General features: G+C 43.8%; 3 protein-coding genes across 9 annotated transcripts; 1 reads left to right on the top strand and 2 right to left on the bottom strand.

Annotated features, from left to right (window-relative positions):
* Nucleotides 1–30455: 30455 nt before the first annotated feature.
* Nucleotides 30456–33776, bottom strand: LOC119308772 (chlorophyll a-b binding protein 7, chloroplastic-like). The gene is made up of 5 exons (XM_037584916.1): nucleotides 33476–33776; nucleotides 33229–33375; nucleotides 31555–31687; nucleotides 31198–31290; nucleotides 30456–30953 (listed from the first exon to the last, which is right to left on the bottom strand). The coding sequence occupies exons 1-5, from the start codon at nucleotides 33733–33735 to the stop codon at nucleotides 30657–30659; spliced, it is 930 nt and encodes a 309-aa protein (XP_037440813.1). The 5' UTR covers nucleotides 33736–33776; the 3' UTR covers nucleotides 30456–30656.
* Nucleotides 33777–37126: 3350 nt separating this feature from the next.
* Nucleotides 37127–39030, bottom strand: LOC119308771. Its single transcript, XM_037584915.1, has one exon. The coding sequence runs from the start codon at nucleotides 38911–38913 to the stop codon at nucleotides 37435–37437; it is 1479 nt and encodes a 492-aa protein (XP_037440812.1). The 5' UTR covers nucleotides 38914–39030; the 3' UTR covers nucleotides 37127–37434.
* Nucleotides 39031–42262: 3232 nt separating this feature from the next.
* Nucleotides 42263–48171, top strand: LOC119308770. Of its 7 annotated transcripts, XR_005150284.1 has the most exons (8): nucleotides 42264–42699; nucleotides 43131–43392; nucleotides 43485–43587; nucleotides 44140–44292; nucleotides 45434–45577; nucleotides 45805–45962; nucleotides 46839–46934; nucleotides 47345–47667. XR_005150284.1 is itself a non-coding variant. In XM_037584913.1 (3 exons), the coding sequence occupies exons 1-3, from the start codon at nucleotides 46830–46832 to the stop codon at nucleotides 47998–48000; spliced, it is 450 nt and encodes a 149-aa protein (XP_037440810.1). In that variant the 5' UTR covers nucleotides 46648–46829; the 3' UTR covers nucleotides 48001–48171. The 7 variants fall into 7 exon arrangements, 1 of the variants encoding a protein (XP_037440810.1); XR_005150283.1 differs by having other exon boundaries at nucleotides 42263–42699; nucleotides 44140–44288; nucleotides 45805–46934; XR_005150282.1 differs by having other exon boundaries at nucleotides 42263–42699; nucleotides 45356–45577; nucleotides 45805–46934.
* The last annotated feature ends 23918 nt before the right edge of the window (nucleotides 48172–72089 follow it).

Raw genomic sequence — 72089 nt, 5'->3', positions numbered from 1 at the left:
TGTTGCGTGCTAGGAGGCTTGCCTTGGAGTCTGCACTTCAGTCGGCCGGCGAGACCAAGCCAGTCCATGTTCACCCGACCGACCCCAATGCTGCTCCGACCCATATCTCAACAACACTCAACAGCAAATAGGAAGAAGTGCTCATCCAGTTCCTTCGTGAGAACTGGGACATCTTTGCATGGAAGCCATCTGACATGCCAGGTGTACCCAGGGAGTTGGCTGAGCACCGTTTGCGAGTCGACTCAAAAGTAAAACCCGTTAAGGAGCATCTCCGTCAGTCCGCCATGGAGAAGAGAAAGGCCATTAGCGAGGAGGTGGCTCGGCTCCTGGCGGCTTAGTTCATCCGCGAGATATACCACTCTGAGTGGCTCGCCAATGTTGTTATGGTTCCCAAGAAAGACAAACCACTCTAAATGTGTATTGACTTCAAGCACATCAATCGGGCTTGCCCGAAAGATCATTTTCCTATCGACCAAATAGTTGACTCAACTGTGGGATGCGAGCGACTGTCCTTCCTGGATGCTTATTCCGGGTACCATCAGATCTGACTGTATGGACGGGATGAGATAAAGACGGCTTTCATCACCCGTTCGGGTGTTTTTGCTATGTTACTATGCCCTTTGGCCTCAAGAATGCTGGTGCCACGTTCATGTGCATGATCTTGAAGTGCCTGCTCACTCAAATCAGTCGGAATGTGGAAGCATACATGGATGACATAGTGGTTAAGTCACGCAAAGGTTCCGACCTGCTAACTGACCTAGATGAAACCCTTGCCAACTGAAGAAGGTATGATATCAAGCTCAATCCATCAAAATGCACATTCGGAGTCCCAGGCGAAAAGTTACTCGGTTTCCTTGTTTCCGAACGAGGGATCGACGCAAATCCAGAGAAGATTGGCACAATCCTCCGAACGAAACGCCCAGTGCGTGTGCATGATGTTCAAAAGCTTACTGGTTGTTTGGCTGCATTGAGCCGATTCATCTCTGTAGGACCTTGAGAAGAGGTGTCTAGAGGTGGGGTGATTAGACACTAAGTACCAAAGTTGCAGTTTTTAGGTTTCTTTAAAGTTTGAGTGGAGTTTAGGCACAAGTTTAACATTCACAACACATAGCAAGCAAGCATGCAAAGAGTATATGAGCACCGGAAAGTAAAGCATGCAACTTGCAAGAATGTAAAGGGAAGGGTTTGGAGAATTCAAACGCAATTGGAGACACGGATGTTTTTGGCGTGGTTCCGATAGGTGGTGCTATCGTACATCCACGTTGATGGAGACTTCAACCCACGAAGGGTAACAGTTGCGTGAATCCACGGAGGGCTCCACCCAAGAAGGGTCCATGAAGAAGCAACCTTGTCTATCCCACCATGGTCGTCGCCCACGAAGGACTTGCCTCACTAGCGGTAGATCTTCACGAAGTAGGCGATCTCCTTGCCCTTACAAACTCCTTGGTTCAACTCCACAATCTTGTCGGAGGCTCCCAAGTGACACCTAGCCAATCTAGGAGACACCACTCTCCAAGAAGTAACAAATGGTGCATTGATGATGAACTCCTTGCTCTTGTGCTTCAAATGATAGTCTCCCCAACACTCAACTCTCTCTCATAGGATTTGGATCTAGTGGAAATAGGATTTGAGTGGAAAGCAACTTGGGGAAGGCTAGAGATCAAGATTCATATGGTAGGAATGGAATATCTTGGCCTCAACACATGAGTAGGTAGTTTTCTCTCAGAAATGGTAAGTTGGAAGTGTAGGTTTAGTCTGATGGCTCTCTCCACGAATGAAGAGGAGGTGGAGGGGTATATATAGCCTCCACACAAAATCTAACCGTTACACACAATCTACCAAACTCGGTGGGACCGAATCGTTAAACTCGGTCAGACCGATTTAGCAAATAATGTGACCGTTAGGGTATTTGGTGGGACCGAAATGCAACTCGGTAGGACCGACTCTGTTAGGGTTAGGGCATAACGTAATCTCGGTAAGACCGATTACACAAACTCGGTGGGACCGATTTTGGTAATAAGCTTTCCAGAGAGTTGGTCAGGCAAACTCGGTTTGACCGATTATCAAACTCAGTGGGACCAATTTTGATAATAAGTTAACCAGAGAGTTTGCATTGTAATCTCGGTAGTACCGATTGCTCAAACTCGGTGAGACCGATTTTGATAATGGACATACACAGAGAGATTACAATCCCATCTCGGTGAGACCGAGATCCCTATCGGTGAGACCAATTTGCTTAGGGTTTGTGGCAGTGGCTAAGATATCCAAACTCGATGGTGCCGGATAGAAAGAATCAGTGGGGCCGAGTTTGACTTTAGGTTTAGGACATATGTGGATGTGAGAAAGTGGTTGAGGGTTTTGGAGCATATCACTAAGCACTTGAAGCAAGAGGCTCATTAAGCAACACCTCATCCCTCCTTGATAGTATTGGCTTTTCCTATAGACTCAATGTGATCTTGGATCACTAAAATGTAAAATGAAGAGTCTTGAGCTTGAAGCTTGAGCCAATCCTTTGTCCTTAGCATCTTGAAGGAGTTCCCACATCCTTTAGTCCATGCCACTCCATTGTTGAACTTGTCTGAAATATACTAGATAAAAGTGTTAGTCCAACAAGAGATATGTTGTCATTAATTACCAAAACCACCTAGGGAGCACTTGTGCTTTCAATCTCCCCCTTTTTAGTAATTAATGGCAACATACATCAAAGCTTTAGATAGAGATATAAAGAGTAGCAAGTAAAGCTTTGGAAAGACATGTAACAAGCATAGGCTCCCCCTACATGTATGCAATCATATGAATATGAAATATAGAAGCATGTGATAGCATAACCATGATAGAGCAGGTAATGTGTTACATGTATCTTGGCTATATGCATCAGAGCAAAAAGTATTAAAGAGAATACCTTCATGCCCATGAGTCCTTCTTGCAAACAGTATGTACATCAGCAAGAATTCCTCATACACATGATTGTGATGCATATACTTACCTTGTGGTCTTGAGTTGGCTTAGGATGGAATGAACCTGTGAAAACAAGGTTAGATAACACAGATGCATCTACTAGCCAGAGCAAACAGAAGAAACCACAAGAATACCAAGTCTGGGATGACATGTAGAGAGTGAGTACTGAGTACCACATTGGATTAGACATGTCCCCAAGAGTAAAGATATGCAATGAATTTAAATGATTTCTTTCCCTTAGATGTCTTGCTCCCCCTGAATCTAACATGGGATACTGGGAGAAGATAGGGAACAGAAAATCAGAGCTGAAGGAAAACAGAGCTGAAAGATATGAATGATGATCAGAGCTAAAGTAAGCTAATGCAAATAAGCACATATGAACATGTCTTTCCCCTCAAGAAGACATGTGGCATCTCTCCTCTTGAACACCAAGCATCTGGGATCCTTGAGAAATACTTTCTACTTAAGTATCCTCTCCCCCTAGAGATCTCTCTCTCTCTCCCCCCCTATGAGATGTGATCTCCCTCTAAATGATAAGCTTTGATGTGATCTCTCTCTCCTCCTTTGACAACAATTTCCAAGAAGGGCTTGATAAAGATGTAATCTCTCTCTCTCCCTCTGGAATTTGTCGTGAATGGGTTTGATCCTTGAGTCACAACATAAAGCAATGATTAAAATGTGATGCTTGTAGAGGACAAGATTCATTGAGTGGAGCTGGATCAGAAGAAACACATAGTATGTGGCAAAGAGTTTTTCCTATTATGAAATCGGTGGCACCGAGTGGTATGCTTCGGTCATACCAAAAAGATTCGGTTGGACTGAAAATAACAGATCGGTGTAACCGAGTTCATCGCAGAGAAAAACACTTGTCACCTCAGCTCACTAGACTAGTAAGATCTCAAAGATTTGCAAGGAATTAGATGCAGAAAATGCAGAGAAAACAGAAACAAATCTAGATGGAGTTTTTTTTGAAAAGGGGAAACAAATATGCATGAGATGAATGCAAAAACATAGAAAGGAACATAGGAGAACTTCATCTAGAGATGGTCGGCGACAAAGTCACCTATGTTAGAGTATATTGACTTAGGAGTCAAGTGAGATCACTTGATCATAGGCCATACTCATCGTTTAAGCTCAAAATGGGGTTGCCATTTTTCGTTTAAGCATCTTGATGTATTCACATCTTGTCGAGTTGCTTTAACTCATGACTCGGAGTAAAGCTTCTCTAAGATGGAATAACATACCTTGGTTGGTGGTGATGTCCATGTAGTTGAACTTGCGTGGGTTGCAAGAAGGTTGATATAGCTCATCAAGAGTTGGGAGCACCACTTGAAATTTGAGTCCATCTACCTACATGGGTTAGTTCTTGCAAGGAAGAGCACTTGTATATCCAAAAATGACAATCATGAAACTCAACATAGAATTTGTCAAAGGATATGTTTGAATGGTTTCGTGCTTCCTTGTCTTCAACCACCTTTGTATAGAGACTTGGTGATGTAGAGATTGCTCAAGATGTGAGTAGGTTACAATCTCATGGAGTTTGATTCAACCAAGTACCTACATGGGTTAGATAACATGCAAGATACAAATATATCCAAGACATAAGATTTTCATCATAAGAGAAATATCAAGGATTAGTCTTAAGCTCATGTCTTGCATGTATCCAGTGAAGTTTCTACTCCAAGTTTGAAGCATCAATGATGTTCAATTCTCCTCTTAACCTGCAAAACACTTTCTCATCAAGAGGTTTAGTGAATATATCAGCTAATTGTTTTTCGGTGCGGACATGCTTAAGATCAATGTCACCCTTAGCAACATGATCTTGAATGAAATGATGACGAACTTCAATATGCTTAGTTCGAGAATGTTGCACAGGATTATGACCAATTTTGATAGCACTTTCATTATCACAAAGCAATGGAACATGTCTCACATATATCCCATAATCTTTAAGAGTTTGGGCCATCCAAAGTAATTGAGCACAACATGAACCAGCGGCAATATATTCAGCTTCGGTTGTGGATAAGGATACCGAGTTTTCTTTCTTGGAGGACCAAGACACAAGAGATCTACCAAGAAATTGACAAGTACCCGAAGTGGACTTTCTATCAACCTTGTCTCCGGCATAGTCCGAGTCGGAATAGCCAATAAGATCGAAAGAGGCCCTCTTAGGATACCAAATGCCAAAATTTGGTGTATGGATTAAGTATCTCACTATCCTTTTCACGGCCTTAAGATGACATTCTTTAGGTGCAGCTTGATATCGTGCACACATGCACACACTTAACATAATATCGAGTCGTGAAGCACATAGATATAACAATGAACTAATCATAGAACGATAAACCTTTTGATCAACTGGTTCACCATCTTTGGTCAAATCAAGATGTCCACTAGTAGGCATGGGTGTAGTCATACCTTTGCATTCTTGCATATTGAACTTCTTGAATAAGTCCTTAGTGTACTTCGTTTGAGAGACAAAAGTACCTTCCTTAGTTTGCTTGATTTGCAAACCAAGAAAGAATTTGAGTTCACTCATCATAGACATCTCAAACTTCTCCGACATTAGCTTCCCAAACTTTTCACTAAAATGAGGGTTAGTTGAACCAAATATAATATCATCAACATAAATTTGGCACACAAAGAGTTCACCATTAACCCTTTTAGTAAAAAGAGTAGAATCAATTTTCCCAATTTCAAAGCCTTTCAATAAGGAACTTGGTCAAGCATTTATACCATGCTCTAGGAGCTTGTTTAAGACCATAAAGAGCTTTGTGAAGTTTGTAAACATGATTGGGTTTCTTAGGATTGACAAAGCCGGGAGGTTGTTTAACATAAACTTCCTCCTCTATTTCACCATTTAGAAAAGCACTTTTAATGTCCATTTGGTACAAGGTGATATCATGGTGATTAGCATAGGCAAGTAAGATGCGAATGGACTCAAGTCTAGCAACGGGGGCGTAAGTCTCACCATAGTCCATACCTTCGACTTGTGTGTAGCCTTGGGCGACGAGACGTGCTTTGTTGCGAACTACTTGTCCATCTTCATCTTGCTTGTTGTGAAACACCCATTTGGTACCGATGATGTTTTGGTTGTTGTCAGGCTTCTCAACCAATGTCCAAACTTGGTTCCTCTCAAAGTTGTGTAGCTCTTCATGCATAGCATTTATCCAATCCGGATCTTCCAATGCTTCTTAGACCTTCATAGGTTCAATGCTAGAGATGAAAGAATAGTTTTCACAAAAGTTAGCTAAACGAGTTTTAGAGCGAGTGATTCTCCCGGTTTGAATATCATTGTAGATTTGTTCGACGGGATGGTCTTTAGCAATTCTTGCTCGAACTCGTGAAAGCTTTTGCTTGGATCTTTGTTGAACATCTTCTTCATATTGTTCTTCTTCTTGGCCTTCTTCATTGTTGGTGTTGTCGTTCTCTTGTCGTGGTGGAGAAGGAGGTTGTTGACGTTCATCTTGATGCACTTCCTCGTTTTCTTCATCTTGGTGTGTCCCACTTGTGGATGCTTCCGTATCAACTCTTGGTTCACCTTGTTGTGAAGTAGAAGCTTCCACTTGGACGGACGAGGTACTCTCCTTCACCTCCGTTGGACGGACCTTGCCAATAGATAAGTCTTGGATTGCTTCCGAAGGATCTTTGTCTCCTACATAAATTGGCAATTGCTCTACTTGCGAGCCATTAGATTCATCAAACTTCACATCTACCGTCTCTTCAACCTTTCGGGTGAAATTGTTGTAGACATGGTAAGTGTGAGAGTTTGAGCCATAACCTAGTAGGAAACCTTCATGAGACTTAGGAGCAAATTTAGAACGACGATGCTTATCAAGAATGTAGCACTTTGAGCCGAATACTCGAAGGTATCCAACTTGGGGTTTGTTACCGGTGAGGAGCTCGTATGCCGTCTTGCCGAGTAGCTTGTGAAGATACAAGCGATTTGTTGCATGACAAGCTGTCTCAACCGCTTCTGCCCAAAAGTGCTTCGGTGTCTTGTACTCATCAAGCATCGTTCTCGCCATTTCGATGAGCGTCCGTTCTTCCTCTCAACAACTCCATTTTGTTGAGGTGTGTACGTAGCCGAGAACTCGTGTGAAATCCCTTCTTCGTCAAAAAAGGTGTCCACATTTGCGTTCTTGAACTCCGTTCCATTGTCGCTGCGAACCTTCTTGATCTTCACTTCAAATTGATTTTGGGCCTTCCTAGCGAAGTTTTTGAAGATCTTCTGAACCTGCGATTTATCATCGAGAAAGAACACCCACGTAAATCTGGAAAAATCATCGACTATAACTAGACCAAAAGAATTTTCATCGAGACTCTTGTAAGAGTTGGGACCAAAGAGATCCATGTGAAGTAGCTCGAGTGGCCTCTTTGTGGTCATAATGTTCTTCACGGGATGCCTTCCTCCAACCTGTTTACCTGCCTGACAAGCACTGCAAAGTCTATCCTTATCAAATATGACATCATTAACTCCAAGGATATGATTTCCCTTAATAAGCTTGTCAAGGTTTCTCATGCCAACGTGACCTAGTCGTTTATGCCATAACCAACCTTTTGAGGATTTAGCAATGAAGCAATTTTTAGGTTGAGCCTTTTTAGTGAAATCTACAATGTATAGATCACCTCTACGTATGCCGGTAAAGACCATTTTATGATTGTCTCGACGAAACACTTGGCAATAAATTTCAGTAAATAAGACATTGAAACCAAAGTCAGCAAGTCTAGATACTGAAAGTAGGTTGTATCCAAGAGATTCAACGAGCATGACATTTTGTATGGAGCTATCATGTGAGATGGCCACCTTACCGAGGCCAACCACCTTACCCTTTGAGTTGTCACCGAAAGTGACATACTTTCGAGGACTATCATTATCAGCAAGCTCACGAAACATGTCTTTATCTCCGGTCATGTGATCGGTACATCCACTATCAAGAACCCATTCCTTTCCTCCTGACATATATCCCCGAAGATTTGCCATAAGACCAAAATGTCTCATTGCATCATCAAGATCGAAGTCACTATCATCATCCTCATCATAGTATCCATGTTCAACATCGTCATGTGGTGGATCAAATCCTAGAGAGGGTGATTCGTTAGAGTGATTTTGACAATGATCTTGTCTATGAATTTTTATAGCTTCGGAAATAATATCACTAATAATACCAACATTTCCATTGGCACGCATAAGGTTTGTAAGCTCAAATAGACGATCACCAAACATAGGATCACTAGTATTCATCTTACTCAAGGCAATAGACTTATGGAGAATTTCATCAAGATTTTTCAAAGAATAATCAGGAAATCGTTCCTCAAGAAATTTCCATATAGTGTAGGCACACTCAAGAGTAGGCAGTTTTATAATCAAGTTCCTAGGCAAGCCTCTAGTGATAAGATTAACAGTTCTAACATTCCTAATCATGTCAATTAACTCATCAAGTGTAGGATGCATAGGATCAACACAAGGTGCACAAGGACTACCAATGTACTTGTTCAAATGATATTGATTGAAAATTACAAGCATCTCATTTTTTCACTCATGAAAATACTCTCCATCAAGAATAGGCACTCTATGTCTAAGACTCCCCAAAGTAGACTCATCCATCTTCCTCCAATGGTGATTAAACCAAAGAAATGGAGACCAATGCTCTGATACCACTTGTAGGACCTTGAGAAGAGGTGTCTAGAGGGGGGTGATTAGACACTAAGTACCAAAGTTGCAGTTTTTAGGTTTCTTTAAAGTTTGAGTGAACTTTAGGCACAAGTTTAACATTCACAACACATAGCAAGCAAGCATGCAAAGAGTATATGAGCAGCGGAAAGTAAAGCATGCAACTTGCAAGAAGGTAAAGGGAAGGGTTTGGAAAATTCAAACGCAATTGGAGACATGGATGTTTTTGGCGTGGTTCCGATAGGTGGTGCTATCGTACATCCACGTTGATGGAGACTTCAACCCACGAAGGGTAACGGTTGCGCGAGTCCATGGAGGGCTCCACCCAAGAAGGGTCCACGAAGAAGCAACCTTGTCTATCCCACCATGGTCGTCGCCCACGAAGGACTTGCCTCACTAGCGGTAGATCTTCACGAAGTAGGCGATCTCCTTGCCCTTACAAACTCCTTGGTTCAACTCCACAATCTTGTCGGAGGCTCCCAAGTGACACCTAGCCAATCTAGGAGACACCACTCTCCAAGAAGTAACAAATGGTGCGTTGATGATGAACTCCTTGCTCTTGTGCTTCAAATGATAGTCTCCCCAACACTCAACTCTCTCTCATAGGATTTGGATCTGGTGGAAAGAGGATTTTAGTGGAAAGCAACTTGGGGAAGGCTAGAGATCAAAATTCATATGGTAGGAATGGAATATCTTGGCCTCAACACATGAGTAGGTAGTTCTCTCTTAGAAATGGTAAGTTGTAAGTGTAGGTTTAGTCTGATGGCTCTCTCCACGAATGAAGAGGAGGTGGAGGGGTATATATAGCCTCCACACAAAATCTAATTGTTACACACAATCTACCAAACTCGGTGGGACCGAATCGTTAAACTCGGTCAGACCGATTTAGCAAATAATGTGACCGTTAGGGTTTTCGGTGGGACTGAAATGCAACTCGGTAGGACCGACTCTGTTAGGGTTAGGGCATAACGTAATCTCGGTAAGACCGATTACACAAACTCGGTGGGACCGATTTTGGTAATAAGCTTTCCAGAGAGTTGGTCAGGAAAACTCGGTTTGACCGATTATCAAACTCGGTGGGAACGATTTTGATAATAAGTTAACTAGAGAGTTTGCATTGTAATCTCAGTAGTACCGATTGCTCAAACTCGGTGAGACCGATTTTGATAATGGACATACACAGAGAGATTACAATCCCATCTCGGTGAGACCGAGATCCCTATCGGTGAGACCAATTTGCTTAGGGTTTGTGGCAGTGGCTAAGATATCCATACTCGGTGGCGCCGGATAGAAAGAATCAGTGGGGCCGAGTTTAACTTTAGGTTTAGGACATATGTGGATGTGAGAAAGTGGTTGAGGGTTTTGGAGCATATCACTAAGCACTTGAAGCAAGAGGCTCATTAAGCAACACCTCATCCCTCCTTGATAGTATTGGCTTTTCCTATAGACTCAATGTGATCTTGGATCACTAAAATGTAAAATGAAGAGTCTTGAGCTTGAAGCTTGAGCCAATCCTTTGTCCTTAGCATCTTGAAGGAGTTCCCACATCCTTTAGTCCATGCCACTCCATTGTTGAACTTGTCTGAAATATACTAGATAAAAGTGTTAGTCCAACAAGAGATATGTTGTCATTAATTATCAAAACCACCTAGGGAGCACTTGTGCTTTCAATCTCACGCCTCGGTGAAAAGGCACTGCCTCTTTACCGATTGATGAAGAAGTCCGACAAGTTCGAGTGGAAACACAAAGCTGAAGCAGTGTTTGAAGAGCTCAAAGCCCTGCTTTCCACCCAGCCGGTGCTTGCTGCTCTGGTTAGCAAGGAGCCTTTACCGCTTTACATCACAGCCATAGGACAAGTTGTTAGCACAGTGCTCACAGTCGAGCGGGAAGAAGAAGGCAAAGCCTTCAAAGTTCAGCGCCTCGTGTATTATATTTCAGAAGCCTGAACCCCGTCCAAGCAGAGATATCCTCACTATCAGAAGCTTGTTTATGGGATTTACCTGACCATGAAGAAGGTTGCACACTATTTCTCTGATCACTCAATTTCAGTCATCAGCGACGCTCCATTGTCAGAGATTCTGAATAACGTAGATGCAACTGGTCGAGTGGCAAAGTGGGAAATTGAACTTCTTCCTTTAGATATCAAGTTTGAGGCAAAGAAGGCCATTAAGTCTCAAGCAATTGCAGATTTCCTCGCAGAGTGGACAGAACAACAAGAGCCGACTCAAATTCAGTCGGAACATTGGACCATGTTCTTTGATGGATCCAAGATGTTGAATGGCTCTGGTGCAGGAGTGGACTTAGTGTCCCCACGAGGAGACAAGCTCAGTTATGTCCTCCAGATTCACTTTGATTTTTCAAACAATGAAGCTGAATACGAAGCACTATTGTATGGGTTGCGTATGGCCATTTCACTCGGCGTCCAGCGCTTGATGGTATATGGCGACTCAGACTTAGTGTTTAACCAAGTAATGAAGGAATGGGATGTCAGGAGTCCTGCAATGACCGGTTATTGCAACACGGTGAGAAAGCTAGAGAAGAAGTTTGAGGGGTTAGAGCTCCACCACATACCACGAATCAAGAATCAAGTTGTTGATGATCTGGCGAAGATAGGTTCCACTCGGAAGCCTATTCCCAGCAATGTGTTCTTGGAGCATCTCCATACCCTGTCAGTGCAAGAAGATCCCTTCAAGGAAGAGCCCCCACAACCGATAAGTTCAACTGACCCGATTGAAATCCAGGTTCTAGCTGTGGTCGACTTGATCATTGAAGTCTTGGTGATTACACCCGACTGGACAGTATCGTACATTGCATACAATCTCAGAAAGGAGCTACCAGAGGATGAAGATGAGGCACGTCAGATAGTTCGTCGATTGAAAGCTTTCACCATGATGAAAGGGCGGCTTTACAGAGAAAGTGTCACAGGAGTGGCTCAATGCTGCATCACTCCGGAAGAAGGTCGAATGATCCTGAACGACATCCACTCGGGGACCTGTGGTCACCATGCGTCCTCTCGGACCATTGTGGCCAAAGCATACCGAGCGGGATTCTATTGACCTCGAGCAAATGAGATGGCGAAAGATGTAGTTGACAAGTGCGCATGTTGACAGTTCTACTCCAACATGTCCCACAAGCCTGCATCTGCCCTGAAGACTATTCCACTCGTCTGGCCGTTTGCAGTCTGGGGATTGGATATGGTTGGACCCTTCAAAACCGGCGCGAGTGGTTTCACCCATTTGCTTGTAGCAATCGACAAGTTCACCAAGTGGATCGAAGCCAAGCTCATTAAAAACCTTGGAGCAGGCACTGCCGTCAGTTTCATCAAGGAGTTGATATTCATATATGGAGTTCCTCACATCATTATCACAAATAACGGCTCCAACTTCGACTCTAATGAGTTCAAGGCATTCTGCGCATCCCAAGGCACTCGGGTCAACTATGCGTCCGTCGCACACCCGCAGTCGAATGGACAGGAAGAAAGAGTGAATGGTTTGATCCTTCCAGGGTTAAAGCCTCGGTTGATGCGCGACCTTAAGCATGCTGCTGGAGCTTGGGTGACTGAATTGCCGTCCGTCCTATGGGGGCTGAGAACAACGCCAAACCGGTCGACTGATCGAACCCCTTTCTTCCTAGTTTACGGCGCTGAAGTTGTGCTCCCGAGTGACTTGCTGCACAATGCTCCCCGAGTGGAACTATTCTCAGAAGCTGAAGCAGAGCAAGCATGTGAAGACGTAGTCAATCTCCTAGAGGGAGAGCGCAAGATGGCTTTGGTCCGGTCGACCATCTACCAGCAAGATCTGCATCGATTCCATGCCCGCAATGTCAGAGGTCGACCATTTCAAGAAGGAGACCTTGTGCTCTGAGTGGATCAGAAACAACCTCACAAGCTCGCTCCGGCCTGGGAAGGTCCCTTCATCATCACCAAGGTACTTCACAATGGAGCATACCACATCTACAACGTAGCCAAGAACATGGACGAGCCACGCGCATGGAACGCAGAGCTGCTTTGTCCTTTCTACACCTAGAATCACTCGACCCGACGAGTTGTAATAAGAGTACTTCAGTTTGCTTTTCAAAGACAAGATTTTTGCAGTATCTTAATGAATGGTTCCCCGTAATAACTTGTGTCTAAATCCCCCAGTGGGTGTCTTAGTCGCGAACCTGATTCGCCTAAGTTAAAAACATTTCAAGTGGAGAGCAATCCTCCCACTCGGAGGCTTAGTTGCGACCCTGAAATCGCCTAAGTTAAAGATATTCCGAGTGGAGAGCAATCCTCCCACTCGAGGGCTTATCTGCGACCCCGAAATCGCCTAAGTTAAACATATTCCGAGTGGAGAGTGAGCCCCCCACTCAGGGGCTTAGCTGTGACCCCGAAATCGCCTAAGTTAAACATATTTTGAGTGGAGAGCAATCCTCCCACTCAAAGGCTTAGCTGCGACCCCGAAATCGCCTAAGTTAAAAACATATTCCGGGTGGAGAGAGATCCTCCCACTCGGAGGCTTAGCTGCGAGCCCAAAATCGCCTAAGTTAAAAACATTCCGAGTGGAGAGCAATCCTCCCACTCAGGAGCTTAGTTGCGACCCCGAAATCGCCTAAGTTAAAAATATTCCGAGTGGAGAGCAATCCTCCCACTCGGGGACTTAGCCGCGACCCTGAAACCGCCTAAGTTAAAAACATTCCGAGTGGAGAGCAATCCTCCCACTCGGGGGCTTAGCTGCGACCCCAAAATCGCCTAAGTTAAAAACATTCCGAGTGGAGAGCAATCCTCCACTCGGGGGCTTAGCCGCGACCCTGAATCGCCTAAGTTAAAAACATTCTGAGTGGAGAGCAATCCTCCCACTCAGGGGCTTAGCCGCGACCCCAAAATCGCCTAAGTTAAAAATATTCCGAGTGGAGAGCAATCCTCCCACTCGGGGGCTTAGCTGCGACCCCGTACTCTCCTAAGTCACAAATACCCTCTGATCTGCACCACAAATACAATGTACGCTCCATCTTGGTCCACAAGGATGACGAGGTGTCGATTGAACACCACGTCTGAGCTATGCCACAAATACAACGTACGCTCCATCCCGATCTGCAAGGAAGACGAGGTGTCGACTGAACACCATGTCTGAGCTGCGTCACGAGTACAATGTACCATCCTGATCCGCAAGGATGACGAGGTGTCGATTGAACACCACCTCTGAGCTGTGTCACAAGTACAATGTACCATCACGATCCGCAAGGATGACGAGATGTCGAATGAACACCACGTCTGAGTTGCGTCACAAGTACAATGTACCATCCCGATCCGCAAGGACGACGAGGTGTTGACTGAACACCATGTGTGAGCTGCATCACAAGTACAATGTACACTTCACTCGACAAAAAGTGAAAAGATCAAGTTCACTCGGAATCGAAAGACAGTCAGAAACAGTTCAAAACCAAAACAAAGGCCATAATATTCAAGGAAATTCAAGTTTAGATAAATCCCACAAAAGTTCAGGACCGCGGTAGGCAAAAGTACTCAGACATCAAGCCTAAAAGAGTTTAACAGTTACATAATCACTCGGCATTCCGAGGCAAATAAAAGTGGGGGCATAATGTTTTGTTCGCTCGTTAGGAGAAGGACTTGCTGGATCGCAGAAACTGCCAGGTCAATGCTGTCTGTGATGCGAGTGACGGTGTCAAGGAAAGTGTCCATGAAGGACTGGAAATTGTGCTTTTTGGTATTCGCAACCTTGAGTGCCGCCAGCTTGTCTTCTCTGACATCCTTGCAGTGCACTCGAACCAATGACAGGGCGACATCAGCGCCGCAGCGAGCAGATGATTTCTTCCATTCTTGCACTCGGTCAGGTATTTGATTCAGTCGAGTCATCAGAGACTCGAGAACCTGTGAGAGTTCCGCCTGAGGCCAGAGTTCAGCATCAACCTGCGTCATCGCCGCCTTCAATCGGGCAACATAATCAACATTGTTGTCCATGTGTGACTCCAACCGCAGCACATTCATTGCAACGTCATCTTTGACAGGACAATTTATGGGGTCGAGACCCGTCTTGACTCGCCCGGTTTCTGCTTCAAAGTCTTGACAAAGTTCTGCATAGTCAGAAAAACAGTGAGTCGACAGTTTAACAAAAATATGGCAGTTGACGTCAACAAATCAGTCGAACAAGAGAAAATACCTTCAAGTTTCAAGACCAACTTCGCAGCAAGTTGCCCCAGATAAGACTCTAATTCGCCCTTCTTGGCCTTGAGGCTTCCAACTTCGTCGGTCAAGCTGTCCTTGTCTTTCTTCAGTTGTTCGACCTCCCGATTGGCTTCAGAGACGGCGGTCTTCAACTTGGAGTTCTTCTCTTCCAACTTGCTAACTGAAGCCAGCTTCTTGTCCGCAAGTGTTGTTTTCTCTTGCGCCTCCTTCTGGGCCGCAGCAAGATCCTGATCCTTCTTCTCCAGAGCCTGCTTCATTTTCTCTAAAGAAATAACATTCTTCAGACGAGCTTGAAGTTGATGGTTTTCACTACGCACATCTGTTCGAGTGAAATCACTCGGTTCAAAGAGACTAAAAAAGGGGGGAGAGCGAGTCACAAGGTGGACAGTCGATGATTGGTTACCTCCCATGATAGCTGATTCGTCCTGAGCATTCTTGAGGTTCTTCTTGGCCAGTTCCAGATCAAGGTTGAGGCTGATCTGCTTCTTATTTAGTTCAGAAAGTTGGGCCCCAAGATCACAAGACCTCTGAAGTCAGCACACAAGATATGTTAGTCGACAAAAACAAAAGTCAATCATAGTGAAAATTTGCTCTAAGACTACCGCTGAATCAAACATTCAACAGTAGTCTCGGGGACTACACCCAGTGGGTGCACTTAGCGTGCCCCCACTGGTTCGGTTTTACACTCGACATGGTCTGCCCAGCGTGAGCAAAAAAAGGAGGAGATTCTCATACCCCAGCCGACTACTAACAGTCGACCGCGGTCTCGGGGACTACACCAAGTGGGTGCACTCTGCGTGCCCCCACTGATTCGAAAAAACACTCGACTTAACCTAGTCGACTCAAGTGGAAGAACTATACAACTTTAAGACAGAAACACCCTAGTGGGTGATTGGATGTGAAACGCAGACCCATGATAGATGCACATAATAGGTTCCAAAACACTCATCCAAGAACACCGTATGGACAGTGAAGCAACAGTGGCAACTGTCATTATTCAAGAGACCAGACGAGAATCAACTAACCTTGACGTTGGTTTGCAGAGCGGTGTTGGCATTATAAGCAACCTAACTGGCCTCACGTACCACCTTCATCTGCTCCATCATGAGATTTACCTAGAGAAGAGCCTCCCTGGTAGCACTCGGTGAGTCATCTGGAGTCTGATATGCAGTGAAGAGCAATGATGGCAATGCAGTTGGAGCAATCGTAGGGTCAGATGCATGAAGTTGTACTGGAGCGGCAGGGGTCTGAGCAGTCGACCCTGAAGGACGGTCAGTCGATAGTGGATTGGCAAAGCTAACATTGGTCCGAGCCGAATCTCCGGATCGATGAACCACTGTCTCAAGCACCGGTGTCGACTGAGGGACCTGACCCTCGGGCGCTTTCCTGCTTGACGCTTTGCCCCTCCTCCTCCTCTCTCTCAAAGGCACTTCTTCTTCATCATCCGGAAGCTTAATAACGTCCCGTGGAGCTGCAACAAAAAGCAACCTCAAGAGTTCAATCGGCCAACAATCCAATCGTAGAATAAATTCAAGTAGAATAGAGCATACTAGCTTTGGAGGTAGCCGCGTCATCGATTTCCTCGTCACCTGGAGCCTTGTCAACGTCCATATCAGTCGCGGCTGAGGATGGGCTGGAAAAGTTTACAATCCATTCGGTCAGAACAGAAGTATTAGTCGGTGGAAGAAAACGCAGAAAGAAAGAACACTCACCCAGAGGCAACAGGAATGTCCATCTTGATCTTGGGCAAAGTCTTCTGAGCCTTTGAGGGGACGACCTTGAGCTACTTGGCGACCTTCTCCGTTGGCTCTAGAGTCGACGTCCAAGTGCGCTTCTGTGCTTGAGTGCTTGGAGCCACGGTCTTGCCACGCTCGCCCGCTGGATCATAGAGTAGCTTGGATCGACGCTCTGTGCGAGGTGGTGAGTCGACTATCTCGTCGTCGTCCGACTCATCACTTTCCTCCTCGTCATCGTCTTCTGGAGATTGCCAATCGCCGATTTCCTCCGCGCTGTCCTCTCCCTCCTGGTCTTGCTCCAGAGCTTGTTCACCGTTGGGCATCGAGTACATCTCAGTGTAAACCTACAAGACAAGAAGTCAAGTAAATATCAGTCGGATTCGAAGACAGTCGCAAAACGTATCGAAATACAGTCGGTAGTAGAGACCAAACCTTATCTGGCTGGTTGCTGACACTGAATGGGTCAACTCTCCTGGCTCCCTTGGGGTTGTCCTTGTTTTCGGTAATACCCTTCAGCCACTGGGCCACTGACTTGGCCGAAACCTCCTCTGGATGAACCTGAGCAATGTCGTTGGCTCTAGAGTACATCCACATCGAGTGATCACGAGCCTAGAGCGGTTGTATGCATCGACTAAGGAACACCTCCAACAAGTCCATGCCGGTGACACCCTGATTGATCAACTGGACCACTCTCTCGACCAACATGTTCGTTTCCACCCTCTCCGCAGCGGTCACTTTCAGTGAAGAAGGTTGCTGGGCACGATCTAAAGAAAAAGGGGGAAGTCCAGTCGACTGGCCTGGAGTCGCAATGTCCTGGCAGTAGAACCAGGTCGACTGCCAGCCCCTGACCGACTCAGGAAGTGTCATGGAAGGGAAAGAACTCCTTTTCCTCTTCTAGATACCCAAACCACCACACATTTGGATAACGTGTGTTCTCTCGTCACTCGAATTCACTTTCTTCACCGACTGGGAGCGGATTGTGAAGATGTGCTTGAAAAGACCCAGTGCGGTCGACAACCTAGGAAGTTTTCGCACATGGACACAAACGCCGCAAGGTACGTAATGGTGTTGGGAGAGAAGTGATGGAGTTGGGCTCCAAAAAAGTTCAAGAAACCCCAGAAAAAAGGGTACGGGGAAGGGAGAAACTGCGGTCGACATGGGTGGCCAGCAGAACGCACTCACCTGGTCGCGGCTGAGGTTCCGTCTCCCCCTCCGGCAGCCCCGCAGCCCCGTCGGCGATCAGTCCGGACTCAGCCAGCTAATCTAAATCTTCCGGCCAGAGCGAAGATCAGATCCAATCGCCCTGGATCCAACCCGGCAGCAGCGTCGACCGCGATGACGACCCCCGATTCATCTTCTTGCCTTTCGCCGCCCCCGTCGCCTTCTTCGCACGTTCTAGCACTGCCGTCTTGTCCTTCACCATGGTGGCGGGGCGGCGGCGTCGAGAGCAGAGGAGCAGGATGCGGTGGAGAAGCATAGGAGGAAGAAGGAGAATGGACGCGCGCAGTGCAGATGCCTTGGCCCCGTCGCCTTTTAAGGACCCACTTCCGAGTAACTGACAAGTGGGCCCGGGCAATCCTGTCAAATCCCGCAACAGTCGCGCGCTGGGTACGTGGCGAAAAAGGTGGTGTGGGGATCGAGGCGCTCCTGTCTATCCATCCCGCTTACTGCGGCACGCACTGCCTCGCACGCTTCCCCGAAATTTCGAATCCCGTGAGATCCGAGATACGCCATAACCAATCGCACCAAAGATTTTGCGTCAAAAATAACACTCGACGAGTGACGGTATAGATCCACTCGGCAACTTCTAAATCGATTAAGGCGACTGAAACGAAGCCGAAGTTCCAACATGGGCCTCCAGTCCAACATGAGTACTTGTGAAGCACAAGAGTCGAGGCAACATCAACTTCAACCTTCTTTTCACTCAGACCTCAATCCATGCGGGGGCTAATGATGATGATATAGACCTAGGGCAGGTCATAGGCCTGACCTATACGCCCTACCCAAGGTCACTACCCTAGAAGCAAAGACATCCAAGACACAGCATGGAGTACCAATTGAAGGCGTCGAGTGCAATCCACTCGACCAGTTACCTCACTCGGGTACCCCTCCCTCTTAATATCATTCGACCATACAGGAAATCACTCGGCCTATCGAAGACCAGGAGTCGACCAGAACAGCAACGGTCAGGCGTTCACTCCGTAGTCTTTAAGATCATTAAAAGCACTTTATGGCTGGCGTTATCAGTAACGCCCATCTTTATGTACATTGAACTCTTGGTAACGGGGGATGGCTGGGGTCCTGGCGCACTCTATATAAGCCACCCCCCTCCTCTGGCACAAGGGTTCGCATCCCCTGTAACACATACTCCCATATTCCAGTCGACCGCCTCAGGGCACCGAGACGTAGGGCTTTTACCTCCTCCGAGAGGGGCTTGAATTCGTAAACACTTGCGTACAATCTCACCGTAGCTGGGACCTTGCCTCCTCATTCGTACCCCCTATACTTACTGTCAGACTTAGAACCATGACAGGCCCATTGGACCCATGACTCGCTCCCTGATCGAGGGAGCCCAACCCAACTGGGTTGTGGGCCCTTGTCACGCCGGCTATAAGAGGGAGGTGGGGCCACAAGGGCATGTGCGCCAAAACAGAACCGTCGCCCACCTCCCTAACCTCACTGATCGAGGAAAGCCGATCAGCGATGGGAAGCTCCACAACGCCCTGTCGCACTTCACCGTCGACCCCTACACCGACCGTCGCTGCCCGTGCGAAGACCTTCATCGACGAACCAGCGATGGCCGGAACACTAAGGTATACACACAAACAGATCATAGACAGACTACAGATAGTTCGATCTACTCCGAAACCCAAGCCTAGTCGATCCCATGGTCCTAACAATTAGGAGTACATCTCTTAAGCCATAGTTACGACACAGAGTTTATTGAGTAGGGTGTGTGTATGCTTTGAGTAGTACTAATATTATAACCAGTTAATTATTAATTGTAGAAGACCCTTTTGTTCTTTTTTTAAGGAAAACGGTATTTCCGGAATGGAGTGAAATATGCAAAGCAAGTCAAGTAGAATGGTGGTGTTGGAGCATACAAGGAAGAGTTTATTGCGGTGGTGGTGGAGATGAAAAGGGCATTGGTGGTCGAACAGAAGGAGGAAAAGATGGCTTGTTTCTATGAGATGTGTAGGACCTTGAAGTATGTCTAGAGGGGGGTGATTAGACTACTTGACCACAATTAAAAACTTAACTTTTTCCCAATTTTAGAGTTTGACAGATTTTAGCAACTTTGGACAAGTCAAGCAATCATCACACAAATCAAGCAAGCATGCAAAGAGTATATAGGCAGCGAAAATTAAAGCATGCAACTTGCAAGAAAGTAAAGGGAAGGGTTTGGAGGATTCAAACGCAGTTGGAGACACGGATGTTTTTGGCGTGGTTCCGATAGGTGGTGCTATCGTACATCCACGTTGATGGAGACTTCAACCCACGAAGGGTAACGGTTGCGTGAGTCCACGGAGGGATCCACCCAAGAAGGGTCCACGAAGAAGCAACCTTGTCTATCCCACCATGGTCGTCGCCCACGAAGGACTTGCCTCACTAGCGGTAGATCTTCATGAAGTAGGCGATCTCCTTGCCCTTACAAACTCCTTGGTTCAACTCCACAATCTTTGTCGGAGGCTCCCAAGTGACACCTAGCCAATCTAGGAGACACCACTCTCCAAGAAGTAACAAATGGTGCGTTGATGATGAACTCCTTGCTCTTGTGCTTCAAATGATAGTCTCCCCAACACTCAACTCTCTCTCATAGGATTTGGATCTGGTGGAAAGAAGTTTTGAGTGGAAAACAACTTGGGGAAGGCTAGAGATCAAGATTCATATGGTAGGAATGGAATATCTTGGCCTCAACACATGAGTAGGTGGTTCTCTCTCAGAACTAGTAAGTTGGAAGTGTAGGTTTGTTCTGATGGCTCTCTCCACGAATGAAGAGGAGGTGGAGGGGTATATATAGCCTCCACACAAAATCTAACCGTTACACACAACTTACCAATCTCGGTGGGACCGAATCAACAAACTCGGTCAGACCGATTTAGTAAACCTAGTGACCGTTAGGATTTTCGGTGGGACCGAAATGCAACTCGGTGAGACCGATATGGTTAGGGTTAGGGCATAACATAATCTCGGTGAGACCGATTACACAAACTCGGTAGGACCGATTTTGGTAATTAGCTAACCAGAGAGTTGGTCGGGTAAACTCGGTGGGACCGATTTGCTCTTTTCGGTGAGACCGAAATGTTACAAAAGGGAAACAGAGAGTTTACATTGCAATCTCGGTGGGACCGATCGCTCACTTCGGTTAGACCGAAACGTTACGAAGGGAAACAAAGAGATTACAATCCCATCTCGGTGAGACCGAGATCCCTATCGGTGAGACCGATTTGCCTAGGGTTTGTAGCAGTGCCTATGACATCTGGACTCGGTGGTGCCGGATAGAAAGAATCGGTGAGACTAATTTTGGCTTTAGGTTTAGGTCATATGTGGATGTGAGAAAGTAGTTGAGGGTTTTGGAGCATATCACTAAGCACATGAAGCAAGAGGCTCATTAAGCAACACCTCATCCCTCCTTGATAGTATTGGCTTTTCCTATAGACTCAATGTGATCTTGGATCACTAAAATATAAAATGAAGAGTCTTGAGCTTTTGAGCTTGAGCCAATCCTTTGTCCTTGATATTTTGAGGGATCGACTTTCATCATCCATGCCATGCCATTCATTGAGCTTTCCTGAAATATATGTCTTGGAATAGCATTAGCTCAATGAGCTATATGTTGTTATGAATTACCAAAACCACCTAGGGATAGTTGCACTTTCAATCTCCCCCTTTTTGGTAATTGATGATAACATATAGATCAAAGCTTCGACATATGATAATAAGATTGAAAAACATCGTCGCTTTGAGAAGTATGTGATAAGCAAGAGCTCCCCCTAAATTTGTGCATAGTTTAAGATTTGCTTTGCACTACAAATGCACAAGGAATTAGGCTCATGGGTTACTCTTCCATGTCACATACATCTTGGTGGAGCGCTTAAAATAATAAAGATTGAATACATGCACTCATCACCAAGCAAAGTGAATGATCATATAAGGATAAGTAAGAAAATAACATATAATCAAGCATAAGTGTAGCTTATGATCAAACACATGATCATCAATGTCTCACAGGTAATGCATAGTATCTCAAGCAATTAAAAGCAAACAAGTTACCAAAAAAGACAAGAGAGAACAAAAAACAGCAAATCTCTCTCTCTCGAAGCCTATGATCTATACATTTTTCTCCCCCTTTGGCAACAAGTTACCAAAAAGTTCATTGAAAATGCATAGTGCTAGATCGTCTCTCAGGCTTGGTCTTCAGTTGGTGGTGTAGAGATGCCTCCTTGGACGAAGACTTCAGTTGATGTAGAGGGAGCTGGAGGAGTTGGTGCTGGAGCTGGTTGCCCTGGAGCTGTAGGAGCTGTAGCTGGTGCAGATGATGTAGCTCTTGTGTCTGACACAGGCACTGTAGCTGACCTCTGAGCTCTAGGCACTCTGGCAAATGCATATGTGGTTGTCTTGCCCTTTCTCTCCTGCATGTCATCCTGCAGCTTCTCCACAACTGACTGAATCTCAGGTACTTTGACATCAAGATCATAGAATTTTGTTCCATGATCCTTTCCAGGCTCTCCTGGTTTTGAGTTAGGGTGGCCAACCCCTTCTCAATCCTCAGTGTTGATGCTATCAAGTAACCAAGCTGCTCTTGTTTGGTCTTCAAGAAATACTCAGATGCCTCCTCTTGAGTTGGCATCTTGGCAGCCTTCTCTTTCCTTGCTTTCTCTTTCTTCTCTTGAGCTTGCACTGATGATGGATCATTCTCATTCATGACAACTTGTTTGTCCTTAAAGTCTGGATAGAGAGGAAAATGTTCCTTATCCAACTGATACTTTCCTGTGCCCATCTTTGAGTTAATCAACTCCTGAATCTGTGGGGCATATCCACAACTTCTCTTCTAATCTGCTGCAGTCCTCTTAATGGTTTCTACCATAAGGCTCATGACCTTGAATTTTTGGGGCACATCAAAAATGTGAAGCATGTTAATCGCATGCCCTCTTATCATGTTGTGGTCACCTGATTTGGGCAAAAGAGTGTACCTTAAGATCCACTTGATCGTAGGCAGCCCTGATAGAAGAAAATGGACTGACCCAAATGAGAAAATCTCAAGGGCTTTGTCTGGGATCTCTTTGTACATATGTGACATAGAATTGTGTCCCATCTTCTTCTTGGCATATATATCCAAATCATCTTCACTCTCCTTTGGGGCATTGATCAGATTTGCCCATTCCTCTATGGTTGACTGATATCTTGTTCCTTCAGACATCCAAACTATCCTGCCATCTGGATAGAAGTGTGCTGTGGAGTAGAATTGCATAATGAGTTCATCATTCCAGTTGGTGAGCTTCTGCCCAACAAAATCTGCAACTCCACAAGCAATGCACTCCAGGATAGTGTTCTTCATTTTCCTTTATGTAGGTCCAGTCGACCCATCTCATATCACACACTATAGGCTTCTTGTCCAACAAGATTGTCTCATAGAAGTCCTGCTGCTCCTTAGTGTGGAACATGTAATCTACATCAGTCCTTCTCCTGGTGGCATATGGATCAGACAATCTCCATAGCCTCAACCCTGAGTCTTTCCTGATCTTCATGTTCTCAGCCACAGGATGAGCATCATTGTGGTCTGGAATCTTGGGTTTGAGCTTTCTTAGGACCTGCACTTCATCTTCCTCAGCAGCAACCTCGGGCATTGGGGCCTTGTTCTTCTCAGCTGCTGGTATACTCCTGGTATTTCTATTTGGTGCAATTTTGGGCTTGGGGGCAGCTTTGGGTGCTTCTTTGGGCTTGGATGTTGCAGCCACTGACTTTATTGCATCACCCATAAGCTTCTATGCCTTTGGTGCTGGTGCAGCAACCTCTTCTTCCTCTTCCATCATGGAAGGTTGACCAACAACTCTGGCCATGGTCTTCTTGACCCTTTCCTTCCTTTTCTTTCCTTCTACAGCTGGCTCTTCAGGCATCTCAGGTATTTGAGTTGATCCTCTGGCTTTGGACATTGGCTGTCTCCCTGCTGGCCTTTTGATCTCCATGCCTGGCTTTATGTTCTTTGCTGAGCCGTACTCCTTCTTGAGCACTACCTTCTTGGAAGTAGCCTCATCTTCTGCTGCCACATAGTCCTCATCCTCTGAGTCTGAGGTTCTCTTCCTTCTAGATCTTGTGGCTGCTTTGGGCAAGTTGCTTGGAGTACTTCTGCTGCCTTCATCTGAAGAACTTGAGGGACTAGTGCCCTCACTCATGTGAATCTGCTCTTCTTCCCTGTTCTGACTGTTACTTTGGTATGACATGCTGCAACACACTGACTGCTGACCCTGTGAATAGTTATAGTTGAGACAGAGTGGATGAGCATCACAAAATGCAGAGATTTTTGCAAAAGAATGATTTAAAAACTTAGTTTTAGTTTACACAGAAAGCATTTCGGATCTACCGATTTTCAAACTCGGTGATACCGAAGCAGTTTTGGAACCTAAACTAGTGATCTCGGTCAAACCGAGTCACAGTTCGGTGGCACCGAGACTGCTAGGGTTTCACAAAGTTCTAAAATCGGTCACACCGATTTGTAATTCTCAGTCAGACCGAGACTTACTAGTGCAATGGCGTTAGCCAAATCGGTGGGACCGAGTTTTTCAACTCGGTGGGTCCGAGATGGTTTCGGCGGAAACCTAACCCTAAATTTTCGAATCACATCTATTCTAAGGATCACATTGGCTGGATAGGAGTGTTTCAATCGTGGCAAGATGCATTACGAACACAATGTGCTGAGAAAAAGATGAGGAAAGCACTGTGGTTGAGTTCATATCCTAGTTCAGCGGTGAACTCTCTACGGCGGCAACGGCGGAGAAGAAATCCGTTGACGGCAGCGGAGACCAGCGACAGGAGGCGGCTGGCGACGAAGTCGACGATCCGTAGACCTAGTAGGCAGAGCGAGCTACGCGCGGGCGAAGGGGTTTGGAGGAATTTCCAAATTTTTGCCCATGTCTATATATAGCCCGACACTGTCGGTGTGACCGAGTTGAACAACTCGGTGGCACCGAGATGCATAACTATTAACAGTTACAGGAACTCGGTGTGACCGAAAAGTTCATATCGGTTGCACCGAGATTGAAAACCTAGATCGACTTAATGATCTCGGTTGGACCGAAATGGAGGAATCGGTCAGACCGAGAATCACAAAGAAGTTTTGGAAGTTTAAGTCTATGACGAATCGGGGACTCCAAGTGCTCCTCACACAGAGTGGTTCGAATCTGACTTGATCAAATTTTGTGATGTAGCATGAATAGAGTTTGAGACGAGAAAAGCATAGATAGCTAGAGAAGGTTCTTAGGCATTCTTGTCCATCCACTTGGCCAAAGAAAAAGGAAATCAATCAATCAAAACAACAAGTGGATGTCCTTGAATGAGTAAAATATGCAATCAGCATGCTCACACAATAAAGTGACAAATGAAATATGTGGCAAAGCATGCACAACCAATTCTAGCATCTATCAAACAATTGGCGATGACTAGGTCATCTATATATGAGTATATTGACTTAGGAGTCAAATGAGAACATTTGATCATAGTTCATACTCATCGTTTAAGCTCAAGTGGGGTTACCACTTCTACATAATGCATTGATGTGTTCACACCATTAGAGTTCCTTTGACTCAATTCTTAGAGTTAAGCTCCCCCTAGATGTGAGATCCCCCCTTAGAGGGATGAACTAACCTTGGGTTTTGTCGATGATGACTTCATGTAGGTGGAAGATGTGGATGCTCAATGTTGATGTAGATCTTTTGGAGCAATCCTTCGGAGTGAGTTGTACTTTCAATACCTACACGGGTTAGTCCCACAAGGAACAAAACAAGAGTATCCATAGACATAGAGTGATGCACACACAAGATGATGTCCATGAAATCATTTGGTTACCTTGTCCCTTGCCTTACCAACATGAGGGTTTGTGACTCCTTGAACTAGTGCAAGATGTGGAGGTTGATTGCACTTGTTCTTGCCATAAGGATATGAGTGAAGAATGTTGGCGGAGTCACCCTCAAGAACTCTCTAGTTCATCTTCTTCGGGATCCACATCATCTTGATGGGAATCCTTGGAGTTGTAGTTGTACTTGATGAAGTAGAACTTGACGTAGTCTTGGGAACCCACTTGACCAAGGCCTTAGATGCTTCTTCAAATGCATCAATCTCCTCTTGAAGCTTGTCCTTGCCTTTATGGTCTTGTGGTGGAAGATCATCTTGAGCTTGTGTTCCCTTGAAAGAAGTAGTATCATACTTCTATTGTTGAGGAACAAACTTCATCTTGGGGTATTGATCTTCTTCCCACTCAACTCCATTGGCATTGAACTTTCGTTCAAAACCAACACCTTGATTCTTCCGGTGCCTTCCTTGCTTGCGTACAATTTCCTCGACTTGCTTACTCCCGGCAAGGCTCTTGTATACACCTTTCTCTATAATTCCCTTCAATAAGCTATTTTCTTGCTCAAGTGTAACTTGGCTAAGAGAATCATTAGTGAAATCAAGAGTACTACTAGAAGCAACAATATTGGATTTAGCATAGTTATTGTTACTACTAGAGGAAGAATCTTTCTTGTTCTTGTTACTAGACTTGACTTGAGGCATGTAAGTAGATAAGAGTAAATGCTTGGCAATATAAGAAGAACTTTTCTTGCGAAGATCATCATTGATTGCCTTTAAAAACTCATGCTCTTGCTCAAGATTGAGCTTTTCAAAGCGTAACTTCTCATGAGCCCTTAAAAGTTCTCGATGATTTTTGAAGATAGTTTCATGAGCTAACTTAAGGGTGTTTAGTTCTTTAGTTAGAAGCTCAATCTTCTTCTTATCATTGTCATCCGTTTTATCTTTTTAGCATGATTAATTGACGTTTCATCGTAGTATTCATCACTAGAGTTGTCAATAAGTAAATCATCATCACCTAGCAAGTCATCTTCATCACTATTGAAATCAACATACTCGGGATGTGTTACCTTTGGACCTTTGGCCATGAAGCATCTTCCAATTCCTTCATTTGGTGAGTCAAATATGTCATAGGAGTTGGTTGACACCAGTTCTAGACCGGCAACACCTTCATCTTGAGTATGTTCAGAGTCGGAGTGATAGCTTCTCTCAGAGTGATGTTCAGATTCGGAACCGGATACCCATTCACCAACATGAGCTTGATGTCTTCGTTTTGTGTAGCTCTTTGATGACTTGTCCTTCCTTTCCGAATCTTTGCTTCTCCGTGAGGGTCTTCGTTCATAACGATCATCTCTACTCCTTCTCTCTCTTGGTGGTGATTCTTCTCTTCTACTTCTTCTTTTTGGAGATTCTTCTCTTCTTTTGTAGGGTGTCGTACACTCATTGGAATAGTGTCCGGGTCTCCCACAATTGTAGCAGTTGCGCTCTCGACTAGAAGATCTTTTGTCATTGTAGGACCTTGACTTAGAGCTTCTTTCTTTGCTTCTACTCTTGTAGAATTTGTTGAAATTTTTCACCATTAAGCTCAATTGTTCATTGAAGGTTTGTTTCTCACTTGATGATGTGGGGGCTTCACATGAGGCTTTGTAAGCACCACTTGACTTGTTGTGAAGTTCCTCCTTATCCTTGAGTGACATCTCATGAGCAACAATTCTACCAATGACCTCCGTTGGCTTGAGATTCTTGTAATTGGGCATCATTTGAATCAATGTTCACACGGTATCATATTTTACATCCAATGCTCTTAGGATCTTCTTGATGATGAATCTGTCGGTCATCTCTTCACTCCCTAAGCCGGCAATCTCATTTGTGATAAGAGCAAGCCTAGAGTACATTTCAGCGACACCTTCACCATCCTTCATTTTGAACTTTTCAAGCTGACTTTGGAGCACATCCAACTTGGATTCCTTGACGGAGTCGGTACCTTCATGCATACCAATCAAAGTGTCCCAAATTTCCTTTGCATTCTCAAGACGGCTGATTTTGTTGAATTCTTCAGGGCACAATCCGTTGAAGATGATATCACAATCTTGAGCGTTGTATTGCAGCATCTTCAATTCTTCCGCATTAGCTTCACGGTTCGGCTCTCTCCCATCAAAGAATTCACCTTGAGCCAATACAAATAATAGCCCAAACGACGGGGTTATGTCCAAGAATATGCATTTTCATCTTATGCTTCCAACTAGCAAAATTAGTTCCATCAAAGTAAGGACCTCTACGGTGATAATTTCCCTCGCTAGACGCCATACTCTCCTAGGTTGTGAAACCAAGGCTATGACCACCAAAAGCTATGGAAATCAAAGCAAATGGAGACCAAGGCTCTGATACCACTTGTAGGACCTTGAAGTATGTCTAGAGGGGGGTGATTAGACTACTTGACCAATTAAAAACTTAACCTTTTCCCAATTTTAGAGTTTGACAGATTTTAGCAACTTTGGACAAGTCAAGCAATCATCACACAAATCAAGCAAGCATGCAAAGAGTATATAGGCAGCGGAAATTAAAGCTTGCAACTTGCAAGAAAGTAAAGGGAAGGGTTTGGAGGATTCAAACGCAGTTGGAGACACGGATGTTTTTGGCGTGGTTCCGATTGGTGGTGCTATCATACATCCACGTTGATGGAGACTTCAACCCACGAAGGGTAACGGTTGCGCGAGTCCACGGAGGGCTCCACCCAAGAAGGGTCCACGAAGAAGCAACCTTGTCTATCCCACCATGGCCGTTGCCCACGAAGGACTTGCCTCACTAGCGGTAGATCTTCACGAAGTAGGCGATCTCCTTGCCCTTACAAACTCCTTGGTTCAACTCCACAATCTTTGTCGGAGGCTCCCAAGTGACACCTAGCCAATCTAGGAGACACCACTCTCCAAGAAGTAACAAATGATGCATTGATGATGAATTCCTTGCTCTTGTGCTTCAAATGATAGTCTCCCCAACACTCAACTCTCTCTCATAGGATTTGGATCTGGTGGAAAGAAGTTTTGAGTGGAAAGCAACTTGGGGAAGGCTAGAGATCAAGATTCATATGGTAGGAATGGAATATCTTGGCCTCAACACATGAGTAGGTGGTTCTCTCTCAGAACTGGTAAGTTGGAAGTGTAGGTTTGTTCTGATGGCTCTCTTCACGAATGAAGAGGAGGTGGAGGGGTATATATAGCCTCCACACAAAATCTAACCGTTACACACAATTTACCAATCTCGGTGGGACCGAATCAACAAACTCGGTCAGACCGGTTTAGTAAACCTAGTGACCTTTAGGATTTTCGGTGGGACCAAAATGCAACTCGGTGAGACCGATATGGTTAGGGTTAGGGCATAACGTAATCTCGGTGAGACCGATTACACAAACTCGGTAGGACTGATTTTGGTAATTAGCTAACCAGAGAGTTGGTCAGGTAAACTCGGTGGGACCGATTTGCTCTTTTCGGTGAGACCGAAATGTTACAAAAGGGAAACATAGAGTTTACATTGCAATCTCGGTGGGACCGATCGCTCACTTCGGTTAGACCGAAACGTTACGAAGGGAAACGGAGAGATTACAATCCCATCTCGGTGAGACCGAGATCCCTATCGGTGAGACCGATTTGCCTAGGGTTTGTGGCAGTGGCTATGACATCTGGACTCGGCGGCGCCGGATAGAAAGAATCGGTGAGACCGATTTTGGCTTTAGGTTTAGGTCATATGTGGATGTGAGAAAGTAGTTGAGGGTTTTGGAGCATATCACTAAGCACATGAGGCAAGAGGCTCATTAAGCAACACCTCATCCCTTCTTGATAGTATTGGCTTTTCCTATAGACTCAATGTGATCTTGAATCACTGAAATATAAAATGAAGAGTCTTGAGCTTTTGAGCTTGAGCCAATTCTTTGTCCTTGATATTTTGAGGGATCCACTTTCATCATCCATGACATGCCATTCATTGAGCTTTCCTGAAATATATGTCTTGGAATAGCATTAGCTCAATGAGCTATATGTTGTTATGAATTACCAAAACCACCTAGGGATAGTTGCACTTTCAAGATGAAGGCCATCAATGAGTAGAAGTGGAAGGCAAAGGTGACGGCCGCAAATAGAAACACGCTAGCAGAGGAGAAAAGGCTTGAGTTTGAGGGGAAAAGTCTTGCATTGGAAGCGGAAGAAAAAAATGCTTGACACTGAGGGAGCAAAAACTTGAATGGCAGCCGTGGAGTGAAGAGAAAAGAGGGTGGTCGAGGACCATGCTATCATGTTCACGGATCCTAGTAAGATGGACGAGAAGGCGAGGCAATTTAGGGAGTTCACTCGTGGGGACATCTTGACTAAGATGTGCGATGGCGGCAGCACTTATGATGAGTAATGGAACTCGGCTTCTAGTTGGGAGGCGTATTATGCAAAAAAAATGGAGTAAATGCTGGTTGGACGTAATTAACTGGTTTTTATAAGAAGAAACACAGTTAAGTGTTGACACATGTACAATGGGATATCTTCTACTGCATCTGCATGTCAAAACTTCCCAGCAAAGTATCTACTCCTCGCCTGCTTTTAGTTACCACAAGGCCCACAACTCCCATTTTCAGTAAGTGGAGCAATTTCGTTTCAGTAATTTTGGGGCACCCACAATTTCTGCCGAACAACACCATAACTCCACAACTGTACAACTGTCTTATAGCCATGTAACGCAGTAACCTACTCCCTCCGTCCCATAATATAAGAACATTTTTTACACTAGTGTAGTGTCAAAAACGCTCTTATATTATGAGACGGAGGGAGTATTTGCTAAAACTATATTAATTTCCTAGTAACAACAAACTGATCAATGTAATCCCATTTTCAGTAATTTTGGGGCACCCACAATTTCTGCTGAACAACACCATAACTCCACAACTGTACAACAATCTTATAGCCATGTTACGCAGTAACCTATTTGCTAAAACTATATTAATTTCCTAGTAAAAACAAACTGATCAATGTAAACGCGGTACATAAGCAGTTAGAATGCCTCAAAGAAAATGGGATAAAACGTTGTTGCGGAGTGGATCCGACAAGTGCTCGACGAGGTTCTGCACAGGGCCCTTGCCGGTTACAGCAGCCTGGGCGTAGAATCCGATCCATGCAACCATTGCGAGACGACCATTCTTGATCTCCTTCACCTTGAGTTCTTCGAACGCAACAGGGTCTTTGGACAGCCCCAAGGGATCGAACAGTGCTCCACCTGGGTAGTTTATGTCCCCAGGAAGATATATTCCCAAGGGTTCTAGCGCCTCGATCCCACAGTATCTCGCATATTCTGGCCCAACCTGGCAAATAATGACATGGAGATATTTGTCTAATGTGGTATGCAACCATTAGAAGTATGAAATGACAAGGGAATGCTGTACCAAGAGAATAATCTTGTGAGGTTAAAGAATTATATGTGGAGAGTTGCTTACAATTCTAAAGTGTTTGCTACAAAGAAAACACACAAGACATGAATGTTTGGACTTACATCAATTACTCGAAAAGTATGGGACCGAAACATGATACACATAGCATTTTTATTACCATCAAAAGGACTTGACAGATAGCGATGACGATGATGCCTTGACCACCAGCAATTCGGAACCCAGGAATCCCAAGGTAATCAAGAGTATCGCCCTGTGAAACCAACACGTTAGCTAAAGCCAAATTTACATAATTTGTATTGTACAAAAATGAAGATACTCTATGCCTCCATTAGAGTTAGCTAAGAACCAGTTTTCAGATGCTGAACAAAAAGATACACTGTGGTTGTAGCATGACAGGAACTACAAATCTACAATCTTGAGAGCTCTTTAGATACACATATTTTCTTCAGGTCTATTGCAGGAACAGTCATTGTGTGCTAAATGAACTCAGACATGGTTCATATTGATATTTCACCTGAAGTTTTGCATAACCAACTTTCCACCACACAGGCTCCACAAAATGCACTATCCCAAATAGATCTAACAGCTCAGGAACAACAACACCAAGAGCAGCAAGCATGGCCCATCGACAATGTAAAATCTCAAAGCTGCAATGAAGATTGTTGGTGAGATAAGATACTAGTGGTTCAGCTTCACAAAAATAAAAATGTTATCATTGAAATATACAGAACAGTTTAACTGGAAAGAGGAGACTTGAATGTCACTCGAGCAAACCTATTATCATTCATCGCAAATAAGCCTACTATGCACCTTCTGTGGTAAGGACCTCCATTTTAGTATACAAGGAGAACATGAGCAGGATGGAGTACGAAGGTACATGTTCAGTATTGCATCTGAAATGACACAGTTACTCTCGTAGGAAAAACTTTCAATGATCTCCTCATACAATCTCATTAGTGTAATATACATCAGAAATATACAACATAAATATTTTTTAGTTACCCCAAAGAAGCTTCTAAGCTTAGGGCAGCTCTGTGGCGTGTGTGTTTTGTGTTTAGGGCTTGTTGTGCTGTGCCCTCAGCATTGACCCTTCTGACTACTTTATGTTCCTGTGGACTTCCGTGTGTGTGTGCGTGTATCTGTGTTGGACCTTGTTGGATGCTTGTTGTGCGGTTGGCTTTATAATATAAAGCGGGGCGAAAGCCTTTTTCGGTAAGCTTAGGGCATAACGTTTGCTGCGAGAAGCACAGAAGGTATTGCCTGGTAATCCGTATGTAAGAAGAGGGCATAAGATTGCACGACATAATTTTGTTTTTACCGAAAAAGGCTTTCGTCCCGCTTTACAGATAAAGCAAACATAATTTTGTTTTTTCCCTTTGCATCTCGGTCATTTATATTTTTTCTGCCACTACCCTTGGTCAATAATATCCGGTGTTTGATACTTATTTATGTTTTGAAGTTATTAAAGACCAGGGCATGATCAGAGCAAGTATATGATTTTATTTTTCAGTTTAAGCCATTGTTTCCACTCACTGGCCAAGGTCTAAACATCAAGATTAGAACTAGCCTTTTCCTCTCGATGGCTGCATGCATCGATTTGATGCAGAGGCCGGAGGCTCTGTCCCCTTTTCCAAAAAAAAAACATGTTTTACTTTCATCTGATCACTCGTATACCAAATTCAGTACCGCCAAAGCATACTGTCACCATTCAACTCAACACGGAGCAGTCTCCCACAAAACTAGGAAAATAAAAGGCTTGAAGCAAGACAGTTATCTGAATACACAAAACTAGTGATAGGCCTAAAGAAAGCTGAAATACAGGTTACCTGGCATATCATCAAGACAGTAAAGTAAAACGGGGCATATATTATCAAAAACGAAGTAAAAGCATATTATCAATTGCCAAAGTAAAACGGGGCACATGATCAAATCCCCAGTTTATGAGCAGTAGTGTTCGGAGATTTGCTCATATGCCCCCTAAGTGCCTAATAACTACTATTGGAAGAGCAGGCACAGTTAGTTGATCTGCAAAATACAATCAGGCACTAAACAGTAACTATTCATCACTAGTGCTCATAAACTATAAACTGATTCAGCTGTAACTTGCAAGGCATATAAAAATGCAACGTAGTTGTGCTGTGATTGAAAAGTATTAAGAAGAACAACCATTGGGCAGTGGGTGACATACTTGAAGTAGTTGGCGAAAGCAACGGGGTCCCGGCCCAGACCTGCTATATCGAAGCCGTAATCGCCCGGGAACTCTCCGACCAGGTGCTCCGGGTAGTCGTACCGGAGAGGACCGAGCCACCGCGGCCGAGCTCCCCCGTACCAAAAGCTTCATCAAAGATAAGTTCCCCAAACAAAACGGGAGGTCAGTTCATTCGCAGACGTACACGTAACGGCTTTGCTTTTGTAAGGAAGGGGAGAGTGCCTGCCTGGAGCTGCGGGCCTCGCGGGCGGCGGCGCGGAGGGCGTCTGCCTCGGCGGCGGCGGAGGCCTTCCTGGACTCGAGGCGGCGGCGGAGGCTGGCGCCGAGGGGGCTGTTGGCGATGGCCTTGACGGCGGTGAAGGGGACGGCGGAGAACACCAGCACGCCCGCCAGCTCCTGCCACGATGCACGCGCACGCATTCTTTTCCGCCGCCGGCAGAAGACACCGGCGGACGGCGGCGCGGGGGAGCGGAGGAGGGGAGGCATCGTGCGGGCGGCCCTGCCTGTCGGCGTCGACAAGGCAGTGGAATGAAATGCTCGAGGAAGAAACCGTAGACGTGGCGCGCTGCAGGTCACGAGCTACCGATGATTTTCAAAGAGTCAATTACACCGGTGATGCTAGAACTTAAGGTAAATAGTCACTTTGGTGCTAAAAGTTGTGATGTACATCAAAGTGATGGAAAAACTTGATTTAGACGTGCAAATACAATGCATATCCCGTTTTGTATACATAATCTGTGTTGACTAGGCGTGTGGGGGTCCGCTGTCAGCCAGTGAACCAGAAAGAATGTTTTTTTTCTGAAACCCCACTAAAAAATATATAATTTTGACAAAAAGATTATGGATGTGGCATTTTACTTCTCTACGCCCAGTCCAGCCTGTCAGTATTAACAGAAAAAGATTTAGGGCAGGTTTTAACTCGCGACCACAGGATAGCAAAACAACCGGCTAACCACTCCACCCTACACGTTGATTAGTTGTTTTTTTAGGGATAGACTTAATTAGTAAACAATGATAACGACGGAGTAAATATTTAGCAATGACGCTTATGGAGCTTAAATGGGCTGCAGATATTGCAGCACATTTTGCACAAGCTATATTTATAAGATATTTTAAAATGTACATCATAAAAATTATGTTATCAATACTATGTAAATAAAAACAATGAAATATATACCCATGTATATATAAAATATTTAGTTAATACGGATATTAAAATGTATCTTAGATACAATGTTAATGTATACAAAAGAAGTATACACTCATGGCTTATATTTAAATTTTAAAATGATGAATATAAACATTTACTTAATATCTATAATTACTCACATGTCTATATTTTTTTACTCATGACTTATATTCGAAAACAGCATATATTTTGAATATTATACATGATTGAATATACATATCAAAAGTTTAAAATGAAAATTATGAATATTTCTAATTATAAAAGTTGAACTATACAAATGTTCTTATAATTATTGAAATGGTTGTATAATAAAAACAATATTTATAAATGTAATTTCAAAATAAATTGTATCATTTTAAAAATTTGTACATTTTTACAATTCATAAATATTTTCAATATGCCAGTGTGTATTGGAATAATACACGAACAAGTTTTAAAAATAAGGTATGTCGTTTGTATGCTTGGCAGTTTTTAAAATAAATATACCAATGTTTTGAAAATAACACATGAACATTTTTATTTAATATACATTTTAAATTTCTGTATTATCTAAACATTTTATATAGTACATGGGTGTATATTTAAATGTTTTTATTTAGTAATCATGGTTTGTTTGTATAAAATTTATAGCACACATACATTTAAACATAATTTTGATAACTTTTTATAAATATATCTATAAAAACAGCGCGTGCAAAATTGGTCGCAATATCTGCAGCCCATTTAAACTTCAGATGCGTACCTGTTAAATTCATGTTGCTAAATAGGATACATATAGCATAGTTATCCATTGAGATCGTCGTGACCGCCACAGCATACTGGTTGTACAGGTTTGCTCTGTATCCTTGGTTGCGTGTTCTAGTCCTGGTCTCCCGTTTTTCCTGTTAATTTTAACCAGCGGGCCTGCTGGTTAGAGTTGTAAAATGACATGTCGATATGTACCTTTTTTGTAAAAATATAAGGCCACACGCCCGCCCTCCTAGGTCCAGTGGCTGACAGCAGGACCCGCACGTCTAGTCACCACAGATTCCGTATACCAACGCAGTTAGCACTGTATTTGCAGGTGTGAGCCAAGTTTTTGCACCGCTTCATTGTATACCGCAATTTTTAATACCAAAGTGATCGTTTGTGCCAAGTTCTAGCACCACCAACGTAATTGACTCATTTTCAAAGGCAGGGGAGGGACAACACCAACCGCCTCCCTGGCCATTGGATCCGGCCTGGGGGCACCATTCAGAACCATCTGATCGTTGCAGCAGGAAATCCTTTTAAAAAACATCTTCTTTTTCTCACGTTATTATGCCACACATGTTGCAGCATTTCAAACACAACAGTGCAACAAATCACCGACTAGAACACTTGGGACGCCGCAAAAAACACGACACTGCAACATATGGTCCGTAATATTCGCATCAGAACACACGCGAGCATGTAAGGTCAAACTCAAATGACCATGCTGACCATGAGCTGGAGATCCTCTGCTTCGCTTCAATCTTTTAGGGTAATAAGGTCAAACCCAAATGAATATCCGCTTCCAGACACTGGACATTTATCGAAGGTGGATGTAATAGAAAAAACGAAGGATAGGATGAAATCTAGCATCGCACCAACAAATCAACCAAATGCATAAATCAGTTGATTTGTTTATGCACCAAGCAAATTATACAGTTTGATTCATGGAAACTAGGATTTTGTCAGAGAAAATGCATTGACTGAGGTATTTCACATATGTAATAAAATAGTTATAGTGTCTGCATCCTAGCAAGGAAAAACATAATATAAAACCATTAAAACAATACTCCCTCTGGGAATCAAAAAAGTCTTAAATTAAGTTACCGAGTTAGTATGAAATTAACTGGAAGAATATGTTTTTCTGTGCGTTTGCTCGGCTGAACTGTATAGCCGAAAGGAACGGTGCAGTGCACATCTGTGAATCCTCATAAAAAGGTGTAGCAATTCTAACATGGTGCGACACAGGTAACAAACTCCGTTGCTTTGTTTTGCATGATATAAAAAGCATCGCAATTGACTATTCCTTTTTGTATCACAGTAACTCAATTACACAGTTGCGGGCAATTCAGACTTGGCAACCCAAACAGTCGGCCATGTCTTATTTTTTATGTTTTGATTCAAACGGCAAGGCTATAACTGAACTTGATACAAGGATTGAATTTAAACTTTGCAAGAACTGTGTTGTGCTGGAAAAGTAAATTAGTATCTACAACCTGACTATAAGCTCAAGTTTTAACAACACAATTTGTCACGCAAAAGGTACAATAAAAAGCATGCTACATGCTACAACATAGAAAGAAAGAAACAAGGTTGATCAAGTGCCATACTGACACCTCTTCTATTGTTTCTTTGACTGATGCAACAACGAAAGATAACTTAACTGGCTGGATTGAAAACCACTCCTTATGCATCAACATCTTCCATGAATTCTTCTTCTGTTGATGATTTCTGATGAACCATTGTCACTGCTCCATTTTTTTGAAAGGGGTATTGAGATCTTTTGTTGGCCCAGGTAAGATGGCTGAACTTTAATTGGCTAGATTTTCATTTTTGATATAACTGAATGCTCCTTGTAGATATGAAAAGTGATGAACAGAATTTAAATGTACCATGGTCTATTTTGTAGAGACCAACCTAAGCAACCTTGAATGTACTAACAAAAATGGAAGGTGGAAATACCATGCAAGGGCATGGGCTGAATGGTCAGATTGAATAGTTTGTTCTTTTAACAGGAAATGTCAAGTTCATTAAAAAACTAACAGTATGAAGCAATAAGTCCATAACATGCTTGGGAACCGTTCAAATCATGATGGCATAAAGGCACATGAACAACAGCCACCAATTATCCCCACCATTGCAGAAACTACTACAAATAACTCCTACAAAGCAGCAAATGACTAACGAGCTTACCATACCTACATCATATGTTTGGTGTATGATATCTACTTTCCTCGGAAATTTGTGATAAGATTTGGGCTACCCATCTACTGAGTACTGACAACCACCTGTTGAATCTGATCAGCAACAATCCTTGCCACAACCTCTGGCAAAAACCTCTCAACCATGTCTTCCCTTGCCTTCCTCCCTTTTCTCCTTGCCTCCTCCTGATCACCAAAGACGCGCCTCATCAAAGCTCTCAGATGATCAACTGATGGCTCAGCGCAGAAATGACCCTTGAATGGCCCTTCTGTGACCTCAGTCAGCCTGTCCACTTCCAGTGGGTATCCATTCTCTTGAGTCAGGTACTCCGTTGGGCCTGACCAATTCGTCACAATCACTGGCAGTTCCATGGCCATGGCTTCGACCACCGGCCTGCCCCACCCCTCGCCACGGGAAGGTAGTACAAATGCATCTGCAGCCCTGTACAACCTTGGAAGGTCAGACTGTGGGACATGCTCATCAACCACCCGGACTTGTGCCCATCCTAGCACTGGCTCCTCAATGCTGGAGTTGTTCACAAATCTGTGGATTTTCCCTCCAAAATCTGTGTCAGAGTGGTAGGCATTGGTCAGTAGGTAGAGTACAACATCATCAGCTCCAGAGAACTCCTGCAGGAAGGCTGTCAGAAGCACATCCCAGCCCTTCCTCTGCTCCCATTTGAACATGCTAAGAAACACAAAACCTTTGCCTTTGGAGCTATCAGTATTCTGTGTAGAATCATCAGACGCCATGACAGAGAAACCAATCGGAAGAGGAAAGGCGGCGTGCTTGGCCGGATCAAAGAACGTGACATCGACGGCCTGCACTACCTTGACGACCTTGGAGGGATGGACCCCGCTCTTCACGAATGTGGAGACGTGGAAATCTGTCGGTACCCAGACAGCATCCATCTGGTTACAGCGTCTGACATGCTCCGGCGAGACACGGTCAGTCTCGAACATCGTCCGGCCAATGACGAACGCCGGCTCGTCGTACCCAGTAGGCGGGCAAGGCAGAGACTCGTACATCGGCGGGTACCACGCGCCAGGCTCGCTGTGGCACACAACGACGGCCCGAGAGAGCTCACACTGCGCAGTGGCGAGCCTGTACGCCAAGTTCTTGGACTGCTCGGGCAAGCCCTGCCAGAACTCCGGCGACTCGAGGTCGCCGTGGTGCGCGATTGAGAGAGTGAAGTTCGCACCGACGCCGGCAGTGACATTCTCGTCAAGCGAGGCGACGTAGGACCAGGCCTCGGAGCAGTAGCCGCCGCCGGAGGCGAAAGGGGCCATCCATAGAACACATGGTGGGCGTCCCGCGTCCGACGAGGTATCGGCCGTGGGGACTGGCTCCGGCGGGCTGAGAAGGGAAGACCTCGTTCTGAGGAGCAGATGAACGAGGCGTGGCAGCGGGTTGCTGGAGGTGGCGAAGAGCACGGCGAGGACGAGGGCGAGGAGGGACGGCGCCGTGAGGAGGAGAAGGAGGTGGCGCTTGGCTCTGGGTTTGGGTGCTGGAGGGAGAGCCTGCGCCGGAGGTGAGCCTGGCATGGTAGCCGAGACGGCGGTATGGCACGAGGCCGGCTGCGTCGTGGCTGACCGACGGAGAGCTCAGTCGTCGGCGAGGCAGATCGGCAGGCAGGGGATCCGGATGTTGGTAGCTCAGTGAGAGCATCTCTAACCCTTCCCTCGGAATTTTTATTGAAAACCAATAACTCCCGAACGTTCGGATTTTGAGCATTTCATCCCCAATGATTTTACATGCCAACTTGTTGACAAAAGATGGCAACTTTGTCCTTTTTCATTTTTGTCAGAAAATTACCATATTTTCCTAATCTCACGCAAACTAAATTTGTCATCTAAACCCGTTCGGGTTGCCATGCTTAACTCCCGAACATTCGGGAGTTATCATTACCGTTTTTATTTAACTCGTATATTTCATTAAAAAGTTATTTGAGGGGAATATTTTAGGGATTAAGCGTCATCTAGCAGGTCTCCCTTATTTTTTATGGTAATGCGTCGTCACGGAGTTTTATATTTCATGCTCAAATATGGATGCATCGTTTGCCAAAACATCGACAAAAAAATCTGAAGGCTCCGATTGCCAAACAATGGATCGATCACACTGCGCCTTGCTAGCTAAAACGCCTGTCGCCATATTGGCCTCTCTAGGACAATGATTAAAAGTAATAGAAGAACAATTTCGACTAAGGAAAGAACATTCTTCATAGATGGCCGTTGCCTGTCCTAGCGAGCATTACGTCGATCACCTCCATACAATCAGCCTCAAGAAATCACGTTATGGCAGCCAATGGTGCACGCCAAAATCAGGCCATCCTTCAAAGCTCGAGTCTCCGCAGTAGCCGCGTCTTCTACCCATTGCAGATCACTTACAATCTTATAAAGTTTATTACTTCCATAAATATGTTTTCCCCCTAAAACCTTCCTCCAGCCACGGCCATTCTCATGAAAAATAAGGTTGAGCCCCACTGCTTCCAGCCCGCCTCAGCTTTTTGGCCAAACCCCGCCGACCGTCCACTGACCAATGATCGTCGAGAATGGAAAAGCCCACCCCTGCCACACCCCTGGCCACCCTCGCCAGCGCCAAAGATCCATCGTCGGCCATGAAATTGACGACTCAAAGGCCGAAATGGTGGTGCTATCGAGAGCTCTCGATCGCAGAAGTGGGCCCCATATTGTGTAGGAGCCATGTAAGGTGGGCACCTCAAGAAGGCGCCTACACCCTATGGGGCCCGCAGGGGTGAAGTCTTGGCGGTCCAGTTCCGTCATGAAACTTCCAGACATATTTTTGCTTGATTTTTCTCTTGACATTTTTTGTGGTGTTTTCTTGAAATACAAAAACAGGAACTGGCACTGGGCACTAGATTAATATGTTAGTTCAATAAAAAAATATGTCTAAGGTGTATGTAATTGATAATGATGTACCATGAACCAAAATTATATATATATTCGAGACATATCACGGACTCACAACGCGATATAGTTCAAGTCTAAGATTTTCCCTTTTGAAGATGGATAGATACACTCTGCACCCATCCGGTATTATGGTGTCCAACATAGTCACGCCAGACATAGTGACTAAGGTGTTACTTACGGGGATACCAGAATACGAAAATGAGAACAAAGTACAAATCGGTAACGAGGATAACTAGGCATAATGATCAAGGTATTGATCACGGGGATGCCATAAAAATCTCCCCTAGAGTTTTGTAACGTATTGCGACGGAAAGGGGATTGTATAAAATAACACAAGGTTCGCTCGGTAATGATCTTTGTTGATATGTGAAAATTATTATGGGTGTCTAGATCCTGCTAATAATTATTGACTAGATGGTATCCCAAACATGTCCACTTATTCTCGAACTTGCAGGTCACATGCTCAAGGACTAGTGGTATGTAGAAGTACTATGAGATTAGGAGAATGAGAGAAAAGGGCTTCTAAAGTGTTACAGATCATCTCAAAAAGTGTTCATGGAGGTCCCCAAGAATGTAACGGTAATACCCGTGAGCGTCCTGAAAGATCCCCGTATGTTCAGAAAGGTGATGTAAGCTTCCCGAACAATACAGAAGGTTCCTAGGGGGGCTCCCTATTGCCATGGGGGCAAGGCGGCAGCTACCTTATTTATTTGGGAGTAGGCAAATCAAAAGGGAGTCCTAGTTGGACTAGGATTGTCCCGTGTAAGGAGGAGGGACTCCTACAAGGATCGGTCGACCCAAGCCTCCTAGCCACCTATATATCGGTGGACAGGGGCGCACTAGGAGACACACCAAAGCCTCCCACGGCTGCCCTCTTGCTTCTGTGCCCCTCTATTTTTGGTTTAGATCTAGTCTAGATCGGATCGCTACTGGGCTAATTCTCCTTCTATTTCGTCCATCGATTATTCGTGTTGGTTCCACAAAATGTTACGATATTGCTAGTTCGGTACGCGTGGATACCTCAGAAGTGTCATCTCCTTCAACACAAGATCAGTTGGATTCTGGAGAAATTTCTCGCGGCTGAGAGTATAACCAAGCTATGGGAATCGGTGAGCATCACCAACTATTTTTTTTGTCTTCTGTTGTGCTGATTGTTGATGAGACCATCATTACCTTTAAAACTCCATAGTGATCATGGGCATGTTCATGCGCTAAGATTTTGCTGCGTAGCACATTCCCCTTCATAACGTCCATGGACAACGCTGGCCTGCCCCCGCCCGAGGAACCACACACCTCATATTCAAAACCTCATTTTTATAGAAACACATAGACGTGTCACAAGGCATCGGTGTGACGAGGTGACAAAATCCGAATTCGTAGGGTCGCCCGGGTTACGAAAAGATGAGTGCGGGAAAACGACGGCATATCGGATCGCCCTAAGACGACGGCCTCAAGGTAGACCAGACCGCAAAACCTGCAGTACGAACAATCATCGACGAGTAGAAAATACTCTTTGAAATATTATTAATTTGCACAATGTGAATAACTAGAACAACTGCACCTGGTGATTTATCCGACAATGTCCAAACTGATGGCGGGTAAGGTGATTATGGACACGGGATGTCCTGGACGGAGTATCTCGAAACTGCGTCGGGTCGACAAGTGTACAACACGGCCGATCTAGATGTGTGGCCGCTTGAGTCCATATCCAGAGATAAGAATAGAAGCTTTCTTTCTGGCTCTTCAGCGATTTGGGCTTCCTGACCGTTGGATTGGGCTGCTTGATGCAATCTGGGCCGTCGGATCGACCCCTGGAACGACCTCATCCGTCGGATAAAAAAAAGTTACTGCTGGAATGAATAGTTTCACCTCGACCGTGCCACCGCGCGTAAATAGCCTGCCCCGCCGGGGGCATTTTCGTCATTTCACCTAGAGGCGTATAAAAGCTGATGGCTTGCGTGGAGATGACCTAGCAGCCTCCTCCTCCTCCCGCACCCGCGCCCTCCCTCCTCCTCTCGCACCCGCGCCTCCCTCTCCTCTTCCACTCTCCCCTAGCGCCGCCGCCCTACTTCCCCGTCGCCGCCCGACCTCCTTCTCCTCTTCCTCTCGCCCCTAGCGCCGCCGCCCCTGCCTCCTTCCCCGCCGCTGCCCGGCCTTGGGGAAAGATTTCGACTGCATCCGGAGAGGGAAAGATTTCGAGGGGGAGGAGAAGGGGAGAGCAGAGAAGCTTGGAGGGCGGCGGGCGGCGGGCGGCGGCGATGGACGGCGAGTGGTGGAGGAAGAAGTGGGTGGCGTGGGCGGCGGCGGCGGCCATCTTCGTGGTGCTCATGCTCGTCACGCCCGCCATCCCGCAGGACAAGGACTACCACGACTTCGCCGACCAGCGCGTCCTCTTCCTCGGTAACCGACAAACCAACCCCACCCCCCGCTCCCCGTACCACCATCGCCTCCCCTGAATCTTCGCCCCCAGGCCATGCTCTGCCTCTGCCCAGGGCGGGAGGATTTGGGGGCGCGGCTGCAGATTCTGCTATTTTTAGCCTCTAATTAGATTCGTGGTCTGGCGAGTCCAGCGGACACGATTAAAGCTAGATCGGTGAAATTGGGGAGCGAGTGAGGCGCTGGTTTGGCTGAGTCATGCTCCCTTCCTTAGCATGCTTTTTGGTTACTGGCACACCAAGCAAATGCTTCCGATTGGTCGGCGTGATATCTGCTGCTTTGATTGATTATATCAGCTAAATTGGCTGCTAATGCACTTGCTTGGCCGCTCTGCATACCTGATGAAGGATGCTTACGAATGTATGTGACCAGATTCTGCTTTTTTGTTCTCTTAGGTTGGTGATTGATATGATAGAATGAAGTTGCCAAGGGGGATTTGGGGGCAAATGAAGTGTGGATTCAGCTAAAATTAGGCTCTATCCATATGTTGATCTGGTTATCAGTACAGACTACAGAGGGAATGCTTCTGATTTCCAACACTATCTGTTGCTTTGGTTATACTAGCTGTGCATAAAAAATATTATACAAGAATGTGCCACCGGCGATGGGTGCAAACGGCTGTAAATGTGGACGACCACATCTTCATCCCAAGGCAAGGTGTCTCTCTCTCCCTCTCACCCGTTCTTCTCCTTGCGCATCTTATCCCCGTCCTCACGCTGCCGCCTCCGTCCCTGTCGCCCCTTCTCTAGAGGCGGCGGCTGGCGCTGGCGTCCACGACCTCACCAAAGCAAGGAAGGAAGGAGGAGCAGGCTCCAGCGTCAGGTGCCTAAGATCGGCACACCTCCTCCCGATGTGAGTTTCAGTTGGAATTATTTTTTGCTGCTGACTGTATGCGTTTGCCGGAATACATCTTTACTTTGTGCGTGTTGTGACAGTGTTAAGCGTAAAATACCATTTATTCACAAGAGATGGATTAATAGGCGAATATATACTTGCAGGCACAACAGATCTTGGAATACTACTGCTAATGAATGTTTAATCTCATCTCATCTCCACAAAGTTGCTTAGTAGATCTTACTTTTTTGAGAATCTTTGGTCTGATGTATATTTGCAGGTTTATCTAGATGAAAAGGGTCTTTAAATATTAGGCTGATGCTTCAACTAAGCACGTCTCCTTTTTAATCTATAGCGGATATCGTCTAAAACTGCTTTCGTACTGACATGTATTTTCATATGGCCGAACAAATCAACTGCTAGAGGTTTTAGAAACTGTTCAACTATGCATTTTTTGATTACATCTTTTTTGTTCACTTTTTTGGACTTTAACTCCCTGTTGTATGTATGTATATTAATTTTCAGTGGATAAATTTCAAGGGTTTTAACCTTTTCCTTTACACTTCCTAGCGACCCAGACCAGCGCCATGGCAACAAGCTTGCCCCCCTACCCCGACCTTGAAGTTGAGCGGCCGATACCACCATGACTTGGCGGCACAGCTGGTGGAACCGGCGTCCATAAGCGAGCATCGTCCAGATGGCCGCCGCGCTTCCGCTCAGTAGGTACTACTCCCTCTATCTCATCTTTTCATCAGCTAAATGAACACATGTGGTTCGTCCGCCTTTTGTTCTCCTGGATCCAAGAACCCTTCCTTCGTCCCAAATCCAGAACGATATTCCTTTTTTATCTAGATTGGGATTTTAATTAGGAAGATTTTTTCTAGGTAGAGGAGTAGAGCCATCGTTTCCAAGGTTAGTAGTGAGGTGTTGCAGATTAGAGCACCATCGGCAGTTTTTTTAGCACCATGGCAAGGCAGAGGTGCTCCGTGTGCCCGACATCTTCAAAAGAATCATCTCATGCAGTATTCCAAAAATGTAGCATTATGCAAAAGTCTGGTTATGAAAATCATATGAGCTGAGATAACACACTAATCAACTTTCTGCATTAGGTTACTTAGTTGTGAGCTAGAATCTGAAGAAAAGTGAAGCAAGCTAGATACATAAAAATTAGGCACTCCCTGCAACTCCAATACCAAATAGGCAGACAGACATCTTGGCATTCGACAGTAGGAGACGATGAGCTTGAGAAGTGAGATGGTTCTGTTGAAGTAACGGTGCGTTTGGGCAGTCTGGCCGTTGACCATTGCATCCATATGTGGGGTAGGCTGGTCCTGTCTCAGCAGATTAGAGTAATAAATTGATTGTCATTCTCTACTTTGTATTTGTATTTTTTTATGAGATTGATCCAAGAAAGAATGACATGTATGCAATACTCACTAAATTGTAGGGCTGTATAGCAAGGCTTATAGTCTCGAATTATTATTGTAGATTGTCTTATTTTATAAAGTATTTTGTTTAGTGAATATATATTCCAAAATTTCTCACGTACTTTGTTTGTAGAGGAGAAACGACCTGATTGCAGGACACTAAAATATTATTGGTTGTCAAAGCTCCGCGGTCGCTTACACATGTATATTATCCATGTAGTCTGGGTTATCTAGGATCAATTACAAAAAGGCAGTTGGATATTTCTTATAATGGTGACATATTTTCTTAATTTAATATACTTCCATCTCACTATGTTGATTTATTCATGCTATTTTGACGAGGATGGCATCGATGTCAGTTCATGGCTATGCAAGGCATCAGTGCTTGATGATTCGTCATAGAGTGATGTGTTACTCATTGGCGACTTAATTTGCAGCGGAAGCAGATGCAGTAAACTCTGAAAACTAGATTATGTTTGCTCATATGACACGAACACAATGGGATTTTTTCTGAGGGAGTTGATCATGCTTGCCTTTCCCTGAGCTCCAGCTATTCACGCTACTGCCTTAATTTCAAAAGGGTACAATATTATTTTCAGTTTGTATACCTTTATGTAGTGTTGTAGCTTGCTTTATTTGAAATTTTAGTGTTCATGTTAACAATCACTAAAAATGATACAATTATGGATGTAGGTTTCTATTGAAACAATCACTAAAATGATAAATATGCAAGTGGTGACAGATTGTTGTTACCATGTGGATCTTAAGTTCCACCATTTCCTAATTTTGCTCTCCTGTCCGCCTCTAGGTTTCTCGGCAAGGCGACGGTGTGCGAACCATGTGCGCCTGCCTAGCTGTATTGCGGCTCGCGGATGCGGCAGATGTGGCACATGAGCAGATGAAAGAGGAATAATTGAAGCCCCAATGCCTCCACACATTCTTGCTCCCTAACAATGGGAGTAATAGGTTGCAAACTCCTTTCCCTTCCCTTATATTTACAATATGATGATGACTATATGATGATAGTGTGGTTATAAAGGTGAAATGCCACCACAATGTTTCAGAGGCTCACATCTGTCAGTACTCATTAGATAGAACTTGTGTTGCAGTTTTTGTTATGTGCTTCTCTAAATTCTCTGTTGTCCATCGTCTATCTCTCCTGCATAGCTAGCCCGGTGCCATGTCAGAAGTTAAACCAAAACTTTTAAGATGCTTGTGTAGCAAAATGCGTTTGGAGAAGCTCATTTATCTTTCAGTTACTCTGTATAAAGTGTAATATTCTATTTGGTTTTGATTACCGGCGATGTCTAATTCTCCAGGCTTCTTAAAAATGATGGCTATGCCCAACCTGCTCATACTAATCAATAATAACATCTCAGTTGTATCCAGTATTTCCTATTCATTGGTTATAACAATTGACTTGTGTGTAGGATTCGTCTCAGTATATATTCTGGGATAAACAATGGTTTGGCGATGCTATTAGTTCATGAAAAGTTCAAGGAGGATTTTTGATATTATTTTATTGTTAACGAGTCATGCCAGTAAGCTTTATGTATTTGTTCGCCGTGGGGAGCAATGGGGCATTGCACACTTACCTATGTACTCTCTCCGTAAAGAAATATAAGAGCGTGTAGATCACTAAAGTAGTGATCTAAATGCTCTTATATTTCTTTACAGAGGGTGTATATTGCTACCTGGTTATGTTGGTCTTTCGTATACAGGCCTTGCTATCATTATGTATGGTCCTTCTTGCCTTATGTGTATTATGAATGGTATTTCAACCTGTGGAATGTACTCCTAATCCTGGTCTATAGAACTGCCTTTCTGAACTTGATGTCTCAGTTGTACTCGAACAAGAGCACACGGAGGGAGCTCTTCTACGCCACCCCGGCAACAGGAACAAGGAAAATCCAGTCCACGGTGCCACCAATGAACAAGGTAAACATGAGTTGTCGGTCACTTATAAATTCCGTACTTCTGTAATGTCGATCTAGGATTCATGTGAGTAAATCTTACTATTCTTTGGGTCGTGTACAAAAATATTGTTCGGGTTTCAGTAGTAGCTGCAGTTCTATTGTTGTGAAAGCCTCATGGTCCATTAGAACACCCATTTTAGATAGAATACTCCAGATCTATTGACTGTGATTTAGTTGTGGCATTGATTTGTATTTGGTCGAATACTCACCTAATGAATCTATTAAACGATCTAAATACCACCGATTCACATATTAGCTTGTGCCACCGTTGATTCTTTACTTATCGTGTTATTCTTATTTTTGAGCTTGCAGGCCTTGCACATTCTATTGCCAAATATATTATACATATCTACTAATCGTTTGTCGTCTCAGGCACAGAGCATGAGGTGTTTGCACCAATTGCTTTCTTCACACCACGGCCATGGCTTTGATCGTCGATGGACGTCACCAATCACCTATTCTAACTCTGGCAAGTACCCGATGATATATGATGCCACTAGCTCTTGTGATGTACCATGTAAACAACAGTGTGATCTCCCTCTTCTTTTGTGAACACGGCCTGGCGCGTCTATCCATCCTTTTGTACTCAATATCTACCTTGTACGAACATTGCATGAATGGACATTGCATCCTTCAATTTACCATGTATGAACATTTGCATCCTTTAAATGTGTTTACTATCGTTCTGGTCGCTATGGAGATGTGTTGTACTATATATCATTCTGGTATCCATCGATGATGTCTTGCCCCTATTACATGTGAATGTTTGTTTGTTATCCTATTTGAATACGTACGCTAAGCCTGACTTCTTACTAACTTGAGCATTACTTGCTTGGCCAGATCGTTGGGACCGGCATCCTCGCGCCAAGGCGCGCTGCCGATCTAGTCGTGTATGGCTGTGGGACGCGTGGGGCGGCAGCAGCCCTGACGGCTGGGAGTCAGTGCCGCAGGAGAGCAGCAAAAGACTGATCCGGGACCTACAAATCCGAGGACAATGTGGAGACGCTGGCGCCTTGTTTTTCCCTTGACGTTATGTGCAAAACCAGCTCAACCTTTAATCAATCAAACCTTGAAAAATGTGCTGCAAATTAGTACAAGTATACTAGTGGTACTAGTACATTAGTATTTGTCTTAGGGCCTGTTTGGTTCCAAATAAGTCACCAACTTATAAGTCGAAAAGTGGAAAAAGTGATTTATTTTGTCAAACAGACCTGACTTATAAGTCACCCCAACTTATAAGTCATAAGTTGCTCCACCCCAACTTAAAACTTATAAGTCACCTCCTTTTGCATGGGTCCCATAACATGCATGATGTGGATTGGTGTGGGAAGGTGTGTCAGGTGACTTATAAGTCAGGTGACAACCAAACAGGCATGACTTATAAGTCATTGGTTTTAAGTCACCTGACTTATAAGTCAGGTGACTTATTGGAACCAAATAGGCTCTTATGCATGTTTGGTCGAAAGTAGTACTAGATGACAAGCAAACACTAGCAGAGTAAAGAAAGGGAAAGAGAAGGAAGAGAGCCTCCCTGTTGCTGCCGATCTGGGCGCCTGTCGGCTGGTCTGCCTCTGTCGCACTACGTGGGTAGTACGGGCGCACCTCCTTGGCTGGGCCCGCTGATTAAATTGCCCTTCTTTGTTAATTTTGGGGTTGACCCAGTAGCAAGTCCGCCATCTATGCTGCTATTTACGAGCGCGTTGCGCTAGCCCGGATCCGACATACCACCAGAGAGCCCGGATTCGATCTGATTGCAAACAAATAGCACAACGCGGCAACGACGATTTTGCAGGAGAGAAGATTTACATGAAATAGATCTGACTGAAAAAATATCACCTGATCATCCCATCGATCCGCGGCGATCACCCAACAGGCTCTCAATGAAAGCATCAATGTCGGTTCAATATCCGGCGTATCTCGTAGTAAGGGTCCTAAGCTAGGCGTCTTGGAGCGATGGTAACATGGACACGGGGTTTTACCCAACTTCGGGCTCTCTTGATGAGATAATACCCTACATGCTGCTTTTGATTGGTATTCATATGGGTGTAGTACAAAGTACATGTATCTACCACGAGATCGTAGAGGCTAAACCCTAGAAGCTAGCCTATGATTATGATTGTTTATTGACTAGCCTGGCCTCGGTTTATGTAAGACACCGGAGGCCTAGGGTTTAGGAGAGTCCTTGTCTTGGGCGCCAAGTCTTGTGGAGTCTTCCTTGTATGTGGCAGGAGCTGTTCGAACTGGCCCATGAGTAAACGGCCCTGGGGGTCCTCGGCCCCATCCAAGAGATCGGGAGATGACGTGGTGAGTACCCCCTAGTCTAGGACACCGTCACCCGTGACAACCACCGTCGAGTGCCTTCGCCCCTTCCGAGGGACGGGTCGTAAGCGCCCCGGCGGTAGGACGACAAGCACCCGTATGGTAATGACCGCAGAGTTCCAGTCGACCCAAGAGAGCCTGGGTTCGACACAAGGTCAGTCCTTGTTCAAGGTTTGGTCGACCAAAATAGAGCATACAGAGAAGGGTTGGATAGAGACAGGCCCGGTGGAAGCAGGGTCCACGTTTCCGGCCCTGAGTGTTTCAGAAGGGCCATCGGAGCCGCTGAGATCTCTCACAACTTTAGATTGGCGACTGGCGTCAGTAAGTTCACAGGAGAGTCGAAGCCTGACACTTGGTTGGAAGACTACCGAGTGGCTATGCATATTGGTGGCAGCAGCGATGAGGTGGCCATGAAGCACCTCCCTTTGATGCTTGAAGGTTCTGTCAGGGCTTGGCTGAATTAGTTGGCCCCTGGAAGCATTTTCAGTTGGGATGAGTTGGCCCGAGTGTTTACCAAAACGTTTGAGGGCACCTGCAAGAGACCTGCTGGTTTGTCGGAATTGCAACATTGTGCGCAGAAACAGAATGAGACCTTGAGAGATTATATCCAGAGATGGATCACTCTTCACCACACAGTGGAGCATGTATCGGATCACCAAGCAGTTTGTGCCTTTAAAGAAGGTGTTCGCTACAAAGAGCTCGATCTGAAGTTCGGTCGGACCGGAGACATGACTTTGGCCCAGATGATGGAGATTGCCACTAAGTACGCTAACGGCGAAGAAGAGGGCCGACTTCGGAATGGCAAGAATAGACCAGTCGCCCAGGACAGCGGAGGAGGAAACTCTAGTCGGAAGCAGAAGCGAAAAGCTGAAGCTGCGGGCCCTGCCGAAGCAGCAGTTTTGAACCAAGGGAAGTTCAAAGGGAAGCCCAAGGGGCCTTGGACCCCTAAAAAAGTGAAAGACCAAGCAGGAAATGATGTACTTGATTTGCCGTGTCATATACACACCAAAAAGGATGAAGAGGGGAATCTGATTCTCCCCAAGCATACCACTCGACAGTGTCGACTCCTGATTCAGAGCTTCCGAGAAAGCCAACCCAATGAAAAGGACAAAGAGTTTGATAAGGAGGAAAACAAAGAGGAAGATGGTAGTTACCCCAATGTTAATGCCCCTTGGTGATTTTTGCTGACCTCGAGAGCAAAAGTCGAATGAAAGTTATTAACAGAGAGGTGAACATGGTTGCTCCAGCAACGCCAAGATATTTGAGGTGGTCAAAAACCCCTATTACATTCGACCAGTCCGACCACCCGCTGCACGTTCCTACCCTTGGGCGGCAAGCGTTGGTGGTCGACCCAGTCGTTGGGGGCACCCAACTGACCAAGGTTTTGATGGATGGTGGCAGTGGACTGAATATATTGTATGCTGAGGCCCTCCGGGGGATGGACATTCTGATGTCCAAACTAAGTGAGAGCAACATGAGATTCCATGGTATCTGATGACCCACAAGTATAGGAGATCTATCGTAGTCCTTTCGATAAGTAAGAGTGTCGAACCCAACGAGGAGCAGAAGGAAATGACAAGCGGTTTTCAGTAAGGTATTCTCTGCAAGCACTGAAATTGTAGGTAATAGATAGTTTTGTGATAAAATAATTTGTAACGGGTAACAAGCAATGAAAGTAAATAAAGGGCAGAAAGGTGGCCAAATCCTTTTTGTAGCAAAGGACAAGCCTGGAAAATTTCTTATAATGAGAAAAGATCTCCCGAGGACACATGGGAATTATCGTCGAACTAGTTTTCATCACGCTCATATGATTCGCGTTTGGTACTTTCATAATTTGATATGTGGGTGGACTGGTGCTTGGGTACTGCCCTTACTTGGAGAAGCATCCCACTTATGATTAACCCCTATTGCAAGCGTCCGCAACTACAAAAGAAGTATTCAGGTAAACCTAACCACAACATTAGACATATGGATCCAAATCAGCCCCTTATGAAGCAACGCATAAACTAGGGTTTAAACTTCTGTCACTTTAGCAACCCATCATCTACTTATTACTTCCCAATGCCTTTCTCTAGGCCCAAATAATGGTGAAGTGTCATGTAGTCGACGTTCACATAACACCACTAGAGGAGATACAACATACATCTCATCAAAATATCGAACGAATACCAAATTCACATGACTACTAATAGCAAGACTTCATCCATGTCCTCAGGAACAAACGTAACTACTCACAAAGCATATTCATGTTCATAATCAGAGGAGTATTAATATGCATTAAGGATCTGAACATATGATCTTCCACCAAGTAAACCAATTAGCATCAACTACAAGGAGTAATCAACACTACTAGCAACCCACAAGTACCAATTTATGGTTTTAATACAAGATTGGATACAAGAGATGAACTAGAGTTTTGAGAGGAGATGGTGCTGGTGAAGATGTTGATGGAGATTGACCCCCTCCCGATGAGAGGATCGTTGGTGATGATGATGGTGATGATTTCCCCCTCCCGGAGGGAAGTTTCCCCGGCAGAACAGATTCGCCGGAGCCCTAGATTGGTTCCGCCAAGGTTCCGCCTCGTGGCGGCGGAGTTTCATCCCGTAAGCTTGCTTATGATTTTTTTTCCAGGGTAAAAGCCTTCATATAGCAGAAGATGGGCACCGGAGGGCCACCAGGGGGCCCAGGAGACAGGGGGCGCCCAGTAGGGGTGAGCGCGCCCCCACCCTCCTGGCCAGGGTGTGGCCCTCTCTAGTGTTTTATTCGCTCAATAATTCTTATTAATTCCAAAATTGACTTTCGTGGAGTTTCAGGATTTTTGGAGCTATGCATAATAGGTTTCCCATATTTGCTCCTTTTCCAGCCAGAATTCCAGTTGCCTTCCCCCTCTTCATGGTAAACCTTGTAAAATAAGAGAGAATAGCCATAAGTATTGAGACATAATATGTAATAACAACCCATAATGCAATAAATATTGATATAAAAGCATGATGCAAAATGGATGTATCAACTCCCCCAAGCTTAGACCTCGCTTGTCCTCAAGCGGAAGCCGAAATCGAAAAATATGCCCACATGTTTAGAGATAGAGGTGTCGATAAAAATAAAATACAGACATGAGGGCATCATGATCATTCTTATAACAGCAACATATATAGATTTTTGTCATATGATTTCTTATGATCAAGTAACAATCGATTCACAATGTCAAGTATGGTTCATAAACTTCATTGGGAACTAACAAACTATAATCTCAGTCATTGAAACAATTGCAATTTATCATAACATCAGAAAGAGTCGAGAATAGAGCTTTTCAGCAAGTCCACATACTCAACTATCATATAGTCTTCTACAATTGCTAACACTCACGCAATACTTGTGGTTATGGAGTTTCAACCAGACACTGAGAAAGATAAGGGCTTATTGTGTTGCCTCCTGCTACGTATTGAGCTAGCGTTGGTTTTCCCCGAAGAGGAGAGGGTGATGCAGCAAGTGTAGCGTAAGTATTTCCCTCAGTTTTTGAGAACCATGGTATCAATCCAGTAGGAGGCTCCTCAAAAGTCCCACGCGCCTACACAAACAAACTGAGAACTCACAACCAACGCAATAAAGGGGTTGTCAATCCCTTCACGGCCACTCGCGAAAGTGAGATCTGATAAAGATATATGATATTTTTGGTATTTTATAATATAGATGCAAAAAGTAAAGATGCAAATAAAAGTAGATTGAAAGCAAATATGATAAGAGATAGACCCGGGGGCCATAGGTTTCACTAGAGGCTTCTCTCGAGAGCATAAGTATTACGGTGGGTGAACAAATTACTGTCGGGCAATTGATAGAAAAGCGAATAATTATGATGTTATCTAGGCATGATCATGTATATAGGCATCACGTCCATAACAAGTAGACTGACTCCTGCCTGCATCTACTACTATTACTCCACACATCGACCGCTATCCAGCATCCATCTAGAGTATTAAGTTCATAAGAACAGAGCAACGCATTAAGCAACATGACATGATGTAGAGGGATAAACTCATGCAATATGATATAAACCCCATCTTGTTATCCTCGATGGCAACAATACAATACGTGTCTTGCAACCCTTTCTGTCACTGGGTAAGAACACCGCAAGATTGAACCCAAAGCTAAGCACTTCTCCCATGGCAAGAAATATCAATCTAGTAGGCCAAACCAAACCGATAATTCGAAGAGACTTGCAAAGATAACTCAATCATACATGAAAGAATTCAGAGAAGATTCAATTAATATCCATAGATAAATCTGATCATAAACCCACAATTCATCAGATCATGACAAACACACCGCAAAAAGAGATTACATCGAATAGATCTCCACAAGAGAGGGGGAGAACATTGTATTGAGATCCAAAAAGAGAGAAGAAGCCATCTAGCTAATAAGTATGGACCCGTAGGTCTGAGGTAAACTACTCACACCTCATAGGAGGGGCAAGGATGTTGATGTAGAGGCCCTCCGTGGTCGATTCCCCCTCTGGCAGAGTGCCGGCGAAGGCTCCAAGATGGGATCTCGCGGATACAGAAGGTTACGGTGATGGAAATTGTGTTTCGTGGTGCCCCTGGATGTTTTCAGGGTCCGTAGGTATATATAGGAGGAAGAAGTACGTCGGTGGACGCCCGAGGGTCCCATGAGACAGGGGGGCGCCCTCCTATCTCGTGGAGGCTCCGGTTGTTTCTTGACTTGCACTCCAAGCTCTCCGGATCTTGTTCGTTTCAAAAATCACGCTCCCGAAGGTTTCATTCCGTTTGGACTCCGTTTGATATTCCTTTTCTTCGAAATACTAAAATAGGCAAAAAACAACAATATGGGATGGGCCTCCGGTTAGTAGGTTAGTCCCAAAAATGATAATAATGTATAAAATAAAGCCCATAAACATCCAAAACAGGTAAGATAATAGCATGGAACAATCAAAAATTATAGATACGTTGGAGACGTATCAAGCATCCCCAAGCTTAATTCCTGCTCGTCCTCGAGTAGGTAAATGATAAAAAGAGAATTTTTGATGTGGAATGCTACCTAGCATAATTCTCAATGTAATTTTCTTTAATGTGGCATGAATGTTCAGATTCAAATAATACAAAATAAAAGTTCATATTGGCATAAGAAATAGTAATACTTCAAGCATACTAAGCAAAGTAATCATGTCTTCTCAAAATAACATGGCCAAAGAAAGTTATCCCTACAAAATCATATAGTCTGGCTATTGCTCTATCTTCATCACACAAAGTATTTAATCATGCACAACCCCGATGACGAGCCAAGCAATTGTTTCATACTTTAATAATCTCAAACTCTTTCAACTTTCACGCAATACATGAGCGTGAGCCATGGACATAGCACTATATGTGGAATAGAATGGTGGTTGCGGGGAAGACAAAAAAGGAGAAGATAGTCTCACATCAACTAGGCGTATCAACGGGCTATGGAGATGCCCATTAATAGATATCAATGTGAGTGAGTAGGGATTGCCATGCAACGGATGCACTAGAGCTATAAATATATGAAAGCTCAACAAAAGAAAACTAGTGGGTGTGCATCCAACTTGCTTGCTCATGAAGACCTAGGGCATTTTGAGGAAGCCCATCATTGGAATATACAAGCCAAGTTCTATAATGAAAAATTCCCACTAGTATATGAAAGTGACAACATATGAGACTCTCTATCATGAAGATCATGGTGCTATTTTGAAGCACAAGTGTGGAAAAAGATATAGTAGCATTGTCCCTTCTCTCTTTTTCTTTCATTCTTTTTTTTCTTCTCTCTTTTTTTTCTTTTTTTTCTTTGGCCTTCTCCTTTTTCTTTTCTTTTCTTTTTGGCCTTTCTCTTTTTTTTTGTAAAGTCCGAAGTCTCATCCCGACTTGTGGGGGAATCATAGTCTTCATCATCCTTTCCTCACTAGGACAATGCTCTAATAATGGAGATCATCACATTTTTATGGATTTACAACTCAAAACTAGAACAAGGTATGACTCTATGTGAATGCCTCCGGCGGTATACCGGGATATGCAATGAATCAAGAGCGACATGTATGAAGATTATGATGGTGGCTTTGCCACAAATACGATGTCAACTACATGATCATGCAAAGAGCAATATGACAATGATGAAACGTGTCATAATAAACGGAACGATGGAAAGTTGCATGGCAATATATCTCGGAATGGCTATGGAAATGCCATAATAGGTAGGTATGGTGTATGTTTTGAGGAAGGTATATGGTGAGTGTATGGTACCGGCGAAAGTTGCACGGGACAAGAGAGGCTAGCAATAATGGAAGGGTGAAAGGGTGCGTATAATCCATGGACTCAACATTAGTCAAAAGAACTCAGGTACTTGTTGTAAAAATTTAGAAGTCATCAAAAACCAAAGCACTACGCGCATGCTCCTAGGGGTATAGATTGGTAGGAAAAGACCATCGCTCGTCCCCGACTGCCACTCATAAGGAAGACATTCAATAAATAAAATTGTGCTCCAACTTCATCACAAAGTGGTTCACCATATGTGCATGCTACGGGAATCACAAACTTCAACACAAGCATTCTTTAAATTCATAATCACCCAACTAGCATGACTTTAATATCACTACCTCCATATCTCAAAATAATTATCAAGCATCAAATTGATCATAGCATCCAATTCACTTCCTATGATAGTTTTTATCATACCCAACTTGGATGCTAATCATTCTAGGACCAAATTATAACCATAGAAAATACCATGCTGTTCTAAAAGACTCTCAAAATAATATAAGTGAAGCATGAGAGACTAGCAATTTCTTCAAAATTAATCCACCACCATGCTCTAAAAGATATAAGTGAAGCACTAGAGCAAAAACTATCAAGCTCAAAAGATATAAGTGAAGCACATAGAGTATTCTAGCAAATTCTAATCAAATAGGCTTCTCCCAAAAGGTGTGTTACAGCAAGGATGATTGTGGTAAACTAACAATCAAAGACCAATATAATACACGATGCTCCAAGCAAAACACATATCATGTGGCGAATAAAAATATAGCTACAAGTAAAGTTACCAATGAACGAAGACGAAAGAGGGGATGCCTTCCTGGCGCATCCCCAAGCTTAGGCTTTTGTATATTCTTGAATATCTTGGGGTGCCTTGGGCATCCCCAAGATTAGGCTCTTGCCACTCTTTATTCCATAGTCCATAAAAGCTTTACCCAAAACTTGAAAACTTCACAACACAAAACTCAACAGGAAATCTTATAAGCTCCGTTAGTGAAAGAAAACAAAACCACCACATAAGGTACTGTAATGAACTCATTATTTATTTATTTTGGTGTTAAACCTACTGTATTCCAACTTCCGTATGGTTTATAAACTAATTTATTAGCCATAGATGCATTGAAATAAGCAAACAACACACGAAAAACAGAATCTGTCAAAAACAGAATAGTCTGTAGCAATCTGTAACTAACGCAAACTTCTGGGACTCTAAAAATACTACCAAAATAGGAAGTACTGGAAATTTGTTTATTGATCAGAAGAAAAAATAATCAATGCAAAATCACGTTTCTGTGATTTATTGAATTTTTTCTCGTAAGCGCAAAGTTTCTGTTTTTGAGCAGAATCAAATCAACCATCATCATAGTGTATCCTATAGGTTCTACTTGGCACAAACACTAAACAAAAGATAAAAACACATCTAAACAGAAAGTAGAAACAAAATTTAACACTAAACAGGAACAAAAACAAAGAACATAAAGAAAATTGGGTTGCCTCCCAACTAGCGCTATCGTTTAACGCCCCTAGCTAGGCATAAAAGCAAAGATAGATCTAACGAGTGCCATCCTTGGCACTTGATTCATAAGTAGCACGCATGATAGATTCATAAGGTAATTTGACTTTCTTTCTTGGAAAGTGCTCCATGCCTTTCTTTAAGGGAAATAGGAATCTAATGTTCCCTTCTTTCATATCGATAATCGCACCAATCGTTCTAAGGAAAGGTCTACCAAGAATAATAGGGCAAGAAAGATTGCAATCTATATCAATAATGATAAAATCTACGGGCACCAAATTTCTATTTGCAACAATAAGAACATCATTGATCCTTCCCATAGGCTTTTTAATGGTGGAATCTGCAAGGTGCAAATTTAACGAGCAATCATCAAGATCATGGAAATCTAGAATATCACATAAAGTTTTCGGAATTGTGGAAACACTAGCACCCAAATCACACAAAGCAAAACACTCATAATCTTTAATTCTAATCTTTATAGTAGGTTCCCACTCATAATTAAGTTTTCTAGGTATAGAAACTTCCAAATTAAGTTTTTCATCATAAGATTGCATCAAGGCATCAACAATATGTTTGGTGAAAGCTTTGTTTTGACTATAAGCATGAGGAGAATTAACAACGGATTGCAACAATGAAATACAACCTTTTAAAGAGCAATTATCATAATCAAATTCCTTGAAATCCGAGATAGTAGGTTCAACATTATTAGAAGTTGAGGATTCTCCAATCTCACTTTTACCAAATTTAGCATTAAGATCTAAAGACTCCAAATTCTTGGAACGCCTTCTAGGCAAAGTTGATTCATCATTAGTCCCATAATCATCAAAATTCATATTGCAAAACATAGATCTAATAGGAGACACATCAATAACTTTAAGATCCTCATCATTATTTTCACAGAAATTAGAAGAACACGCTTTTATAAAGCTAACTTTCTTAGCACGCAATCTAGCGGTTCTTTCCTTGCACTCGTCAATGGAAATTCTCATCACTTTGAGAGACTCATTGATATCATGCTTAGGAGGAGAAGGTCTAAGTTTAAGAGAATCAACATCAAGCGAAAGTCTATCAACGTTCCTAGCCAAATCATCAACTTTGAGCAATTTTTCTTCAAGCAAAGCATTAAAATTCTTTTGAGAAATCATAAATTCTTTCACACTATTCTCAAAATCAAAGGGCATCTTATTAAAATTACCATAAGAATTATTGTAGGAATTTCCATAATTATTAGAGGGATTACTAGGGAATGGTCTAGCATTAAAATTTCCTCTATAAGCATTGTTTCCAAAACTATTCCTACCAACAAAATTCACATCCATAGATTCATTATTACTCTCAATCAAGGAAGACAAGGGCATATCATTAGGATCAAGAGGAGTATTTTTAGTAGCAAACATCTTCATAAGTTCATCCATCTTTCCACTCAAAACATTGATTTCTTCTATAGCATGCACTTTTTTACTAGAAGATCTTTCGGTGTGCCATTGAGAATAATTAGCCATAATATTATCAAGAAGTTTTGTAGCATCTCCTAATGTGATTTCCATAAAGGTGCCTCCCGCAGCCGAATCTAAGATATTTCTAGAAGCAAAGTTCAAACGGGCATAAAATTTTTGTATGATCATCCATAAATTCAAACCATGAGTAGGGCAATTGCGAAGCATCAATTTCATTCTTTCCCAAGATTGGGCAACATGCTCATGATCAAGTTGTTTAAAATTCATAATATCGTTCCTAAGAGTGATGATCTTAGCGGGAGGAAAATACTTAGAGATAAAAGCATCTTTGCACTTGTTCCAAGAATCAATACTATTTTTAGGCAAAGACGAAAACCAAACTTTAGCATGATCTCTAAGCGAAAATGGAAATAACTTCAATTTGACAATATTGTTATTCGTATCTTTCTTCTTTTGCATATCACACAAATCAACAAATATAATTTAGATGGGTAGCAGGATCTTCACTAGGAAGGCTGGCGAATTGATCTTTCATAACAAGATTCAGCAAAGCAACATTGATTTCACAAGACTCAACATCATTAAGAGGAGCAATCGGAGTGCTAAGGAAATCATTATTATTGGTATTCGAGAAATCACACAATTTGGTATTATCTTGCGCCATGGCAACAAGTAATCCAACACACAAGCAAACAGAAAAACGGCAAGCAAAAAGAGAGGAGGAGATTAGGAAAGAGAGGGCGAATAAAACGGCAAGGGTGAAGTGGGGGAGAGGAAAACGAGAGGCAAATGGCAAAAAATGTAAATGCGAGGGAGATGGGTTTGTGATAGGTACTTGGTATGTCTTGACTTGAGCGAAGACCTCCCCGGCAACGATGCCAGAAATCCTTCTTGCTACGTCTTGAGCTAGCGTTGGTTTTCCCCGAAGAGGAGAGGGTGATGCAGCAAGTGTAGCGTAAGTATTTCCCTCAGTTTTTGAGAACCAAGTATCAATCCAGTAGGAGGCTCCTCAAAAGTCCCACGCGCCTACACAAACAAACTGAGAACTCGCAACCAACGCAATAAAGGGGTTGTCAATCCCTTCATGGCCACTTGCGAAAGTGAGATCTGATAAAGATAGTATGATAAGATAAATATATTTTTGGTATTTTATAATATAGATGCAAAAAGTAAAGATGCAAATAAAAGTACATTGAAAGCAAATATGATAAGAGATAGACCCAGGGGCCATAGGTTTCACTAGAGGCTTCTCTCGAGAGCATAAGTATTACGGTGGGTGAACAAATTACTGTCGAGCAACTGATAGAAAAGCGAATAATTATGACGTTATCTAGGCATGATCATGTATATAGGCATCACGTCCATAACAAGTAGACCGACTCCTGCCTGCATCTACTACTATTACTCCACACATCGACCGCTATCCAGCATGCATCTAGAGTATTAAGTTCATAAGAACAGAGCAACACATTAAGCAAGATGACATGATGTAGAGGGATAAACTCATGCAATATGATATAAACCCCATCTTGTTATCCTCGATGGCAACAATACAATACGTGTCTTGCAACCCTTTCTGTCACTGGGTAAGAACACCACAAGATTGAACCCAAAGCTAAGCACTTCTCCCATGGCAAGAAAGATCAATCTAGTAGGCCAAACCAAACCGATAATTCGAAGAGACTTGCAAAGATAACTCAATCATACATGAAAGAATTCAGAGAAGATTCAATTAATATCCATAGATAAATCTGATCATAAACCCACAATTCATCGGATCTCGACAAACACACCGCAAAAAGAGATTACATCGAATAGATCTCCACAAGAGAGGGGGAGAACATTGTATTGAGATCCAAAAAGAGAGAAGAAGCCATCTAGCTAATAACTATGGACCCGTAGGTCTGAGGTAAACTACTCACAACTCATAGGAGGGGCAAGGATGTTGATGTAGAGGCCCTCCGTGGTCGATTCCCCCTCTGGCAGAGTGCCGGCGAAGGCTCCAAGATGGGATCTCGCGTGTACAGAAGGTTATGGTGATGGAAATTGTGTTTCGTGGTGCCCCTGGATGTTTTCAGGGTCCGTAGGTATATATAGGAGGAAGAAGTACGTCGGTGGACGCCCGAGGGTCCCATGAGACAGGGGGGCGCCCTCCTATCTCGTGGAGGCTCCGGTTGTTTCTTGACTTGCACTCCAAGCTCTCCGGATCTTGTTCGTTCCAAAAATCACGCTCCCGAAGGTTTCATTCCGTTTGAACTCCGTTTGATATTCCTTTTCTTCGAAATACTGAAATAGGCAAAAAAAATTAGCAATATGGGCTGGGCCTCCGGTTAGTAGGCTAGTCCCAAAAATGATAATAATGTATAAAATAAAGCCCATAAACATCCAAAACAGGTAATATAATAGCATGGAACAATGAAAAATTATAGATACGTTGGAGACGTATCACCTCCCAACGTATTCACCTTTGGGTGATGTCAACAATAATAATTCATGCTAACTTACATCCAATTGGATATATATATATATATATATATATATATATATATATATATATATATATATATATATATATATATATATATATATATCAGGATCTTTCAAACACGAGGAGCTTGCCAAAGGATAAAATGAAAAAGGGAAAAGTGAAGATCACCTTGACTCTTGCATAAAGTAAAAGACATAAAGTAAAAGATAGGCCCTTTGCAGAGGGAAGCAGAGGTTGTCATGTGCTTTTAGGGTTGGATGCACAAAATCTTAATGCAAAATAACGTCACTTTATATTGCCACTTGTGATATGAACCTTTATTATGCAGTCCATCGCTTTTATTACTTCCATATCACATGATCGTATAAAGCTTATTTTCTCCGCACTAATAAGTCACATATTTAGAGCAATTTTTATTGCTTGCAACATGACAACTTACTTGAAGGATCTTACTCAATCCATAGGTAGGTATGGTGGGCTCTCATGGCAAAAACTGGGTTTAAGGATATTTGGAAGCACAAGTAGTATCTCTACTTGGTGCAAGGAATTTGTCTAGCATGAGGGGGAAAGGCAAGCTCAACATGTGGGGAAGATCAATCACAATATACTTTAACTAATATGTGAGAAAACATAAACCATTACGTTGTCTTCCTTGTCCAACATCAACTCTTTTAGCATGTCATACTTAATGAGTGCTCACAATCATAAAAGATGTCCAAGATAGTATATTTGTATGTGAAAACCTCTCTTTCCTTATTACTTCATATTAATTGCAACGATGACCAAAACTATGTTTGTCAACTCTCAACAACTTTTATGCCTCATACTTTTTATGTGTGAAGTCATTACTAACCATGAGATCAATATGAACTCTTTTATACTTTTTATTCTTTCTACTTTCTCAAGATCATAGCAAGATAGCAAAGCCCTTGACTCAACACTAATCTTTATTATAGATAGCTCACGGATTCAATTACATAAAGAGATCACAAAGCAAAACTCAAAACTACTTGATACCAAAACTTCAATCTACTAGATCAAGATATTACTAAAGGGATCGAAGTAAGTAAAACGGTAAAGATAGGAGTGTGATGGTGATACGATACCGGGGCACCTCCCCCAAGCTTGGCAGTTTCCAAGGGGAGTGCCCATACCCATGTGATTATGTCTCCTTCATAGTTGGTATTGTGATCTTCTTGGCGATGATGCCCCTCAGGATACGGTTCTCCTCCTCGAGCTTATTGACTTGTTGTTTGAGGTCCATAATTTCGTTGCGGAGCTTGCCCGTAATGGCTAAAGCTCCCTTTACCCAAGGATGCTGCATAGCTTTTGGAGAACAAGTGACGCTCTTTTTCATGTTTTCATAAGAAAGAAATTTAATGTTGGAAGGGATGACCGAATTTGGAATAGCCGAGCTATGTAGTTCCTCCATCATGAATCCTGCTTGGAAGCGAGAGGTAACTTCTTGATCTTCCTCCATGGCATCTATCCTTTTCAAGTCGGCCTCCATCTCATCCTTCGTTGATGGTCCAAAGTGATAAGCATCGCTATTTTCTACTGGACCTGGTGTCGGGTGAGACTCTCGACTCTCCCCGACTGACTCTTGAGAAGACATTTTGCTCTTAATCTGCAACAGGAACAACTCGAAACGAAAACAGAGGATATTTGTGTGATACGGTGGTCAAAACCTTTGGGGGATTATATAATGAATTTTTACCGACCAAAATACGTAACGTGCAAGAAAATAGAGTCCGGGAGGCACACGATGTGGCCACGAGATAGGGGGGCGCGCCCAGGAAGGGTGGGTGCGCCCTCCACCCTCGTGGAGGCCTCGTGTCCTTCCCGGATTACTTCTTGCTTTCCTAAATTCTTAAATATTCCAAAACTGAGGAAAATTGTCATTAGAACTGTTTTGGAGCCGGTTTACTTACCGTACCACATACCTATTCCTTTTCAGAGTCTGAAACATTTTGGAAAGTGTCCCTTATGTATTCCTCCGGGGTTACAGTCTCAATAATATTAGTTTCAACATTGATGGGATTACCTGAGATATAATGTTTAATTCTTTGACCGTTCACCACCCTCGGACTTGTGCCTTCGAAGTTGTTGATTTTTATGGCACCGGAACGATAGACCTCCTCGATAACGTAAGGACCTTCCCATTTAGAGAGAAGTTTTCCTACAAAAAATCTTAAACGAGAGTTGAATAATAACACATAATCTCCTACGTTAAATTCTCGCTTTTGTATCCTTTTGTCATGCCAGCGTTTGACTTTTTCTTTGAATAGCTTGGCATTCTCATAGGCTTGGGTTCTCCATTCATCAAGTGAGCTAATGTCAAACAACCTCTTCTCACCGACAAGTTTGAAGTCATAATTGAGCTCTTTAATAGCCCAATATGCTTTATGTTCAAGTTCAAGAGGTAAGTGACATGCTTTTCCATAAACCATCTTATACGGAGACATGCCCATAGGATTTTTATACGCAATTCTATAGGCCCGTAATGCATCATCAAGGTTTTTGGACCAGTTCTTTCTAGATCTATTGACAGTCTTTTGCAAAATTAACTTGAGCTCTTTATTGCTCAACTCTACTTGACCACTAGACCGTGGGTGATAAGGAGATGTGATTCTATGATTAACATCATACTTAGCAAGCATCTTACGGAAAGAACCATGAATAAAATGTGAACCACCATCAGTCATAAGATATCTAGGGACTCCAAACCTCAGAAAAATAACTTCTTTAAGCATTTTAATAGAAGTGTTATGATCAGCACTACTAGTTGGAATAGCTTCTACCCACTTAGTAACGTAATCAACAGCAACTAAAATATGTGTATAACCATTAGAGGCAGGAAAAGGTCCCATATAATCAAAGCCCCAAACATCAAATGGCTCAATAACAAGAGAGTAATTCATAGGCATTTCTTGACGTCCACTAATATTACCTATTCTTTGACATTCATCACAAGACAAGACAAACTTACGAGCATCTTTGAAGAGAGTAGGCCAATAAAAACCAGATTGCAATACCTTATGTGCAGTTCTATCTCCAGCGTGGTGTCCTCCATATGATTCAGAGTGACACTTGCGTAGGATCTGTTCCTGTTCATGCTCAGGTACACAACGTCTAATAACACCATCTACTCCTTCTTTATAAAGGTGTGGGTCATCCCAGAAGTAATGTATTAAATCATAAAAGAACTTTTTCTTTTGCTGGTATGTGAAACTAGTGTTGGAAATATGCCCTAGAGGCAATAATAAATGGATTATTATTATATTTCCTTGTTCATGATAATTGTCTTTTATTCATGCTATAATTGTATTACCCGGAAATCGTAATACACGTGTGAATACATAGACCACAATACGTCCCTAGTAAGCCTCAAGTTGTCTAGCTCGTTGGTCAACAGATAGTCATGGTTTCCTGACTATGGACATTAGATGTCGTTGACAACGGGATCACATCATTAGGAGAATGATGTGATGGACAAGACCCATTCCTAAGCATAGCACAAGATCGTGTAGTTCGTTTTGCTAGAGCTTTTCCAATGTCAAGTATCTCTTCCTTAGACCATGAGATCGTGTAACTCCCGGATACCGTAGGAATGCTTTGGGTGTACCAAACGTCACAACGTAACTGGGTGACTATAAAGGTGCACTATAGGTATCTCCGAAAGTGTCGAGACTGGGATTTGTCACTCCGTATGACGGAGAGGTATCACTGGGCCCACTCGGTAGTGCATCATCATAATGAGCTCAAAGTGACCAAGTGTCTGGTCACGGGATCATGCATTACGGTACGAGTAAAGTGACTTGCCGGTAACGAGACTGAACGAGGTATTGGGATACCGACGATCGAGTCTCGGGAAAGTAACATACCGTCTGACAAAGGGAATAGTATACGGGGTTGCTTGAACCTTCGACATCGTGGTTCATCCGATGAGATCATCGAGGAGTATGTGGGAGCTAACATGGGTATCCAGATCCCGCTGTTGGTTATTGACCGGAGAATCGTCTCGGTCATGTCTGCAAGTCTCCCGAACCCGTAGGGTCTACACACTTAAGGTTCGGTGACGCTAGGGTTGTATGAATATGAGTATGCAGCAAACTAAATGTTGTTCGGAGTCCCAGATGAGATCCCAGACGTCTCGAGGAGTTCCGGAATGGTCCGGAGGTAAAGAAAACTATATAGGAAGTGCTGTTTTGGCCATCGAGAAAGTTTTGGGGTCACCCGGTATTGTACCGGGACCACCGGAAGGGTCCCGGGGGTCCACCGGGTGGGGCCACCTATCCCGGAGGGTCCCGTGGGATGAAGTGGGAGGGGAACCAGCCCCTAGTGGGCTGGTGCGCCCCCCCTTGGGCCCCCCTTGCGCCTAGGGTTGGAAACCCTAGGTGGGGGGGAGGGCGCACCACTTGCCTTGGGGGGCACTCCACCCCCCTTGGCCGCCGCCCCCCCTTGGGAGATTGATCTCCCAGGGCCGGCGCCCCTCCTGGGGGCCTATATAAAGGAGGGCAGGGGGGAGGGCAGCCGCACCCAAGTCTTGGCGCCTTCCTCCCCCTGCTACACCTCGTCCTCCTCCCGCAGCAGCTTGGCGAAGCCCTGCCGGAGTTCTGCTGCATCCACCACCACGCCGTCGTGCTGCCGGATCATCATCAACCTCTCCTTCCCCCTTGCTAGATCAAGACGTAGGAGACGTCACGCTGACCGTACGTGTGTTGAACGCGGAGGTGCCGTCCGTTCGGCGCTAGGATATCCGGTGATAGGATCACGACGAGAACGACTACTTCAACCCCGTTCTTTTGAAAGCTTCCGCTCGCGATCTACAAAGTGGTATGTAGATGCATCTCCCCATTCACTCGTTGCTTAGATGAACTCATAGATGGATTTTGGTGAAATCGTAGGAAATTTTTTATTTTCTACAACGTTCCCCAACAGTGGCATCATGAGCTAGGTCTATGCGTAGTTCTCTATTGCACGAGTAGAACACAATTTTGTTGTGGGCGTAGATCTTGTCAACTTGCTTGCCGCTACTAGTCTTTTTCTTGCTTCAACGGTATTGTGGGATGAAGCGGCCCGGACCGACCTTACACGTACGCTTACGTGAGACAGGTTCCACCGACTAACATGCACTAGTTGCATAAGGTGGCTAGCGGGTGTCTGTCTCTCCTACTTTAGTTGGAGCGGATTAGATGAAAAGGGTCCTTATGAAGGGTAAATAGAAGTTGACAAAATCACGTTGTGGTTATTCGTAGGTAAGAAAACGTTCTTGCTAGAACCCAATTGTAGCCACGTAGAAGATGCAACAACAATTAGAGGACGTCTAACTTGTTTTTGCAGCAATTGTCATGTGATGTGATATGGCCAGAAGTTGTGATGAATGATGAATGATATATTGTGATGTATGAGATGATGTTCTTGTAATAGGAATCACGACTTGCATGTCGATGAGTATGACAACCGGCAGGAGCCATAGGAGTTGTCTTTATTTTTTGTATGACCTGCGTGTCATTGAAGAACGCCATGTAAATTACTTTACTTTATTGCTAAACGCGTTAGCCATAGAAGTAGAAGTAGTCGTTGGCGTGACAACTTCATGAAGACACAATGATGGAGATCATGATGATGGAGATCATGGTGTCATGCCGGTGACGAATATGATCATGGAGCCCCGAAGATGGAGATCGAAGGAGCTATATGATATTGGCCATATCATGTCACTTCTATATAATTGCATGTGATGTTTATTATGTTTTATGCATCTTTTTTACTTAGAACGGCGGTAGTAAATAAGATGATCCCTTATAATAATTTCAAGAAAGTGTTCCCCCTAACTGTGCACCGTTGCTAAAGTTCGTCGTTTTGAAGCACCACGTGATGATCGGGTGTGATAGATCCTTACGTTCACATACAACGGGTGTAAGACCGATTTACACATGCAGAACACTTAGGGTTAACTTGACGAGCCTAGCATGTACAGACATGGCCTCGGAACACAGAGACCAAAAGGTCGAACATGAGTCGTATGGAAGATACGATCAACATGGATATGTTCACCGATGATGACTAGTCTGTCTCACGTGATGATCGGACACGGCCTAGTCGACTCGGATTGTGTAACACTTAGATGACTAGAGGGATGTCTAATCTGAGTGGGAGTTCATTAAATAATTTGATTAGATGAACTTAATTATCATGAACTTAGTCTAAAACTTTTGCAAAATATGTCTTGTAGATCAAATGGCCAACGCTCACGTCAACATGAACTTCAACGCGTTCCTAGAGAAAACCAAGCTGAAAGATGATGGCAGCAACTATTCGGACTGGGTCCGGAACCTGAGGGTCATCCTCATAGCATCCCAGAAAGATTATGTCCTAGATGCACCGCTAGGTGAAGCACCCATCCCAGAGAACCAAGACGTTATGAACACTTGGCAATCACGTGCTGATGATTACTCCCTTGTTCAGTGCGGCATGCTTTACAGCTTAGAACCCGGGATCCAAAAGCGTTTTGAGAAGCACGGAGCATATGAGATGTTCGAGGAGCTGAAAATGGTTTTCCAAGCTCATGCCCGGGTCGAGAGATATGAAGTCTCCGACAAGTTCTATAGTTGTAAGATGGAGGAAAACAGTTCTGTCAGTGAGCACATACTCAAAATGTCTGGGTTGCACAACCGCCTGTCCCAGCTGGAGATCAACCTCCCAGAAGAGGCGGTCATTGACAGAACCCTTCAGTCGCTCCCACCGAGCTACAAGAGCTTTGTGTTGAACTACAATATGCAGGGGATGGTGAAGACCATTCCTGAAGTATTCTCAATGCTGAAGTCAGCAGAGGTTGAAATCAAGAAAGAACATCAAGTGTTGATGGTCAATAAGACCAGTAAGTTCAAGAAGGGCAAGGGTAAGAAGAACTTCAAGAAGGACGGCAAAGATGTTGCCGCGCCCGGTAAGCCAGTTGCCGGGAAGAAGTCAAAGAATGGACCCAAGCCTGAGACTGAGTGCTTTTATTGCAACGGGAAGGGTCACTGGAAGCGGAACTGCCCCGAATACTTAGCGGACAAGAAGGCCGACAACACTAAAGGTATATTTGATATACATGTAATTGATGTGTACCTTACTAGTACTCGTAGTAACTCCTGGGTATTTGATACCTGTGCCGTTGCTCACATTTGTAACTCACAGCAGGAGCTGCAGAATAAGCAGAGACTGGCGAAGGACGAGGTGACGATGCGCGTCGGGAATGGTTCCAAGGTCGATGTGATCGCCGTCGGCACGCTAGCTCTACATTTACCTACGGGATTAGTTTTAAACCTCAATAATTGTTATTTAGTGCCAAGTTTGAGCATGAACATTGTATCCGGATCTCGTTTGATACGAGATGGCTACTCATTTAAATCCGAGAATAATGGTTGTTCTATTTATATGAGAGATATGTTTTATGGTCATGCCCCGATGGTCAATGGTTTATTCTTAATGAATCTCGAACGTAATGTTACACATATTCATAGTGTGAATACCAAAAGATGTAAAGTTGATAACGATAGTCCCATATACTTGTGGCACTGCCGCCTTGGTCACATTGGTGTCAAGTGCATGAAGAAGCTCCATACTGATGGACTTTTAGAGTCTCTTGATTATGAATCATTTGACATGTGCGAACCATGCCTTATGGGTAAAATGACCAAACTCCGTTCTCCGGAACAATGGAGCGAGCAACCCACTTGTTGGAAATCATACATACCGATGTGTGCGGTCCAATGAGCGTTGAGGCTCGCGGAGGATATCATTATGTTCTCACTCTCACTGATGAATTGAGTAGATATGGGTATGTCTACTTGATGAAACACAAGTCTGAGACCTTTGAAAAGTTCAAGGAATTTCAGAATGAAGTAGAGAATCAACGTGACCGAAAGATAAAATTCTTACGATCAGATCGTGGAGGAGAATATTTAAGTCACAAATTTGGTACACACTTAAGAAAATGTGGAATTGTTTCACAACTCACGCCGCCTGGAACACCTCAGTGTAACGGTGTGTCCGAACATCATAATTGCACTCTATTGGATATGGTGCGATCTATGATGTCTCTTACCGATTTACCGCTATCATTTTGGGGATACGCTCTAGAGACAGCTACATTCACTTTAAATAGGGCACCGTCTAAATCCGTTGAGACGACACCGTATGAATTATGGTTTGGGAAGAAACCTAAGCTGTCGTTTCTAAAAGTTTGGGGATGCGATGCTTATGTCAAGAAACTTCAACCTGAAAAGCTCGAACCCAAGTCGGAAAAATGCGTCTTCATAGGATACCCTAAGGAAACCATTGGGTATACCTTCTACTTAAGATCCGAGGGCAAGATCTTTGTTGCCAAGAACGGATCCTTTCTGGAAAAAGAGTTTCTCTCGAAAGGAGTAAGTGGGAGGAAAGTAGAACTCGATGAAGTACTACCTCTTGAACCGGAAAGTAGTGCAGCTCAGGAAAATGTTCCTGTGGTGCCTACACCGACTGGAGAGGAAATTAATGATGATGATCAAGGTACTTCTGATCAAGTTGCTACTGAACTTCGTAGGTCCACAAGGACACGTTCCACACCAGAGTGGTATGGCAACCCTGTCCTGGAAATCATGTTGTTAGACAACGGTGAACCTTCGAACTATGAAGAAGTGATGGCGGGCCTAGATTCCAACAAATGGCTTGAAGCCATGCAATCCGAGATAGAATCCATGTATGAAAACAAAGTATGGACTTTGACTGACTTGCCCGATGATCGGCGAGCGATAGAAAAGAAATGGATCTTTAAGAAGAAGACGGACGCGGATGGTAATGTAACCATCTATAAAGCTCGACTTGTCGCTAAGGGTTATCGGCAAGTTCAAGGGATTGACTACGATGAGAATTTCTCTCCAGTAGCGAAGCTTAAGTCCGTCCGAATCATGTTAGCAATTGCCGCATACTATGATTATGAGATATGGCAGATGGACGTCAAAACGGCATTCCTTAACGGGCATCTTAAGGAAGAATTGTATATGATGAAGCTGGAGGGTTTTGTCGATCCTAAGAATGCTAACAAAGTATGCAAGCTCCAGCGATCCATTTATGGGCTGGTGCAAGCATCTCGGAGTTGGAACATTCGCTTTGATGAGATGATCAAAGCGTTTGGGTTTATGCAGACTTATGGAGAAGCCTGCGTTTACAAGAAAGTGAGTGAGAGCTCTGTAGCATTTCTCATATTATATGTAGATGACATACTTTTGATGGGAAATGATATAGAATTCTTGGACAGCATTAAGGCCTACTTGAATAAGTGTTTTTCAATGAAGGACCTTGGAGAAGCTGCTTACATATTAGGCATCAAGATCTATAGGGATAGATCGAGACGCCTCATAGGTCTTTCACAAAGCACATACCTTGATAAGATTTTGAAGAAGTTCAAAATGGATCAGTCCAAGAAAGGGTTCTTGCCTGTATTGCAAGGTGTGAGATTGAGCTCGGCTCAATGCCTGACCACGACAAAAGATAAAGAAGAGATGAGTGTCATCCCCTATGCCTCAGCCATAGGATCTATTATGTATGCCATGCTGTGTACCAGACCTGATGTAAACCTTGCTGTAAGTTTGGTAGGAAGGTACCAAAGTAATCCCGGCAAGGAACACTGGACAGCGGTCAAGAATATCCTGAAGTACCTGAAAAGGACAAAGGACATGTTTCTCATTTATGGAGGTGACGAAGAGCTCGTCGTAAAGGGTTACGTCGACGCTAGCTTCGACACAGATCTGGATGACTCTAAGTCACAAACCGGATACGTGTATATGTTGAATGGTGGAGCAGTAAGCTGGTGCAGCTGCAAGCAGAGCGTCGTGGCGGGATCTACATGTGAAGCGGAGTACATGACAGCCTCGGAGGCAGCGCGTGAAGCAATTTGGGTGAAGGAATTCATCACCGACCTAGGAGTCATACCCAATGCGTCGGGGCCGATCAAACTCTTCTGTGACAACACTGGAGCTATTGCCCTTGCCAAGGAGCTCAGGTTTCAGAAGAAGACCAGGCACATCAAGCGTTGTTTCAACTCCATCCGTGAAAATGTTCAAGATGGAGACATAGATATTTGCAAAGTACATACGGATCTGAATGTCGCAGATCCTTTGACTAAACCTCTCTCGCGAGCAAAACATGATCAACACCAGAACTCTATGGGTGTTCGATTCATCACAATGTAACTAGATTATTGACTCTAGTGCAAGTGGGAGACTGTTGGAAATATGCCCTAGAGGCAATAATAAATGGATTATTATTATATTTCCTTGTTCATGATAATTGTCTTTTATTCATGCTATAATTGTATTATCCAGAAATCGTAATACACGTGTGAATACATAGACCACAATACGTCCCTAGTAAACCTCTAGTTGACTAGCTCGTTGGTCAACAGATAGTCATGGTTTCCTGACTATGGACATTAGATGTCGTTGACAACGGAATCACATCATTAGGAGAATGATGTGATGGACAAGACCCATTCCTAAGCATAGCACAAGATCGTGTAGTTCGTTTTGCTAGAGCTTTTCCAATGTCAAGTATCTCTTCCTTAGACCATGAGATCGTGTAACTCCCGGATACCGTAGGAGTGCTTTGGGTGTACCAAACGTCACAACATAACTGGGTGACTATAAAGGTGCACTACAGGTATCTCCGAAAGTGTCTGTTGGGTTGACACGGATCGAGACTGGGATTTGTCACTCCGTATGACGGAGAGGTATCACTGGGCCCACTCGGTAGTGCATCATCATAATGAGATCAAAGTGACCAAGTGTCTGGTCACGGGATCATGCATTACGGTACGAGTAAAGTGACTTGCCGGTAACGAGACTGAGCGAGGTATTGGGATACCGACGATCGAGTCTCGGGCAAGTAACATACCGTCTGACAAAGGGAATAGTATATGGGGTTGCTTGAACCTTCGACATCGTGGTTCATCCGATGAGATCATCGAGGAGTATGTGGGAGCCAACATGGGTATCCAGATCCCGATGTTGGTTATTGACCGGAGAACCGTCTC

Source organism: Triticum dicoccoides, chromosome 5B, assembly GCF_002162155.2.
Source record: "Triticum dicoccoides isolate Atlit2015 ecotype Zavitan chromosome 5B, WEW_v2.0, whole genome shotgun sequence".
Lineage (NCBI taxonomy): Eukaryota > Viridiplantae > Streptophyta > Magnoliopsida > Poales > Poaceae > Triticum > Triticum dicoccoides.
Note: the sequence above shows the minus strand (reverse complement) of the source record. Positions and strands in the feature narration are given on the sequence as shown.

Coding starts and splice junctions, on each gene's coding strand:
- LOC119308772 (XM_037584916.1), bottom strand. CDS start 33,735: ATGCCTCCCCTCCTCCGCTCCCCCGCGCCGCCGTCCGCCGGTGTCTTC. Junction 33,376..33,475: donor CGCGAGGCCCGCAGCTCCAG/GCAGGCACTCTC, acceptor TCTTTGATGAAG/CTTTTGGTACGGGGGAGCTC. Junction 31,688..33,228: donor GCTTTCGCCAACTACTTCAA/GTATGTCACCCA, acceptor TCTTCATTGCAG/CTTTGAGATTTTACATTGTC.
- LOC119308771 (XM_037584915.1), bottom strand. CDS start 38,913: ATGCCAGGCTCACCTCCGGCGCAGGCTCTCCCTCCAGCACCCAAACCC.
- LOC119308770 (XM_037584913.1), top strand. CDS start 46,830: ATGTCTCAGTTGTACTCGAACAAGAGCACACGGAGGGAGCTCTTCTAC. Junction 46,935..47,284: donor CGGTGCCACCAATGAACAAG/GTAAACATGAGT, acceptor TTGAGCTTGCAG/GCCTTGCACATTCTATTGCC. Junction 47,442..47,812: donor AATCACCTATTCTAACTCTG/GCAAGTACCCGA, acceptor TTGCTTGGCCAG/ATCGTTGGGACCGGCATCCT.